This window comes from Hordeum vulgare, chromosome 2H (genome assembly GCF_904849725.1).
Source record: "Hordeum vulgare subsp. vulgare chromosome 2H, MorexV3_pseudomolecules_assembly, whole genome shotgun sequence".
NCBI lineage: Eukaryota > Viridiplantae > Streptophyta > Magnoliopsida > Poales > Poaceae > Hordeum > Hordeum vulgare.
In genome coordinates, this window is record NC_058519.1 from 564,291,459 (window position 1) to 564,363,547 (window position 72,089).

Below are 72,089 nucleotides of genomic sequence, written 5' to 3' on the forward strand. Positions count from 1 at the left end.
CGGCGAGTTATCAGGATAGGAACGTTGCCGTGGCGTCGTTTCCGTTTTGCCGCCATGGTTCCCTTTCGCTCGCCATGGCGACACCTGCTTCTTTCCCTTCTTGTCGTGGTTAAACTTGCATTCATAACGCATTCATGGCATATAATCTTGTGTTGCATGTTCTTGTGCCGTAGCTCCGTTCTATGTTCCGCGAGTTAAACCGACTAGGATGACACGTAGGATCATCGCTTCACCCATTGCCATGTTAACAACAATTTAATATTGCCATGTAAATAATCGAGAGTGAATTAAATAATTAATCGTGGAGTTTGGTCGATATGCAACCCGTTGCATATCGAGCTTCACTTAATGTGTAGTGATTGCGTGAGGTGAATCGCCATGCCATCCCTTGCATCTTTGATCTGATCATGCATCATATTAGGGTTTGCATCATGTCTTGCTTTTGCCGTGGTGAATATTTGTGTTGATGTTTGTTTCCGGTTTTCTCCGTCTCGATAGAGTTCCGCAAGCGTGTCAGAATGTGAGGACCCGTTCGACTACGTGGTTTGCCAACTTCTTAGAGTTGTTCTCTTCCAAGCGGGATATCAGGCAAGATGACCATTTCCCTAGATACCATTACTATCATTGCCATGCTAGTTTTATCGCTTCTATCGTTTATGTCTCGTTGCCTACCACTTGTTAAATATCAGCCTCTCAACAATGCCATGATAACCTTCACCTGTTCGACCTAGCAAACCACTGATTGATTATGTTACCGCTTGCTTATCCATGTTGCTAGCGTTGCTAGTTGCAGGTGCACGCTTCCATGTGATAACATGGGTTCCTTGTCTTATCACCCTATTTAAATGCTATTTAATTTAATGGACCTATATACTTGCTAAAAGGTGGAAGGCTCGGCCTGTTCTAGCCTGGTGTTTTGTTCCACCTTTGCCCCCTTAGTTTCGGCTACCGGTGTTATGTTCCATAAACGAGCGCTCCTAACACGATCGGGGTTGTTATGGGGACCCCCTTGATAAAATGTTTTAGATTAGAGCTGGTCTGGCAAGGCCCAACTTTGGTACTACATTTGCCTAACAACTAATGAATTGCATAAGGAGTAATTAACCCGAGGATAATTTAATCAACCCCCGGGCCAGTGCTCCTCATGAGTGTTGGTCCACCCACCTAGCAGTCGGCGGTGCCACCACGGGGCAACTCGAGGTTTGGTTCCCGTCCACTTTGCATAGACGGTGTGTCCTGAGAACGAGATACGTGTCTCCTATTGGGTTGGTCGACACACAGGGTGGCCTTGCTGGATTAGTTTTACCTTCGACGAACTATCTTGTGCATCGGGATTCCAGGGATGCTTTGGGTAATCTCAAAGTTGAGGTTTTCCACTAGGGAATCCGACGAGATCTCGAGTTTCGTGGTTGAGGATTTCTATGCGGCTTGTGGTAATTTGTGATGGACTAGTTGGAGCACCCCTGCAGGGTTAAATCTTTCGGAAAGCCGTGCCCCCGGTTATGTGGCAACGTGGAAGCTTTATTTAACACTGGTTCTAGATAACTTGAAGTTAACTTAATTAAAATATGCCAACTGTGTGCGTAACCGTGACTGTCTCTTTCGTGAGTTCCTTCTCCGATCGAGGACACGTTGGGGTTATGTCTGACGTAGGTAGGTGTTCAGGATCATTCATTTGATCATCTGTAGTTCACGTCCGTTATGCGTAGATCTTCCCCCCTCTTATTTTCTTGTACTCGTAAGTTTAGCCACCAAATAAATGCTTAGCCACTGCTGCAACCTCACCACTTATCCATGCCTCACCCATTAAGCTTTGCTAGTCTTGATACCTTTGGAAATGAGATTGCTGAGTCCCCTGTGGCTCACAGATTACTACAACACCAGTTGCATGTACAGGTAAAGGTTACTCAACGCGAGCGCGTTGATTGTTCATTTGGAGTTGCTTCTTCTTCTTCTTCTTCATCGATCTAGGATGGGTTCCAGGCCGGCAGCCTGGGATAGCAAGGATGGACGTCGTTCTTCTTTTGTTGTTTGTTTTTCGTCGTAGTCGGACCCCACTCTTACTATTGATGATTATCTAATGTACTGATGTGACTCTGATGTAGCTTGTGGCGAGTGTAAGCCAATTCTATTATATATCTCTTCTTTTCAGTACATGTACTTGTAACAATCTCCATTCTTGCGACACGACGAGATGCGCTTCTATCCCTGACGAGGCCCCCGTGCCAAATTGAGGATAGGGTCGCATCTTGGGCGTGACAAGTTGGTATCAGAGCAGTACCGACCTAGGAGCTCCCTTGATTGATCGAACTTGGCCGAGTCGAGTCTAGTGAAAAACTACTTTGAGTCTATTTATATATCGGAGAGTAGGATTCTTTTTTCTCCTCTTCTATGCTCTGGTGAGGAATCTTGACGTAATATTTTAATTCTACTCCTCTTCTCACTCAAAAAAAATTTAGGATCACGCGGATATTTTTGGAATCTATATGATGCCGATGTGACGGAGTTCTGTCTTGGTGCCTCCTATCTGCTTTGAGTTTCAGGGGAGTTGAGCTCCAGGGGATTCTTGAGCACATTGTTATCATTCAGATTTCTTAGTATCTCAGAACGAAGGATGTTCGTAATTGCTTCAATACTAGTAGTGGCGAGATAACCCCGATGTCCCGAGTACTGGTGCAGATTGTTCGGGAGTACTGCCATACTTTGTGTCGTTGTGATACGAGTGTCTGTTGTAGATGAAGGTCCGAGATTCTGGTCGTGTGTTGACGGGTGTGATATAGGTGACGGGTTAGTCTAGGAGTTGTGTGATATTACTCCTTGTATCCGTGTACCAGATTGCATGACCAGTTATTTCAGGAATTCTTAGGTGGGAATTCAAGTACTTACTTATAGGACGATCTTCCAACAAATTTGTGCTGCTTCGATGTCAAGTGGTGATTTCAGACCTTTCCAAGAGGTGTTCTCATATTTTTATGTGAATGCTAATCCTTTTGCTTAATCAGTTGTCTTGTCAATTCTTGTTAACCGGAGTCGTCATGTTAATTCCTTTTTAACCGGTGTGCTTCTCTTCAGTGAATTCAATCCTAGCTAATTTTTGCAGATCATTCTCTCAATCTTTTCCGGAGTTCATCTCATCTGTCTCAAGTTGTCTTTGTTTTTCCCCGCCCTCCCACCCTTTTTCTCAGTGATTCAATTTTTATCCAGGAGTTTTCTTGTCATTGTGCTTCCGCTGCCTGTTCTTTTCTCTTTTACCCGGTGTTTCATTGTGAAGATTCTCAGGAGCTTTGTGTTCATCCTTATGTTGGAATTATGCCCTAGAGGCAATAATAAATGTATAGTTATTATTATAATTCCTGTATCAAGATAATAGTTTATTATCCATGCTATAATTGTATTGAATGAAGACTCATTTACATGTGTGGATACATAGACAAAACACCGTCCCTAGCATGCCTCTAGTTGGCTAGCCAGTTGATCGATGATAGTCAGTGTCTTCTGATTATGAACAAGGTGTTGTTGCTTGATAACTGGATCACGTCATTGGAAGAATCACGTGATGGACTAGACCCAAACTAATAGACGTAGCATGTTGATCGTGTCATTTTGTTGCTACTGTTTTCTGCGTGTCAAGTATTTATTCCTATGACCATGAGATCATATAACTCACTGACACCGGAGGAATACTTTGTGTGTATCAAACTTCGCAACGTAACTGGGTGACTATAAAGATGCTCTATAGGTATCTCCGAAGGTGTTAGTTGAGTTAGTATGGATCAAGACTGGGATTTGTCACTCCGTGTGACGGAGAGGTTCTCGGGGCCCACTCGGTAATACAACATCACACACAAGCCTTGCAAGCAATGTAACTTAGTGTAAGTTGCGGGATCTTGTATTACGGAACGAGTAAAGAGACTTGCCAGTAAATGAGATTGAAATAGGTATGCGGATACTGACGATCGAATCTCGGGCAAGTAACATATCGAAGGACAAAGGGAATGACATACGGGATTATACGAATCCTTGGCACTGAGGTTCGAACGATAAGATCTTCGTAGAATATGTAGGATCCAATATGGGCATCCAGGTCCCGCTATTGGATATTGACCGAGGAGTCTCTCGTGTCATGTCTACATAGTTCTCGAACCCGCAGGGTCTGCACACTTAAGGTTCGACATTGTTTTATGCGTATTTGAGTTATATGGTTGGTTGCCGAATGTTGTTCGGAGTCCCGGATGAGATCACGGACGTCACGAGGGTTTCCGGAATGGTCCAGAAACGAAGATTGATATATAGGATGACCTCATTTGATTACCGGAAGGTTTTCGGAGTTACCGGGAATGACGAATGGGTTCCGGGGGTTCACCGGGGGGGGGGGGGCAACCCACCCCGGGGAAGCCCATAGGCTTTGGGGAGACACACCAGCCCTTAGTGGGCTGGTGGAATAGCCCCAAGGGGGCCTATGCGCCAAGACAAAGAAATCAAAGGAAAAGAAAAAAAAAAGAGGGAGGAAGTGGGAAGCGAGGGGGACTCCTCCCACCAAACCAAGTCCAACTCGGTTTGGGGGGGGGAGTCCTCCCCCCCCTTGGCTCGGCCGACCCCTTGAGGGTCCCTTGGACCCCAAGGCAAGGTCCCCCTCCCTCCTCCTATATATATGGAGCTTTTAGGGCAGATTTGAGACGACTTTCTCACGGCTGCCCGACCACATACCTCCATAGTTTTTCCTCTAGATCGCGTTTCTGCGGAGCTCGGGCGGAGCCCTGCTGAGACGAGATCATCACCAACCTCCGGAGCGCCGTCACGCTGCCGGAGAACTCTTCTACCTCTCTGTCTCTCTTGTTGGATCAAGAAGGCCGAGATCATCGTCGAGCTGTACGTGTGCTGAATGCGGAGGTGTCGTCCGTTCGGCACTAGATCGTGGGACTGATCGCGAGATGGTTCGCAGGGCGGATCGAGGGACGTGAGGACGTTCCACTACATCAACCGCGTTCACTAACGCTTCTGCTGTACAGTCTACAAGGGTACATAGATCACACATCCCCTCTCATAGATGGACATCACCATGATAGGTCTTCGTGCGCGTAGGAAAATTTTTGTTTCCCATGCGACGTTCCCCAATAGTGGCATCATGAGCTAGGTTCATGCGTAGATGTCTTCTCGAGCAGAACACAAAAGTTTTTGTGGGCGGTGATGTGCGTTTTGCTGCCCTCCTTAGTCTTTTCTTGATTCCGCGGTATTGTTGGATCGAAGCGGCTCGGACCGACATTTCTCGTACGCTTACGAGAGACTGGTTTCATCGCTACGAGTAACTCCATTGCTCAAAGATGACTGGCGGGTGTCAGTTTCTCCAACTTTAGTTGAATCGGATTTGACCGAGGAGGTCTTTGGATGAGGTTAAATAGCAACTCATATATCTCCGTTGTGGTGTTTGCGTAAGTAAGATGCGATCCTACTAGATACCCATGGTCACCACGTAAAACATGCAACAACAAAATTAGAGGACGTCTAACTTGTTTTTGCAGGGTATGCTTGTGATGTGATATGGCCAACGATGTGATGTGATATATTGGATGTATGAGATGATCATGTTGTAATAGATAATATCGACTTGCACGTCGATGGTACGGCAACCGGCAGGAGCCATAGGGTTGTCTTTATACTAACGTTTGTGCTTGCAGATGCGTTTACTATTTTGCTAGGATGTAGCTTTAGTAGTAATAGCATGAGTAGCACGACAACCCCGATGGCGACACGTTGATGGAGATCATGGTGTGGCGCCGGTGACAAGAAGATCGTGCCAGTGCTTGGTGATGGAGATCAAGGAGCACGTGATGATGGCCATATCATGTCACTTATGAATTGCATGTGATGTTAATCCTTTTATGCACCTTATTTTGCCTAGAACAACGGTAGCATTATGAGGTGATCTCTCACTAAAATTTCAAGACGAAATTGTGTTCTCCCCGACTGTGCACCGTTGCTACAGTTCGTCGTTTCGAGACACCACGTGATGATCGGGTGTGATAGACTCAACGTTCACATACAACGGGTGCAAAACAGTTGCGCACGCGGAACACTCGGGTTAAGCTTGACGAGCCTAGCATGTGCAGACATGGCCTCGGAACACATGAGACCGAAAGGTCGATCATGAATCATATAGTTGATATGATTAGCATAGGGATGCTTACCACTGAAACTATACTCAACTCACGTGATGATCGTACTTGGGATAGTGTAAGTGGATCATGAACCACTCAAATGACTAGAGAGATGTACTTTTTGAGTGGGATTTTAGCATATAATTTGATTAAGTTGAACTCTAATTATCTTGAACATAGTCTAAGTCCACTTTGAATATATTTGTGTTGTAGATCATGGCTCACGCAAGTGTCATCCTCAATTTTAATACGTTCCTAGAGAAAGCTAAGTTGAAAGATGATGGAAGCAACTTTGTAGTCTGGGCTCGTAATCTTAAGCTAATCTTACAAGCTGGGAAGAAGGATTATGTCCTTAATGCTGCGCTAGGAGATGAACCACCCGCTACGGCTGATCAGGATGTTAAGAACGCTTGGTTAGCGCGTAAGGAGGACTACTCAATAGTTCAATGTGCAGTCTTGTATGGCTTAGAACCGGGACTTCAACGTCGCTTTGAGCGTCATGGAGCATTTGAGATGTTCCGGGAGTTGAAGTTTATCTTTCAGAAGAACGCCCGGATCGAGAGGTATGAGACCTCCGATAAATTCTATGCTTGCAAGATGGAGGAAAACTCGTCTGTCAGTGAACATGTGCTCAAAATGTCTGGGTACTCAAACCGTCTAGCTGAACTGGGGATTGAACTCCCGCAAGAGGCTATCACTGACAGAATCCTTCAATCACTGCCGCCAAGCTATAAAGGCTTTGTGTTGAACTACAACATGCAAGGGATGAACAAGTCTCCCGGCGAGTTGTTTGCGATGCTGAAAGTCGCAGAGTCTGAACTCCGTAAAGAGCATCAAGTGTTGATGGTGAGCAAGACCACTAGTTTCAAGAGAAACGGCAAAGGCAAGAAGGGCAATTCGAAGAAGAGCGGCAAGCCTGTTGCCAATCCGCCGAAGAAACCCAAGGCTGGACCTAAGCCTGAAACAGAGTGCTTCTATTGCAAGGGTATGGGTCACTGGAAGCGCAATTGCCCCAAGTATCTGGCAGATAAGAAGGCGGGCAAAGAAAAATCAGGTATATTTGATATACATGTTATTGATGTGTACTTAACCGGCTCTCGTAGTAGTGCCTGGGTATTCGATACCGGTTCTGTTGCTCACATTTGCAACTCGAAACAGGAACTGCGGAATAGACGAAGGCTGGCGAAAGACGAAGTGATGATGCGCGTAGGAAATGGTTCCAAGGTTGATGCAATCGCCGTCGGCACAGTGTCACTTCAGCTACCATCGGGATTAGTGATGAACTTAAATCATTGTTTTTAGTGCCTGCGTTGAGCATGAACATTATATCTGGATCTTGTTTATTGCGAGACGGTTACTCTTTTAAGTCTGAGAATAATGGTTGTTCTATTTCTGTGAGTAACATCTTTTATGGTCATGCACCCAATGTGAGAGGATTGTTCATATTGAATCTTGATAGCGATACACACATACATAACATTGAGACCAAAAGAGTTAGAGTTAACAATGTTAGCGCCATATTTTTGTGGCACTGTCGCTTAGGTCATATTGGAGTAAAGCGCATGAAGAAACTCCATGTCGATGGACTTTTGGAGTGACTTGACTTTGATTCACTGGACACGTGCGAACCATGCCTCATGGGCAAGATGACTAAAACTCCGTTCTCCGGAACAATGGAGCGTGCAAGTGACTTGTTGGAAATCATACATACCGATGTGTGTGGTCCGATGAGCATAGAGGCACGCGGCGGATATCGTTATTTTCTCACCTTCAGTGATGATTTGAGTAGATACGGTTATGTCTACTTAATGAAGCACAAGTCTGAAACATTTGAAAAGTTCAAGCAATTTCAGAGTGAAGTTGAAAATCATCGTAACAAGAAGATCAAGTTCCTAAGGTATGATCGTGGGGGTGAATATCTGAGTTTCGACTTTGGTGCTCACTTAAGACAATGTGGAATTGTTTCACAGTTGACACCGCCTGGAACACCACAGCGTAATGGTGTGTCCGAACGTCGTAATCGTACTTTATTAGAGATGGTGCGATCTATGATGTCTCTTACCGATTGTCCGTTATCGTTTTGGAGTTATGCATTAGAAACAACTGCATTGACTTTAAATAGCGCACCATCAAAATCCGTTGAGACGACACCATACGAACTGTGGTATGGCAAAAGGCCAAAGTTGTCGTTTCTTAAAGTTTGGGGATGTGATGCTTATGTCAAAAAGCTTCATCCTGAAAAGCTGGAACCCAAAGCGGAAAAGTGCGTCTTCATAGGTTACGCAAAAGAGACAGTTGGGTACACCTTCTATCTCAAATCCGAGGGCAAAGTATTTGTTGCTAAAAACGGAGCTTTTCTCGAGAAGGAGTTTCTCTCGAGAGAATTGAGTGGGAGGAAGATAGAACTTGACGAGGTTGTCGAACCTCTCATCCCTCTGGATGGTGGCGCAGGGCAAGGGGAAACCTCTGTCCTTGCGACGTCGGTTGAGGAGGAAGTTAATGATAATGATCATGAAACTCCGGTTCAAGTTTCTGTCGAACCACGCAGGTCGACGAGATCACGCGCTGCTCCAGAGTGGTACGGTAATCCCGTCTTATCAATCATGTTGTTAGACAACAATGAACCTGCAAATTATGAAGAAGCAATGGTGGGCCCAGATTCCAACAAATGGCTAGAAGCCATGAAATCCGAGATAGGATCTATGTATGAGAACGAAGTGTGGACTTTGGAGATACTGCCTGAGGGCCGCAAGGCTATTCAGAACAAATGGATCTTTAAGAAGAAGACGGACGCTGACGGAAATGTGACCGTTTATAAAGCTCGACTTGTGGCAAAGGGTTTTTCACAAGTTCCAGGAGTTGACTACGATGAGACCTTCTCACCCGTAGCGATGCTTAAGTCCGTCAGAATCATGTTAGCAATAGCTACATTTTCGATTATGAAATCTGGCAGATGGATGTCAAAACGGCGTTCCTTAACGGTTTCCTTAAGGAAGAGTTGTATATGATGCAACCCGAAGGTTTTGTCGATCCTAAGAATGCTAACAAGGTGTGCAAGCTCCAGCGATCCATTTATGGACTGGTGCAAGCATCTCGGAGTTGGAACAAACGCTTTGATGAGGTGATCAAAGCATTTGGGTTTATACAAGTGGTTGGAGAATCTTGTATTTACAAGAAAGTGAGTGGGAGCTCTGTGGCGTTTCTAATATTATATGTGGATGACATATTACTGATTGGAAACAACGTAGAGCTTTTGGAGAGCATAAAAGGTTACTTGAATAAAAGTTTCTCTATGAAGGACCTAGGAGAAGCTGCTTACATTCTAGGCATTAAGATCTATAGGGATAGATCAAAACGCCTGATAGGACTTTCAGAAAGCACGTACCTTGATAAAGTTTTGAAGAGGTTCAAAATGGAACAGTCCAAGAAAGGGTTCTTGCCAGTGTTACAAGGTGCGAGATTGAGTAAGACTCAGTGCCCAGCAACTGATGAAGATAGAGAGCATATGCGCTCCGTCCCCTATGCTTCCGCCATAGGTTCTATCATGTATGCGATGCTGTGCACTAGACCGGATGTTAGCCTGGCCATAAGTATGGCAGGTAGGTTCCAGAGTAATCCAGGAGTGGATCACTGGACAGCGGTCAAGAATATCCTGAAGTACCTGAAAAGGACTAAGGAGATGTTTCTCGTGTATGGAGGTGACGAAGAGCTCGCCGTAAAAGGTTACGTCGATGCAAGCTTTGACACAGATCCGGACGACTCTAAGTCGCAAACCGGATACGTATTTATTATTAATGGGGGTGCAGTAAGCTGGTGCAGTTCCAAGCAAAGCGTCGTAGCAGATTCTACATGTGAAGCAGAGTACATGGCTGCCTCGGAGGCGGCTAAGGAGGGTGTCTGGATGAAGCAGTTCATGACGGATCTTGGAGTGGTGCCAAGTGCACTGGATCCAATAACCTTGTTCTGTGACAACACTGGTGCCATTGCCCTGGCAAAGGAACCAAGGTTTCACAAGAAGACCAGACACATCAAACGACGCTTCAACCTCATCCGCGACTACGTCGAGGAAGAGGACGTAAATATATGCAAGGTGCACACGGATCTGAATGTAGCAGACCCGCTGACTAAACCTCTTCCACGGCCAAAACATGATCGACACCAGAACTGTATGGGTGTTAGATTTATTACAATGTAATTCCCATGGTGATGTGAGGGCTAGATTATTGACTCTAGTGCAAGTGGGAGACTGTTGGAATTATGCCCTAGAGGCAATAATAAATGTATAGTTATTATTATAATTCCTGTATCAAGATAATAGTTTATTATCCATGCTATAATTTTATTGAATGAAGACTCATTTACATGTGTGGATACATAGACAAAACACCGTCCCTAGCAAGCCTCTAGTTGGCTAGCCAGTTGATCGATGATAGTCAGTGTCTTCTGATTATGAACAAGGTGTTGTTGCTTGATAACTGGATCACGTCATTGGGAGAATCACGTGATGGACTAGACCCAAACTAATAGACGTAGCATGTTGATCGTGTCATTTTGTTGCTACTGTTTTCTGCGTGTCAAGTATTTATTCCTATGACCATGAGATCATATAACTCACTGACACCGGAGGAATACTTTGTGTGTATCAAACGTCGCAACGTAACTGGGTGACTATAAAGATGCTCTACAGGTATCTCCGAAGGTGTTAGTTGAGTTAGTATGGATCAAGACTGGGATTTGTCACTCCGTGTGACGGAGAGATATCTCGGGGCCCACTCGGTAATACAACATCACACACAAGCCTTGCAAGCAATGTAACTTAGTGTAAGTTGCGGGATCTTGTATTACGGAACGAGTAAAGAGACTTGCCAGTAAACGAGATTGAAATAGGTATGCGGATACTGACGATCGAATCTCGGGCAAGTAACATACCGAAGGACAAAGGGAATGACATACGGGGTTATACGAATCCTTGGCACTGAGGTTCGAACGATAAGATCTTCGTAGAATATGTAGGATCCAATATGGGCATCTAGGTCCCGCTATTGGATATTGACCGAGGAGTCTCTCGGGTCATGTCTACATAGTTCTCGAACCCGCAGGGTCTGCACACTTAAGGTTCGACGTTGTTTTATGCGTATTTGAGTTATATGGTTGGTTGCCGAATGTTGTTCGGAGTCCCGGATGAGATCACGGACGTCACGAGGGTTTCCGAAATGGTCCGGAAACGAAGATTGATATATAGGATGACCTCACTTGATTACCGGAAGGTTTTCGGAGTTACCGGGAATGTACCGGGAATGACGAATGGGTTCCGGGGGTTCACCGGGGGGGGCAACCCACCCCGGGAAAGCCCATAGGCTTTGGGGAGACACACCAGCCCTTAGTGGGCTGGTGGAACAGCCCCAAGGGGGCCTATGCGCCAAGACAAAGAAATCAAAGGAAAAGAAAAAAAAAAGAGGGAGGAAGTGGGAAGGGAGGGGGACTCCTCCCACCAAACCAAGTCCAACTCGGTTTGGGGGGGAGTCCTCCCCCCCTTGGCTCGGCCGACCCCTTGAGGGTCCCTTGGACCCCAAGGCAAGGTCCCCCTCCCTCCTCCTATATATATGGAGCTTTTAGGGCAGATTTGAGACGACTTTCTCACGGCTGCCCGACCACATACCTCCATAGTTTTTCCTCTAGATCGCGTTTCTGCGGAGCTCGGGCGGAGCCCTGCTGAGATGAGATCATCACCAACCTCCGGAGCGCCGTCACGCTGCCGGAGAACTCTTCTACCTCTCCGTATCTCTTGCTGGATCAAGAAGGCCGAGATCATCGTCGAGCTGTACGTGTGCTGAACGCGGAGGTGCCGTCCGTTCGGTACTAGATCGCGGGATTGTTCGCGGGGCGGATCGAGGGACGTGAGGACGTTCCACTACATCAACCGCGTTCTCTAACGCTTCTGCTGTACGATCTACAAGGGTACGTAGATCACTCATCCCCTCTCGTAGATGGACATCACCATGATAGGTCTTCGTGCGCGTAGGAAAATTTTTGTTTCCCATGCGACGTTCCCCAACACCTTATTCATTCGTGTTATTTTTTCCGGTGAATTCAATTCAGTTGTCCGTGTCATCATATCCTTTTCATCCTTGTAATTCTTTCCTATGTTGGAATTTTTTATCAGTCTATCTTGCTATCATTTCTCTCAATTCTATCGGGAGTGTTGAAGATGTCTCATAGTTCTTGTTTTCAATTTTCCCAATTATTGCAAGGTCCTCAACCTCATCAAGTTTCCATTGTACCGGTGCAATATCCCTCTTTCTAGCAATATTTTCAATGGTGGTTTCTTTGAGTGGGCCCATAACCCACAGGTTCTTTCCCAGGATCTTACCTGGCTCTTTTAATCATCTCCGGAGATCTCTAAATCGTTTCAACTATGACATAAGTATGAATTTCATCAGTCATATTCCTTCTTCACGATCAATTTGAATTAATTCTCTTATTTGGCTCAACCTTTCATTCTTCACTATTCCGGAGTATCTCAGTTATTCTTGGTGGTCTTCTCCTCATCATTTCAGCTTTGAAGACCGAAGGAGTGTTTCTCTCAATCTTGGTTCATTCTATTGTAGATTCATCATTTCAGCTTTGTGCCATCATCTTAATTGTTGTCAGTCATGGGTAATTCCTTTCTGGCTATCCGTGCATTTCTGAGTTGTTTTTATTTCTCGATCCTCCGAAGGCCATCATTTCAGAAGAATCTTCGTTCTCAGCTTTCAGCTTTCACCCTCAATTGTTGTCTCTTTGTTCGTCTCTCGTTTATTCCGGTGCCTTGTTCTAGTTTTCTCTCAGGTGGCTCATGATCTCTTCATTCTCATGTATCTCCATTAATTTGTGGTGTTCCCATTTATTTGTGAATTCTTACCGGAGCTTCCTTCAATTTTGCCTCAAATGGTGCTTATTTTCTCTCTGCCTCTTCAAGATTCTTTCAAGAATAAGTGCTACGCTAATCCGTTGCTTGTCATCAATTAAACTTGATGAAGGATAAGCATAACATAATTCTTATTCCTGTTTCATAGTGATTTCAATCTTTCTTTCGGAGTGGCTCATGATATCAATTCCTTTTTCTCAACTGTTATTATATTTTCTTTTCCGGAGTTCCAAGTTTTATCAAGTATCTCTTTGTGAAGCTTCATCTAAATCTTGGCAAGGTCATAATCTGATTTTTTTCTACCTCCATATCGTTGCATCATTCATTTGTATACGGAGGTCCGTCATGGTGGTTCATCAAGGTTTCAATCCATTCTCAGGTGTTCTTCAAGATTCTGTTGGAATACCTCAAGTATTCTTTCTCTTGCATTTTCAATGTGTTTGTTCTTCCTTTATCCTTTGAGGTGGTATTATAGCATTCTTGTAAGTGTAGGAGCCTCGCAGAGATTCCTTTCAAGAATGAGATAATTAAATCCACCGATTCTTTGATCATGAGATATTTCAACCCATGATTTCTTCATTGAGCTATCTTGGTTTGGATTTCACCTAAAGCTTTTCCTATGGGTTATGCTATCATGGTGCTTGTCATTTATCCAAGTTCTCAATGTGTCCTCTTGGTGTAAGAATTGTTCATATTTTGTTGCTCCCAATCTATCCTTGTTTCTTTAGTGGTTGGTTGTCACCTAATAGATGTTGAGATGATTTTCATAAGTCCACTACTATCTTGTTATTTTCGTTGTTGGTTTTCCAACTACTACGTCTATTCTTTGTCTGGAGGCTCTTTAACTCTATTGTGATGATAGTTGTCATTCTTTTCTTCATTCTCTTCTTCCGTATGAGCTACTTCATATTCTCTTGTTCCGGAGGCTTTGTGATGTTGCTCTTTGGGTCTATTATGTTGTTCTATCAAGATCATGGTGTTCCCTTGTTCTATTTAGTTGTTTGATATGAACATTGTCTAATTCTCTCTTCTTATCGAATTTTTTGTCCCATTTTCCTACCGAAGTGCTGCCGAAATTTTCCGTGAATTCTTGCTTCTTTCTCATATCCTTCCTCATCTCTTTGCAACCTTCAAGGATCGTTGGTTTCACTCGTTTGTCAAGAAGGGGCTAAGTTTTTACCTCGTGTTCTTTCTCACCCTCTCCCCCTTTCATTCTTGGATCTCGGGGCGAGATCCTCTTGTAGTGTAGGAGAGTTGTGACAGCCCGATGCCGACGCCCCAGAAGACTCCCCCTTCTTTTCCGTTTCCGTCGTGTGATTAGATTTATTCGTTGCATCGTCATGTAGTTTGCATCATCGCATCATGCATGGCATCATGTCATCTGTGCTTGTCTGGTGTGGCTAGTTGCACCTTGTTGTTTGAGTGTGAGCGCATGTGTGTATGTGCCTTAGGGCCTTGCAACGTGATTGGGTGCAACAAGTTCAAGCTGGTAACCCTGTTGCACCGAGGACCTAAAAACCTTCTCTCCCCTCCTCTCCTCTTTTATTTATTTTTGCGGTTTGCTAAGGTTTCCGTTTTAACCCCTATTAAAAAAAGGGTTCGTCTTCTTTTAAAGAAAATCATTTTATTAAATGTGGGGCAACCCCTTGGGTTTTCTTTATTTCTTCCTTTTGTTTATTTGCTAAAAAATAGTCTCATTTCTTTTCCCCTTTAAAGACCCTTTATATTATTCTTTAAATAAAAAGGGGTTTATTTTAATCTTTCGTAAAAGGGTTTATTTTAATTCTTCAAAAGGTTATTTTTATTCGTTTTTAAAAAAAGCCCAATCTATTTTTAGAGCTGGGGTTTCTTTTTAAAGGAGCAAAGGAATTTTTTTATTTACTTATTTTATTTATTTTTTTCTTTGTTAAAAGCCTTTCTTTAGTTAACAAATTTATGTTTTAAAAGTTAAAAAAAAACAAAACCCAAAGGGGGAGGACCCAGGCCAAGGCCCAGCCGGCCAAGACCGAGGCCCCCCCTCCAACCCTAGCGTCGGCCTCCCGACTGCGCCGTCATCCACTCGCTCCCCTTCCTCACAGCCCTTCGATCCCGATTCCCTGCCGAGCCCCTCCGTCCAGCACCGAGCTCCCTCCCTCGCCGGCGCAAGCAGCCGTTCTGCCGCCGTGCTCGCCCCGTCGCGCTCCTCCCTCGGCTCGCCATCTCGAGCCGCAGCAGCGCCCCGCACGCCAAGCTCCGCCCCGCCTCCTCTGCCTCACCGTGCCGCCCAGCCCTGCGGGTTCCTGGCCTCGGCCTCGCCCCCTGCGCGCGCCGGCTTGCCGAGCCGCGGGCGTCACCCGTGGTGCTCCGCCTTGGTTCGCCAGCCCCTGCCCGAGGCGCCGCCGTTCCATGCGTGCCTGCCGGTGCCCGACCTCGCCTCTGGCTGTGCTCACCGGTGTGTCGTTCCTGCCCGCCATGGAGATGCCTTGCCGCATGCTGCTCCTGCTGTTGTGTTGCTGCGCTTGCTGCTGCCCTAGCTGTCGCCATATGCTGATGCTGCCCGATGTTGCCGAGAGTTGCTGCTGCTTGCGTGCAGGTGGAATTGTTGTTCTCGACATGCTGCCGGCTCCTGCTACTGCCTGCTGGTGCCGTGCTTTTCTTGCCTGCTGCCTGATTGCTATAGCTGTCGCTGCATGTTGTTGCTGTTAGTGCTTGCTGTAGCAAGTTGCTACCTAGATGCTCCTGCTAGCCGCTGCCTTACTGTTGCCTGCCGATGCAGTTGTTGCTGCTGCAGATGCTTGGTTGCTGCTTGCTAGCTTTGCTAGTTGTTGTGCTAGCTGCTGCTTGGTTGCCGATGCATGCTAGTGCTAGTTGCTGCTAGGAAGCTAGCTGTTGTTGTTAGGTGCCTTGCTGTAGATGATGTAGTTGTGTTGCCGCTGTCGATGTATGCCGTCGCCGCGAGCACCATCCTTGCCTGTCGTGGGTCGACGACAAATTCACCGAGAACAACGACATCCTCGACGACCCCGGAAACGAGTTCGACTTCCTTGACGTCGCCGAAGACCCGTGTTCGACTACCATCGCCGAAGACCATGAACCGACGCCGAAGACCCGAGAACCACGACGCCGAGCGAACGACTACCGTCGACGAGACCGTGTACGACTACTTCCACGATGACCGTTGTTCCCCTTCATCGAACCGATCCGCTTTGATATGCACGCGTCGAAGGTATACCGATGAGACGTGTCATGTTCCGTGTACAAGTGATGTATGTATGTATGTATGCACCGTATGTTGCCCGTTGCACGTTGTCCCTCTTATGCTGTGCCCCGACACATGGGAACCCGAGATACGGGATCACCCCGTCCTTATTTAACGTTCCCGCACACGCTTCCAATATGTTGGCGCGTTATCTCGGCGAGTTATCAGGATAGGAACATTGCCGTGGCGTCATTTCCGTTTTGCCGCCATGGTTCCCTTCCGCTCGCCGTGGCGGCACCTCCTTCTTTCCCTTCTTGTCGTGGTTGAACTTGCATGCATAACGCATTCATGGCATATAATCTTGTGTTGCATGTTCTTGTGCCGTAGCTCCGTTCTATGTTCCGCGAGTTAAACCGACTAGGATGACACGTAGGATCATCGCTTCACCCTTGCCATGTTAACAACAATTTAATATTGCCGTGTAAATAATCGAGAGTGAATTAAATAATTAATCATGGAGTTTCGTCGATATGCAACCCGTTGCATAGCGAGCTTCACTTAATGTGTAGTGATTGCGTGAGGTGAATCGCCATGCCATCCCTTGCATCTTTGATCTGATCATGCATCATATTAGGGTTTGCATCATGTCTTGCTTTTGCCGTGGTGAATATTTGTGTTGATGTTTGTTTCCGGTTTGCTCTGTCTTGATAGAGTTCCGCAAGCGTGTCGGAATGTGAGGACCCGTTCGACTACGTGGTTCGCCGACTTCTCGGAGTTGTTCTCTTCCAAGCGGGATCTCAGGCAAGATGACCATTTCCCTAGATACCATTACTATCATTGCCATGCTAGTTTTATCGCTTCTATCGTTCATGTCTCGTTGCCTACCACTTGTTAAATATCAGCCTCTCAACAATGCCATGATAACCTTCATCTGTTCGACCTAGCAAACCACTGATTGGCTATGTTACCGCTTGCTTATCCATGTTGGTAGCGTTGCTAGTTGCAGGTGCAGACGCTTCCATGTGATAACATGGGTTCCTTGTCTTATCACCCTATTTAAATGCTATTTAATTTCATGGACCTATATACTTGGTAAAAGGTGGAAGGCTCGGCCTTTTCTAGCCTGGTGTTTTGTTCCACCTATGCCCCCTTAGTTTCGGCTACCGGTGTTATGTTCCATAAACGAGCGCTCCTAACACTATCGGGGTTGTTATGGGACCCCCTTGATAAAACGTTTTAGATTAAAGCTGGTCTGGCAAGGCCCAACTTTGGTACTACATTTTCCTAATAACTAATGAATTGCATAGGGAGTAATTAACCCGAGGATAATTTAATCAACCCCCGGGCCAGTGCTCCTCATGAGTGTTGGTCCACCCACCTAGCAGTCGGCGGTGCCACCACGGGGAAATTCCAGGTTTGGTTCCCGTCCACTTTGCATAGACGGTGTGTCCTGAGAACGAGATACGCGGCTCCTATCGGGTTCGTCGACACACCGGGTGGCCTTGCTGGATTAGTTTTACCTTCGACGAAATATCTTGTGCATCGGGATTCCGGTGATGCTTTGGGTAATCTCAGAGTTGAGGTTTTCCACTAGGGAATCCGACGAGATTGCGAGCTTCGTGATTGAGGATTTCTATGCGGCTTGTGGTAATTTCTGATGGACTAGTTGGAGCACCCCTGGAGGGTTAAATCTTTTGAAAAGCCGTGCCCGCGGTTATGTGGCAACGTGGAAGCTTTGTTTAACACTGGTTCTAGATAACCTGAAGTTAACTTAATTAAAATATCCCAACTTTGTGCGTAACCGTGACTGTCTCTTTCATGAGTTCCTTCTCCGATCGAGGACACGGTGGGGTTATATCTGACGTAGGTAGGTGTTCAGGATCATTCATTTGATCATCAGTAGTTCACGTCCGTTATGCGTAGATCTTCCCCCCTCTTATTTTCTTGTACTCGTAAGTTTAGCCACCAAATATATGCTTAGCCGCTGCTGCAACCTCACCACTTATCCATGCCTCACCCATTAAGCTTTGCTAGTCTTGATACCTTTAGAAATGAGATTGATGAGTCCCCTGTGGCTCACAGATTACTACAACACCAGTTGCAGGTACATGTAAAGGTTACTTGACGCGAGCGCATTGATTGTTCATTTGGAGTTGCTTTTTCTTCTTCTTCTTCATCGATCTAGGATGGGTTCCAGGCCGGCAGCTTGGGATAGCAAGGATGGACGTCATTCTTCTTTTGTCGTTTGTTTTTCGTCCGTAGTCGGACCCCGCTCTTACTCTTGATGATTCTGTAATGTACTGATGTGACTCTGATGTAACTTGTGGCGAGTGTAAGCCAATTCTATTATATATCTCTTCTTTTCATTACATGTACTTGTAACGATCTCCATTCTTGCGACACGACGAGATGCGCTTCTATCCCTGACGAGGCCCACGTGCCAAATTGAGGATAGGGTCGCATCTTGGGCGTGACAGGGTTCTAGTGTGAAAAACCCGAAATACCCATACTACCCAAATTATTCATATTGTCCAAAATTTTCATGCTATTATTACACTAACTTGTTATCCATACTAACTAAAATACTCATATTATCAAAAATACTCATACTATCCGAGTTATTCATATCAAAAGTTGATGTATGCTCAAAATATTTTGGGTACCCAAATTACCAGAACCGAAATTTTGGGTAATTTGGGTTCGGGTATTTTTTTTAGAGAAATAATTTTGGTTTTCATTTTTGAATATCCGAATTACCCATAAACCGAACTACCCGAACCGAAATAACCAAAATACCCGAATGCCTAGGCTGACACGCTTGCAGTAGGGGTTGTAACCTCTAGTAGAGAAGCTAGTCGCCGGCTCCGCCCTTCCCACCATACGTGGTTATCGTCGCAGTTGCTTCTTCTGACACCTAGCATAAGATGGACATCATCTCTATCATCGACAGATACCGCTTTAGAACCCAACATCAAATGGTCGTTGCAACAACACTAGTGGTCATCATCTCCAGGCGTTCAGCGCCTGCGCTGTCAACATAGCACCGATCAACTATGGTCTAGCACCACCATCACTGTCCTAAAATGACAACATCAGATGGACAACATCTCTAGCACCGATATACCGCTTTATTAGAACCTAGCATCAGATGGTCGTCGAAGCAGCACTAGTGGTCATCGTCTCCAGGTGGCCTTCAGCGGCGGTGCCGTCATCGTACAACCGATCAACTGCAGTCTAGCACTGTCATCACTGTCCTACATCATGCATTGATTAGTTGTACTAAAAGCAGAGCATTTTCCTAACCTATGAGGTCTCACTAGAACCTCCTGACTGAAGCTTCTTTTCGGCACACTCATGATGATTGGCTGCAAGTTTTGTTAGACACTTGCAATGGGGATATCTGGGGAAAACTGTTGCTTCTGCACTTGCGCTAGGGTTGCAAACGAGTTGAGTTTGAGTGAGTTAGACTTGGCCCGGCTCAACTTGTCCTAAAATTCGAGCGAGTTCAAGCTAAGAGAAGCTCAAGGTCGAGTTGTACAAAGTGGCCCATGCTCAGCTTGTAATGATCTCGAGTTGATCTCAAGCTGCTTTCGAACTAAATAAGATGATTTTTTAATAACCTAAGGCAAATTTTCAAACAAGGTAGGCCACAACAAAATATAATAAATCATTACATAATTCAACGTATTCTCTCTCGTAACTTAATTGATCAAAATAGTAAACGCGAATCAACTAAAACATGATAGACATGACTAGACATAATTCTGATGTGTCCTCGAAAACGCTTTGCTCACTGTAAGAAAAACTTGGCGTGTCCTTTGCATAATAAGGATTGGGATACCTTGCTGCAACTTGTTACTTTAGTTACTAGTTACTTGCTACAAAATATCTTGCTACCAAATTACCCATTACACACTTGGAGACATTAGCTTGTTGAAACCAGTTATCAATTCCTCCTGCTTCTTGTTGGGCTTGACACTCTTACTTATCGAAAGGACTACGATTGATCTTCTGTACTTGTGAGTCATGCGTATTAATGGGAATGAAACTTTTTCATTTTTACAATATAATAGAATGGGTTAATCTAACATAGACTATTGACATAAAACAACAAATAATTATAGATATTACTCTCAAAGGTCCATTCAACTTTACAAATTCACATTGACATGTGAGGCAAGTGACAACCTGAACGTATTCCTTATCATCAGTAATCTCCACCTCTAGCACACATACCATTCATTGCCAAAATAAATAATAATCGTTCTTCTCTTCTCCGTCCTTCACTACATCTTCTACCCCTGACCTCTTTGCCAAGTCGTCTCGTTGGAGCCAACCAGCACCACGTTAACATTGATGTATTCATCAGCGTCGATTTATCTTCTTCCTTCTTCCTTGCCAACTTTAATTCTCGTTTCTACTTATTTCTAGATTACCTTTTTCTTTATTTTTTGGAATACTCATTTCTTCTCCAATATCATGGTTCACTTGGTTGTTTTAGTTTTTATTCTTATTCTTGGAGCACACTTCTTTCTACTATAGCACGAATCATTTGACCAATGGTGTGTCGTGTTGTTCTCAACCCCGTCAACATGTAGACATCACGAGGACATCCTGTAGAGCATGGTCGTCATCCTTTTTAGTGAACGCTAGGTCGCTCGCCCGTGTTGAGAGAGCATGATGGCCATTGTCGTTGTTGGCAAGCGGTGCTCATGCATGTCGATGAGAGCCTCTTGATTGTCCTTGTCCATGAGCGCTTTTAAAATGATTAAACGCAATTAATTGTTTTCTTAATTAATTAATTAATTAACTACACAAATAATTAATGCCCTGCATAATTCTTTTCATGTCTAATTAACTATCGGTCAAATCAATTAACTATCTACCTAACTGGCAAATCCATTCTTTTAATTATCTATAGGCATAATTAATGCTATACCTAATTAATTAATTATTTCTATTAGTGACTGGTATCCAAATTAATTTGGTGCAAATAAGTACTATTTCAATGGCATAATTAATTACATACATAATTAACTTTCTAGATAATTAATTTCATTGATGGTTCAATTTTTGAATTAACTCAATGCTCGTTCTCTAAGATACTTTTGGATGAATGCCTGCTACGAACGACGACGACTACCGGGTATTGTAAGACAAATTTTCTTAACTGGACTTTTTTAATATTTAAATGGACACACTTGATTTGATAATGTAGCATGTGTGACTCTTTCTATAACTGACAAGAACTATAATATGAAAGCTTCAATGAATGTGTTTATGTGGCGGTCTGACGACCCGCCTTCCGCCACGGTCGTCCTCCTCATCACAATCCACGCCCTGGCATTGTCGAGCATCGCGTCGCGTTAGGCCATGGCGTCCTTCATGGTATCGTGTACAGTGTCCCTCCGCGGGGCAGCACACAGTGTCCCTCCACGGGGCAGCACGGATGGTTACACTCATAACAAAAAAATATGTTATTTTTATTATACTAGGAAACTTGTGATTTCTCATTAATAATAGAGGTAATGATAATAATAAATAGCATAGTGCATGAAATTAGCGATTTGTTATTAAAAATATCTGATTTTGTTTCGGAAGGTTATCGAGAAAATCTTATGTCTCTTTTAAGAAGGTGATCTCATATATATGGTATAATTTTTAAATTCTTTAATTATTAATTAAAGCAATCATGAAACAAGATCTTCCACTTATAAAGATCTGGTTTCTTAATTGGAGAGAGAAAATCCAGTGGAAAAGGGTGGTGAGAGGTAAGACGAAAAAAACATACGAAAAATAGGTTGACGAAAATAAACCGTGGAGGGAAGGCTATCAAAAATCGGGTTTTTTAATGCTAAAAAGACCGGTGGGTTTTGTTCGAGAGTTGGTTCCGGTTTCTGTTCCCTTGCGTTTCCTTCTGCCTCGCTCACGAGATAGAATTTTGAAGGGGGCCGTGGGGAGTCCTATGATCGTATTCGTACCAGCGTCGGAGATCTCTTCCGATAAAAAGGCAGAGCACAGTTGGATCCCAAGCCCAATCCCGTAGGAAGGCCGGTAAACCCCCGCAACAGAACGGGACACGGCTGGCATCGAGATCTCAACCGCGTTTCCATATATACGCGCACACCTCGCCGCCTCGTGGAACAGCAGACAGTCGTACGCACCCCGAGAAGATAGAGAAGCCATGGCGACGGACGCCGCCGCCGCCGCGGCAGCAGCAGCGGCCGCAGCCCACGACGTCGACGCGGTGGAGACGGGCAACCTCCTCCGGCGCCGCAACGTCGGGAGGGAGGGCGACGGGGAGGGCGAGCAGGAGGAGGAGGCGTCCGTGGAGCGGGCGTTCTTGGACAAGCCGGTGCCGACGTGGCGGGAGCAGCTGACGGTTCGCGCCTTCGTGGTGGGGTTCCTCGTCTCCATCATGTTCAGCATCATCGTGATGAAGCTCGGCCTCACCACCGGCATCATCCCGTCGCTCAACGTCTCCGCCAGCCTCCTCGGCTTCTTCCTCGTCCGCCTCTGGACGTCGGCCATCGAGAGGATGGGCTTCCTCAAGCAGCCCTTCACGCGCCAGGAGAACACCGTCATCCAGACATGCGTCGTCTCCGCCTACGGCATCGCCTTCAGCGGTAAAACCCAAACTTAGATTCATGTAGTTTATATTAGGTATCGACTGTCGTAGAAGAATATTTTGGCAAAGACAAAAATAGATTCAGATTTGCGGCTTTTGCCATTGCATCAAGATTTTTTCAAAGAAAATAGGCAATTCCACAATAGATTTAATTTTGCCATTGCACAAAAAATTCTGCCGAGAAAAAAAGAATATTGACCCACAAAATACTCATCTACTAGTTTTCTGCTTTGATATATATTACAATGCGCAATGCACTTGTTTTTCCAGCGTTTATGCTAGATCCCGATTGAAGGTTTTTGTTTAATGTTCCTCTTGACGCCACTGCCGATTTAGTTTGGCCATTGCATGGATTTTTTATGCAAAATAAAAATTGCTACTATCAATATGTTCTGATTCAGTATGAATTCCAATTTGATCAGGTGGGTTTGGCACTTACCTGTTTGCTCTGAGCGAGAAGATCGCCAATCAAGCAACAGAGGCTAACGATGCCATGAACATCAAGAATCCCCAGCTCTTATGGATAATGGGATTTCTGTTCCTCGTGAGCTTTGTCGGGCTTTTTGCTTTAGTGCCCATGAGAAAGGTAGAAACTTGACTTCCCCAGTACTTTCTTCATATATACACTAAGTATATTAAAAAAACTTGCCGCGCGCGGTTGCCAACTGGAATACTTGGTTGCAGACTATGATTGTGGACTACAAGCTGACATATCCGAGTGGCACTGCAACTGCTTACCTTATCAATGGATTCCACACACCCCAGGGCGCTGACCTTGCAAAGTTAGTAACACGCCTTTCTATCCATCTTGCTGTTGCTCTATAATACACTGTATGTACTCAGAAGTCACAAGAAGTATGACTGACAGAATGCCTGACATTTTTCAGGAGGCAAGTTCGGACATTGGGCAAGTACTTCTCGATGAGCTTCGTTTGGGCCTTCTTCCAATGGTTCTACACTGCTGGGAATGACTGTGGATTCAGTTCCTTCCCATCACTTGGCCTTGAAGCTTACAAGAACAGGTTAGCATGGCCACATCTTGGTTTCTGCATCAGCTACAATTGTTATGAATCATATATTTGTTTCATTAATAATAGTCACCATACGTGTGTCCTCAAATTCAACTATTTGCATCATCCAGGTTTTATTTTGATTTCTCGGCTACTTATGTTGGTGTGGGAATGATCTGCCCCTATATTGTCAATGTATCTCTTCTGATTGGAGGCGTCTTCTCTTGGGGCTTAATGTGGCCACTCATAAGCACCAAGAAAGGAAGTTGGTACCCTGACTCCCTTCCAGAGAGCAGTCTACATGGACTGCAGGGTTACAAGGTACTTGACATTTACACACAGGCTGTAGCCTTTTGCTTTTGCAATCACATACAACTGTTGAGAACTAATAAAATCTTAATATTGCAGGTGTTCATAACCATAGCAGTAATCCTTGGGGACGGCCTGTATAACTTCCTGAAGGTGTTCGGCAAGACAGTGAAGGCTTTCCATGATATGTATAAGAAGAATTCGAAATCACTTCCTGTCTCTGACAACGGTACTCCTGTGGACACCGTGGAAGAGTCCTTTGATGAGAAACGCCGCAATGAATTATTCCTGAAGGATCAAATTCCCAAGAGGGTTGCGATTGGAGGTTATGTAATTCTTGCAGGAATAACAACTGGTTGCCTTCCGCTCATCATCCCGCAGCTCAAGTGGTACCACATTTTGGTTGCCTATGCCTTTGCGCCTATCCTGGCCTTCTGCAATGCCTATGGATGTGGCCTGACCGACTGGTCCCTTGCCAGCACCTATGGTAAGCTTGGAATCTTTGTGTTCGGTGCTTGGGCAGGCGCTTCGCACGGTGGCGTGCTCGTTGGACTGGCCGCCTGCGGTGTCATGATGAACATTGTGGGAACTGCTGCTGACCTAATGCAAGACTTCAAGACCGGGTACATGACCTTAGCCTCACCAAGGTCCATGTTCGTCAGCCAGGTGATCGGCACTGGCATGGGCTGTATCATCGCCCCCTGCGTCTTCTGGCTGTTCTACAAGTCCTTCGACATTGGTAACAGTGATAGCGCTTACCCAGCACCTTATGCTATCATGTACCGCAACATGGCGATCCTGGGTGTCGATGGCTTGTCCGTTCTCCCGAAGAACTGCCTCTTGCTATGCTACATTTTCTTTGCTGCTTCATTCGCCGTCAATCTCTTGAAAGACGTGGTGCCCGCGAAGGTGGCGAAGTTCATCCCGATTCCGATGGCCGTCGCAATCCCTTTCTACCTTGGGCCGTACTTCGCCATCGACATGTGCATCGGCAGCGTGATACTATTTTGCTGGGAATGGATGAACAAGGCTGAGGCGCAGGCGTTCGCACCGGCAGTTGCATCCGGCTTAATGTGTGGTGACGGTATATGGTCCCTGCCACAGGCCTTTCTTTCTCTTGCCAACGTGAATCCTCCAATCTGCATGAAGTTCTTGTCAAGGGCCGCCAATGCCAAAGTGGATGCATTCCTCGGGAACTAGTCGTAGCCTGTTCAAATAGTGTAAGATTGTTTTGTTACGAAGTCGAGTAGTGCTAGCCTGTCTACATAGTGTTGGAATACTTTCTTCTGAAATTTATAGATTACAAGCATAATCAGTGTGTAAAGATAGCTTTTCCAGGGTAAAGTAATTTCTCAGTTTGCTTCTACTCATATCTCCTGGTGTAAACAATTTACTGCTTTATAGCACTGCAAATTGTCGTGTTGGCTATGCTTCTTTCATGATGTATATACTCCAATTTCAGATCATGCCTAGTTTTGTTGTTTAAGTTCAGAGTTTCAGTTAGGTAAAATAGGTTTGAACAAAGTATTTGCAAAGACTCAAACAGACGGTGTATTTGCAAAGGATAAAGGCTAGAGCAACATTACTTGCTTGCTCTCGAGCTAGAGCTCTGCCCCGCGCGTCCTATCCTCTGCCCTTTCTCCCCACGCCTTTGCTCCCCTTCCGAACCTCTGCTTCCTCACATCCGCTAGAGCTGGAAGGGATAAGCGGCGGAGGAGAGCTGGAATCGACCTCCAACCGGTGGGGATCTCCTACGGCGCCGATGCATCGTAATCGATCGGGTGCCGGGCCACCTGCAGCTGCTGGCCGGAGTGGATCTATTGAGATGGATCTGTTTTTCTTAAGGAAAACGTTTAAAAACAACCGGATGATTTCTTACACAAATCATCCGCGTCCCATCGACTCCACGCGTGCTGATGGACCATGCACAACGCGTCTGCTCTTTTTGGTGGCAAGTTAATTTTTATCCTTATCTTCTTTTCATCGTCTCCTACCTCGTTCCTTCTCTCAGACCACCGGCACCGGGACACAAGGCTGTGCCCAACTCCTCCTACCTTTCTCCTTCTCTCACCTCTCCGTGCCCGCTCCTCCGACCACCCGCGTCAAGCGTCGCGTGCTGCTACTACACCCACGTTTGCAGTCGTGTATGGCGGAGCTCTTCAATCCCTTCGTAGCAGTAGTAGTTGACGACTCGCATTGCGCAGTTCGCCACCAGCATTGTAGCATCGGTATTTTTGCTCGCCGTCGCGCCCTGCGCCACAGGCACTGTAATGGAGAGTCGTCAGGGGCGTCGTTGGTGCTACCTCGCGGCTACAATGGAGCGCCACCGGGGAGTCGTTGGTGCTCCGTCGCAGTTACAATGGAGCGCGTCCGGGACTGCAATGGAGTGCTGCCAGGGTGGTCGGAGCTCCACCACAGCTGCAATGAAGCTTCACCTGGTTGTAATGGAGCATGCCCGGGGCTATAATGGAGTGTCGACGAAGTCGTTGTAGCTCCGTCACGGCTGCAATGGTGCTTTGCCGGGATGCAATGGAGCTTCACAGGGTTCGTCTACGGTGCCGCATCAGAGTCTTTCTCGTGCTGTGGTGCAGCATCGCCGTTGGAGGCTTCCCATCGGTCTGCAACTGACCACTTGTCGTATCATCGCTATCGGGGGCATTGAGCCCTGTCGGTGCTGCATCTGGCCACTGGAGCTCCGTCGACGCCGCATCGGTACATCAACACTCCGATGATGCTGCAAGGGTGCGGTACCGAAGGCTGGCACCTGGCTGCATCAGCCCAAGAAGCAAAGGGGGCTCGCCGGAGTTGCAGTGCAGCTCGCGTGGTTGCAACGAATCGTCGCCAGAGCTTGCCGCTCCGCCGGAGTTGTATTAAAGCATCGTCGGAGTGGCAGCGCGCCGGAATTTCAATGAGGCGTAGCACGACACTGAAGCTTCGCCGGCCCTGCAATGCAGCGCCATCGGGCGCCGTCGATGCTACCATGGAGCTGCTGCATGGGAATACCAAGGCATCTACTCGACACTAGTGGTGTTGCACCACAGCAACGTCGGCGGCGACCGCTGGAGTTGAGTGGCAGCAACACGAACACCTTGCCGCGACGGGGAGCTTCGGAGAATAGCAAGTTGCCGAACTGAACGAGACCAACAGAGAAAAGACACGAGCTGTTTAATGAGATCGAGCAGTCGTATGCGCCAGATCGGATGGCTAGATAGGCTACAAAATCACCCGCCTGATTCGGAGCAGCCGCCTTTTCTTAATCGGTTTTGTTGCTTGGGCGCTTTTTCTCTTTTCTTCTTTCTTTTTTTAAACTCGTTTAGAGCATCTAAAGCTGGAGTTAGACCATCTCTAGCAGACCCTGTAAAAACGCAAACCGTAAAAGTGGGATACGGTTTGAAAAAAAACATTTTAAGGGTCCACTTTTGCTACGCCCGAACAGAAACTGTAAAACTGTGGTAATGAGCTCCCTCCTACGGTCCGGCGGCGACCGCCCCTTCCTCCAGCCGACCGTGCTGGACACGTCGGCCGCGTCCAACCCCATCGGCTGCGCTACATCGCCCGTCAGCCATGCCCCGTCGCCCGTCGGCCGCGGCCCGTCCCCGTCGGTCGGGCTGAGGGATGTCATGGGAGGCCATGGCGAGGTCGAGCTCGTCCAATTCAAACTGGCGGCGATCGATTGCGGCGTCCAGCGGCCTTTTCTGGCGTGCGGTGATGAATTCCGACAAGTTTAGGACGGATTCCGACAAACTCCGCGGCGGCGCGTTTGCTCCGACGAGGTTTGACCGGTATACGGGGACCCTAGAATCGGCCTTTCAACCTTCAAAAATAAGGGTTTCGGGTGTGGCTTTACCGTGCCCCTTAAAAAGTTTACAGGTTGGACCACTTTTACGGTTTCTGCTCTGCACACTTTTTGCGATCAAAACTGCAAAACGCAAAACTTTTACGGGTTTGGCCACTTAAACGGGGTTTGCTAGAGATGCTCTTAGTAAATATGGATCTCTAAACGTCCGTTGATGTATCCGGTCAGTGACTGGACTTGTCTATTTTAAGTTTCTATTTTTTAATCTATGCAGACACACTTCTTATATTTTTATTATATGTCCGGTCATTTGCATGTGATTGATGAAAATAAGTGAAAAAAGAAAATAATAAAGAAAGAAAAGGTGGTTCGGGGTGGGACTGCATCGTACGTAACAGACTGACCGGATGTGTTCGGACACGAGCCATAATATTGTCCCCAGATTTAAAATGGATATGAGAGAAGTCGTTCAGTCCAAGCGTTTAGGAAGGAAATGAAGAGTCAGGTTGGGTCACTTTTTTTAACCGAACACTGGTTGAAAAGGCGCTTCGAGCGTTTGAAAAGGAGGAATGCGGTTATGGATGCTCTTATTCAACTCACGTAGCCCCAGCCGAATCTGCTAAGAGGCTGGTTATGGCATCTTGAACATCGACCCTAAATGGAAAATAAACTAGAGGTTGGGGATTTTGCGGGAGTCTCGATTTTTGCCACGCAAACGTCCAACAAATTTTGCCTATCCAAGAAGTCCAAAACTCTTCCTCATTCGTGCCTTTTCTCACCTGAAGCGGTATGTGCCACTTCAAAGCAAGAGTGCTGCATTCATGTAGATTCAGAGCAACGCGACCTTTCACGTTGCTCCTGCATTGAAGTGACGCCTAGATGTGTGCTTCATGCAACTGCTACGTGTTCAAATGAGAGCCTAGAAGTGTGCCTCCCTACATTAAATATGGGCGAATGTCGACGAACCTCCTCTAACACCACCCTTCGCGTGTGTGTCGTCCTCCATTAACCACCTCGCGAGTTACCCTGACATCCGCCCACTATGTAAACCCTAGGCTCAGACATAGGTGTATCTAACACCCTCTGCTACCTTTCTCGTCTTTGCACCATCCCCTTCATGGCTCGCTCAAGCTCCAAAGCCGTCTGGTACAGTCTCTAGTCTGACCAGAAGCAAGAGATCACCGCCACTGTTGTCGGCTTGCAGGACAGCACGCGGAAGCATGCCAGCAATGCTGAAGCGCCCATGGAAGAGGCGATCGATGACGAGCCGACGAACCATCCTCGTCGGGCAATTCCCTGATCACCATGGGTGAGGCCTATGCTCACTACACCGAGATCGAGGTGGATAGCTCCGGTTCCCGAGACTCATGGTTGGCCAGCCATGGGTAACGGACGCCGACGGTCATTTAGGCTAGGTTTAGAGTATGGTTTAGTTGAAATATGTCAAAATGTAATGAATTTGCTCTAGTTTTGTTGAAAAGCATCCAATTTTATGTAAAAGTTGTTCAAGTATGAATGAATATCATCCAATTTGTTTAAATATCCATCAAATTTGTTAAATTTTGTTAAATTACTTCCTAAATAGAAGGGGTATATGTGGTGGCTTTGGATGGCCAGCTTCGGCATCCATGTCCGCAAGCTGATCCTCCCTGTACATGAACGGATGCGGTGTTCGATTTAAAGGTCAGTGTTGGATGCTCTTGGAAGAAAATTATCACTAGAGTCTAGCCAACATTATGTTACGTCCAAAGTACTTGCTTGTTTCGCACAGAGGTGACCAGGGTTGGTTGCTGATCTAGACCTATGTTGTACAACTAAAAACATGAATAACAAGGCATGCTCCAAGATTTAAGAAAAGATAGGCAGCACCAATGATCTGGATCGTTGCACGTATTTTGGAGATTAACAATCTCCGAACAGACTCCATCACGACCTTCTCATAGCCACTAAGTTGAGAGCAAAGTAATACCACCCTGGGGTGCATAAGCTTCAGAAATGTGAGGATTTATATTCCCTAGATATGGTTTACACTAAGTCGCCGTGAGCGAAGAGATCTCGTCCAACCCCCACCCCTCCTCCACGGGCATCTAATACGTCTCCAACGTATCTATAATATTTGATTGTTCCATGCTATTATATTATCATTCTAGGATACTTTTTGAGTAATTATTTATCAATTTATATTATTTTTGAGCACTGGCCTATTGACCAAGTGCCTAGTGTCACTTCCTGTTTTTTGTGTGTGTTTTGTTTCGTTGAAAATCCATATCAAACGGACTCCAAACACGATAAAATTTATGGAGTTTTTTTGGAATATATGTGAATTTTGTGAGTTGGAATCAATGCAACACGGTGCCCGAGGGAGGCACAAGCCAACATGGAGCGACCTGGGGGTGGGGCCACACCCTGATGGCTTGTGGCCCGCCCTTAAGTCAGTTGATGCTCTCCTTTGGCCGTAATAAAGATATTTTCCCGATCCAAATCCTCTCAAATTTTCAGCCCAGTCGTAGTGACAGATCTCTGGATATTTAAGAAACGGTGAAGGGCCAGAAAACAGGTCGCAAAAAGACGAGAGAAACACAGAAAGAGAGATCCAATCCCGAAGGGGCTGCTGCCCTCCGGCTGCCATTGCGACCATGAACGAGACGATAAATCCTCCTCCCACCTAGGGAGGAGGCCAAGGAAGACGAAAAAGGAGGGGGGCTCTCTCCCCCTTCTCCCGGTGGCGCCGAAGTGCCACCCAGGCAACCATCGTGACTGTGATCTACACCAACAACTTCGTCGTCATCACTACCAACTCTCTCCTCCTCTATGCAGTGGTGTAAAACCTCTGTTCCCCACTATAATATTTACTTGAACATGGTGCTTAATGTTATATATTATTATCCAATGATGTGTGGATATCCTAAGATGTTTGAGTAGATTTATTTTTTCCTACAAATTAATTATGATATGAGTTGTGTGTTCATATGGTGTTGTCCTAAGGTGCCTTCCGTGAGGCGCACACGTGAAGGATACACATTGGAGGGTTTTCCATATGTTCATGATTCGTTTATAGTGGGTGGAGAGAGTGACAGAAACTTACACCTGAATAAGGGAGTTGTGCGTGTATGGGAGTAAAGAGGACTTGATGTCTAATGCTATGGTTGGATTTACCTTAATGATTTCTAGTAGTTGCGGAAGCTTGAAAGAGGGCCAATCATAAGTGTGTATGATCCAAGTACGGAAAGTGTGTTAGTGTATGCCTCTCCCTCATTGCATATGATAAGTGTCTATCATGTTATATTCAATTGCCTATGGACAATCTTTCTCTTGCATTACACAAAAAACTTTCTACTAAACACCCCCTAACTTTTATTTTCACGCTCTTTATTTTCTTGCAAAACAACATCATAAATTTTATTTACTTTCTCTTTATTACCTTGCAAAACTTCTATCACACCTACTATGTACTTGTAGTTTCTTTCCCGCATAGTAGTTTCATACTTGTTCTAGGTAAAGTAAAAGCAATAGCGTGCGTAGTGTTGTATTGATGGTCGATAGAACTTAAGAGAATATTAATTCTACCTTTATCTCCTCATTGGGTTCGACACTCTTACTTATTGTAAAAGTCTACAAATGATCACCTACACCTATGGGGTATCAATACCTTTTTCTCGTGCCGTTGTCGGGGAGCAATAGCGTAGTGGTTGATATTCTTGTGTGTGCTTGTTTTCTTTATCACTAAGTAAATTTTCATTCTTTCTTATTAGTTGTTTTCTATCTTTAGTTATGGGTAGGAAACACAAATCACCAAAAAAAATATAGATGTACTTACTGCTCCAAAAGTTGATAAAACAACCAAAATGTATCCTTCTATTGAAGCTTATTACTTGGATCATCTTCGACCCCTTTGTGCTCGCGCTGAAAACCCAACTAGCTTAGTGAGGGAAAACCATTAAACGAGCAGGCTTATTATGTGCGACATCGCTTATCTCAAAAAGGGAAACGTTTGTGTTGTTCTGAAGAAACTAAAAACACCTTCCTTACCAATGTGTGTTCAATGATAATGAAATATTATCTTCTTATGCCAAGGAGGCTGATACGTCCCAAACGTATCTACAATTTCTGTTTGTTCCATGCTCTTTTGGGTGACATTGTTATATGTTTTGCTACACTTTTATACCTTTTTACACATATTTGAACTAACCTACTAACTCAGTGCACCCATTGCCAATTTCTGTGTGCTGATGTCTTTTACTTGCAGGGACTTTACCCCAATTTTCAAAGCCCCAAAAATCTCGAGAAAAATATATAAACATCAGCGTGACGGAAGCCTCACGAAGCATCAAGGTGGGCCAGAGGGGAGCCAGGCCATGCCCAGGCGGACACACTGCACGGCCCCCTCCTGGCCACGCCACCAGGCCGCTTGGGTGGAGGGTCCACCCCCTGGCGCCCTCCTTTGGCCTATATTTACCCCTCAGACGGAAAACCCTACAGATAGATCCAGAATCACGAATTTCTCCATGTTCCGCCGCAGCAACGCTTTCGAGATCGGGAACGTCAGAAGACCTCTTCCCCGCACCTTGCCGGAGGGAGGATTGACCTCCGCGAGCTTCAACACCACCATGGACGCTTCCCGGACGTGCCGTGAGTAGTCCTCCTTGGACCATGAGTCCATGACCAGTAGCTATGTGATGTCTTCTCTCCAATCTTTTGCTTCAATGCTTAGCCCTTGTGAGCTGCCCTACATGATCAAGGCATCTATGTAATTTACCTGTTGTATGCTGAGTTTGCTGGGATCCGATGGATTATGAGATTATGTTCAGATTGTGATGAGTTATATATTTGGTTCTCCTTTTATATTATGTTCTTGAGTAATTCATGCATGTTCTCCGTTGCTTTTTATTGCTTTGGACAAGTAGTAGATTGTGACTCCAAGAGGGAGCGTTATGCATGATTGTGGGTTCATGCCCCCTGATGTCTAGCTTGAGTGTCAGAAACATGAGACTAGGGGATGTGATGTTGCCACCAGGGAGAAAACAACGGGGCTTGTAACCACGGTTGCAAGGATTATTTACCTTACGCAAATTTCGTTAATGCAGTTGTCCGTTGCTTTGAGTTTACACTTTGGGTGGGGCTCGCAAATTAATACCAGCGAGATGTTCTGGATAGATATCTCAAGGTGGATGATTAGAGAGTAGATGCTGATGGATAAACGATCTACTTGTCTTGGCGTACTGCCCGTTACTTTTGAGCCTCTAACTTTCTTGTAGCATGATTAGCACTGCGGTGCGTTTATAATTTTGTCAATTGCCCAACTTTAATTTGTTACCCAGCATAGTTGTTTATCGTCTTTTGGGAGAGAGAGACATCACTAGTGAACATCATGTGACTCTGGTCCATATTACCACCATTGGTTACACCTCCATCATTTACTGCTTTTATTTACTTTTCTGTTGCAATCACTATCGCTATTCCCGCTTGTGTTTGATCCTTTGCAAACTACAAGGCCGGAGAGATTGACAACCTATCTGAACTCGTTGGGAGCAAAGTTATTTGTTGTGTCTGCAGGTCCATGTATTCTGCTAGCGCCAGAACAGCGGACACCTACTTGTTGATCCTCAGGGTCCTCCTAGTTCGATAAACCTTACAGTCCCCGTGTAAGGGAAATCTGTTGCTGACTACATCTCCACCTTCCACTTGGGGTAACCAACGAGGGGCGAGAAGTATATCCATCAACTCGTCATCAAAAAAATTTCTGGCGCCATTGCCGGGGACTCCAATCTTCAAGATAGGGGAGTTGCACACAATCTTTTACCTTTGATTTTTAGTCTTGTTAGTTTGCTTTCTAGTTTTTTGCTTTAGAGTCCTATACCAAAAACCACAAAAAAAATTAGTTGCTTTGTTCTTGCTTGTTGTTGCCACTATGGATTCCACTGAGAACACTAAGTTGTGTGACTTCAATAGTCATCACAACAATGAATTTATCTGCACTCTTATTGCTGCTCCCGCCATTGAGGCGACCTCCTATGAGATTAAACCTGCTTTACCGAACCTTTTTATGAAAGGTCAATTCTCCGGTGCTGGAAATGATGCTGCTTTGCACTTGAATAATTTTGTTGAGCTTTGTGATATGCAAAAGTACAAAGAAGTAGATGGTGATATTGTTAAACTTAAGCTTTTTCCTTTCTCCTTGAGAGGAGGAGATAAAGTGTGGCTTCAATCTTTGCCTAGGAATAGCATAGATTCTTGGGATAAGTGCAAAGATGCTTTTATTGGGAAGTATTACCCGCCTGCTAAGATTATCTAGTTAAGAAGTAACATTATGAATTTTAGGCAGTTGGATAATGAACACGTTTCCCAAGCTTGGGAACGAATGAAATCTCTTGTTAAGAATTGCCCTACACATGGTTTGACTACTTGGATGGTTATCCAAACTTTCTATGCAGGATTGAACTTTACCTCGCGGAATCTGTTGGACTCGTTCGTGGGAGGAACCTTTATGTCAACTACACTTGGTCCTGCCATGAAGCTATTGGACAAGATGATGAAAAATTATTCTCAATGGCACACTGAGAGAGCTCCAACACGTAGGAAGGTAAACTCTGTTGAGGAGATCTCCTCCCTTAATGATAAGGTTGACATGATCACGTCTTTACTTACTAAGCAAGCTCCTATTTATCCTCATGATGTTCCTTTAAATTCTTTGGTTTCTCAATAAAGAGAGCAAGTTGATGTTAATTTTATCTCTAGGAACAACTTTAATAATAATGCTTATAGGAGTTATTTTAGTAGCAATCCTAGACTGTTACCATCCAACAACTATGGGAATAGCAACACCTATAGTTACACTCCTAATGATAGAAGAATGCCTAGTTATGAAAAACTTTTAGAGATAGAGAAGGCTACAAATAATTATATGGTCACCCAATATGAACAAAACAAGGCCTTCTCTAGACAATTAGATGAGCATTATTCTATTTTTCAAAACATTGGAAGACAACTTGAGAGCCTGAATAGTGAGATTTCCAATCTCCAGACTAGACTCACCACCACGGAGACCCAAGTTTCCAATATCTCACACCCAGGCCACTTTGATAAATCAAATGGCGGCCAAACCCGAATTGGTTGTATCTCAAGAAGAGGAAGATAGGATTAAGAGCCCTCCTACACACACTACCCTTGCTACTATACAAGTTTTTGGGGATCTCAAATCTGTTAGCACCCATCACATCCCTAGTCCCAATGGACCTATTAATGGTGATGTTAATACCTCGACTTTAGGACAAGAAGGTCCTTTGAACTTAGAGACTACCAAAAGAATGAGCTTAGATGACATCACCACCACCATAATTAATGGTAGTAATCCTGATTTTGATAATTGTAGCCTTTCCGAAGTTATCAACTTTTTGCAAAGAATGGCTAAAGACCCCCAGACTAGTACATTCAATATGGCCTTCACCGAGCATATTACCAATGCTCTTATGAAAGCTAGGGAGGAGAAGCTCAAGCTAGAGACTTCTATTCCTAGAAAACTAGAAGATGGTTGGGATCCTATGGTTAAGATTAAATTGAATATTTCTCTTGCTTTGCTTTATGTGATCTTGGAGCTAGTGCCTCCGTTACGCCCAAAAGAATGTATGATATGCTTGATTTCAAATCTTTTGATCAATGTTCTTTTGGTGTTCGTCTTGTTGATTCTTCCGTAAAGAAAGCTTTAGGGAGAATTGATGATGTTCTTATTGTTGTCAATGATAATTATGTTCCCGTTGATTTTCTTATTATGGACACTGAGTGTGATCCCTCATGTCCAATTATTTTGGGACATCCTTTTCTCCGCACCTTTGGTGCTATCATTGACATGAAAGAAGGGAACATTAGATTCCAATTTCCCCTTAAAAAGGGAATGGAACACTTACCTCAAAAGAAGATTAAGTTACCTTATGAGTCCGTTATTCGGGCAAGTTACTCTTTTGGAGTTGATAATACTTGATCTTTTTGCATCATGCCTAGCTCAAAGGCATAAAAGAAAGTGCTTGTTGGGAGGCAACACAATTTGTTTTTATTTTCATCTTTAGTGGTCTTGATGCTTGTTACTACTGTAGCAACATCATTGTATCTTTATTTTCAAGCTTTGTGCCAAGTTTTAGACTCCGATTGCAAGAAAGTTCAAAAGTTGTGACATGTTGTCCAGAAACAGATTCTGTCTGCTTGACGGAAAAAATCGCCAAAAATCACCAGATCATCTTTTTGATCTGATTTGTTTTGACAGTATGCTCTATATAATTGTATTTTTGCCGTCTGTTCTGAGTTTTTTGATTTGAGTTGCAGAAGTGCCCCGAAAAAATTATTTACTACGTGTTGTTCTGTTTTTCCTAGATTCTGCCCTGTTTTGCGTATTCATTGTTTTGCAAATCTTAAGCTTGCTTTTTCTTTGCAAAAGCCTTTTGACAATCTTGAGAAACAGTAGCTCTTCATGAAAATCTTTATTTCCAGTAGAATTTATTTTATTTTATTATGGGCACTAACCACTCTAATCAGGTTATGATGAGTTTCATATGAAGGGAGTTTTCAAGTATGCGATGGAAGATGATGAAAGAAGATCCAGGAGTGTCAAGCGCTCAAGCTTGGGGATGCCCCATGCACCCCCAGAAATATTCAAGGAGACTCAAGCGTCTAAGCTTGGGGATGCCCCCATGCATCCCCTTCTCCATCAACCATCACCAGTTCGCCCTTCTCCATGCTATATTTTTATCACTTTATATGTTATGTGCTATGCTTCGAGCGTCCCGCTCTTTACTTTTTAGTTTGTTTTAGTTTTTATGTCTGTTCATAAAAAGTTGGAACCTAGCTTTCTTTGTTTGGGAGAGAAACACGCTCCACTCCACCCTAGAACACAACATAGGTTTTCATGCTTATCTTTTTTGTGTGTTCTTTATCTTTTCATAGCTGCTGTCATGCTTAGCTCTTAGTTTTCATTCTTTATATTTTTAAGAGCTTTTATTTAGTTTGCTTTTGGAACTCTCTTGAGTTATCATGCTTATCTTGTTTAGAGAGTTGGCTTGTTTCACTGAGTTGTGTATCTTGCATGAGTAGGTAACTGAGGTTGCTATTTAAGTATAGTAGTAACTTGCAATAGTTTTGAGGTATTGATTTGAGTAATGTTTGGCCTATTGGTGTCAAGAGCTTGAGCCTATTAGTAATAGGTGTCGTATTTTGGGAAATGTGTATTTTCAAAAACAAAAAAAATAGTTGAGAACTCTAGCTACTAGATGGATCGCTAACCTCTCGAGGGGTTGGAATATATAGAGTACCCTCACGTTATCATGGGTCGAGGATGCGCAAGGGTAACCAAACCCACAAACACTCCTCCTAGGGGCACTTGTCTCTTTGTGAATCTCCTGACTAGATAGAGAGTTACCGATAATAATTGCATGAGTTCTTCGGACTAATGTGAGTATGCGAATGTTGGCACTTCCACCATCCATATTTTGCTAGCCTCTTCAGTACCGTGCATTGCCCTTTCTCATCTTGAGAGTTGGTGCAAAATTCACCGGTGCATCCAAACCCTTGGCATGATACGCTCTGTCATCATAAGCCTCATTATATCCTTCCTCAAAACAGCCACCATACCTACCTATTAAGGCATTTCCATAGCCTTTCAAGATACATTGCCATGCAACATCCACCATCTCATGACTTGATCTTCACGTCATAAATAATTTTGCTTGATCAAGGAGCCATATGCTAGTTGGTCCTTGCCCTTATTATTGCTACATGACGCGCTAGTTTCATTGCATATTCTGCTACACTGGCAGAGGCATACATTTGCATACTTCATGATAGTTTTCATTTGTCTTTATGTTGTTACTTATTATAAAGTGTGAATATCTTTTTTTATTCTTGTAAACATAGAGTGTGGCCCTTAAGTGAGGAAAGGATCCCAAAGAGGACAAATGAAAAGATCCCAAAAGAGGACACATGAAAAGATCCCAAAGAGGACAAATGAGAGATAAATAAAAACAGCCAACGAGGCCACAAAAAAGTAAAAAAAGAAAGAAAAAGAAAAAAAGAAAAAAAGAGAGAAGGGGGCAACACTACTATTCCTTTTGAAAGGTCCACACTCGTACTCCATTGTTATATTTATACTCCATAGAGATTATCATTCATGCATAACTATGTGGGGACCCTTACACTATAGAACTTTACTTGTATATTCCAATGATGAGCCTCCTCAAATGAGCTCTAGGTCTTCATGAGCAAGCAAGTTGGATGCACCCCCACTAGTTCCATTGGAGAGCTTACCTTAGCTCATATGTGCATCCGTTGCATGGCAATCCCTACTCCTCACATCATATCTATCATTTGGCTTTCTCTCGCCTATGGTTGTCCTCATTGATGTGAGCCTTTCACACCTTTTTTGTCTTCCTTCCCCATCATTATTCTCTTTGCCATCCTAAGTGCCAACATATCTTGCTTACGCTCATCCATTGCATGAGTGCTCAAAGTCGAAAGGGAGAGGATCATTTTGACTTGTGCCTGACTAGTGATTCCGAAGGAGACCAACTATGAAGTTTTAGTAGATTGAGTTCTCAATTAAACTATATAATATTTTTTATTCTCTAAACCCAACTACCACTTCTTGCGTGCAGACACCATTTGGAGACATTCCAGTCACGGACAGCGAGAGCTCTTGCACCTTTATGTTCTTACTTTGCTATTTTCAACACTAGATATACACTCTTGCTTGTTATTGTCTTGACTTGAATTGCATATCTTACTTGCTTTACTTTGAAGTTCTTATATGTGTGTTAGCATGTCACCATAGAAATTATTTGTGTTATCATTTACCTACTCGAGGACGAGCAGGAATTAAGCTTGGGGATGTTGATACGTCCCAAACGTATCTATAATTTATGTTTGTTCCATGCTATTTTGGGTGACATTGTTATATGTTTTGCTACACTTTCATACCTTTTTACACATATTTGGACTAACCTACTAACTCAGTGCACCCAGTGCCAGTTTCTGTCTGTTGATGTCTTTTTTGCAGGGACTTTTACCCCAATTTACAGAGCCCCAAAAATTTTGAGAAAAATATATAAAAATCAGCGTGACAAAAGCTTCACGAGCACCAAAGGTGGGCCAGAGGGGAGCCAGGGCCTGCCCCGGCGGCCACCCTGCGTGGCCCCCTCCTCGCCGCGCCACCAGGCTGCCTGGGTGGGGCCCACCTCCTCTGGTGCCGTCCTTCGGCCTTTATTTACCTCTCCGACCGAAAACCCTATCATAAGATCCAGAATCATGAATTTCTCTATCGTTCCGCCGCCGCAGCGCTTCCGAGAACGGGAGCGCCAGGAGACCTCTTCCCGGCACCCTGTCGGAGGGAGACTTGACATCCGGGAGCTTCTCCACCACTATGGACGCTTCCCGGACGTGCCGTGAGTAGTCCTCCTTGGACCATGAGTCCATGACCAGTAGCTATGTGATGTCTTCTCACCAATCTTGTGCTTCAATGCTTAGCCCTTGTAAGCTGCCCTACATGATCAAGGCATCTATGTAATTTTCCTGATGTTGCTATGCTTGGTTTGCTGGGATCCGACGAATTATGAGATTATGTTCAGATTGTGATGAGTTATATATTTGGTTCTCCTTTTATATTATGTTCTTGAGTAATTAATGCATGTTTCCCGTTGCATTTTATTGGTTTGTCTGAGTAGTAGATTGTAACTCCAAGAGGGAGCGTTATGCATGATTGTAGGTTCATGCCCCCTCATGTCTAGCTTGAGTGACACAAACATGAGACTAGGGGATGTGCTGTTGCCACCAGGGAGAAAATAACGGTGCTTGTGACCATGGTTGCAAGGATTGTTTACCTTACTTAAAGTTCGTTAATGCAGTTGTCCGTTGCTTTGAGTTTACACTTTGGGTGGGGCTCGCAACTTAATACCAGCGAGATGTTCTGGATAGATATCTCAAGGTGGATGATTAGAGAGTAGATGCTGATGAATAAGCGGTCTACTTGTCTTGGCGTACCGCCCATTACTTTTGAGCCTATAACTTTCTAGTAGCATGATTAGCATTGCGGTGCGTTTATAATTTTGTCAATTGCCTAGCTATAATTTGTTTACCCAACATAGTTGTTTATCGTATTTTGGGAGAGAGACATCACTAGTGAACATCATGGGACTCTGGTCCATATTTCCACCATTGTTTACACCTCCACCATTTACTGATTTTATTTACTTTTCCGTTGCAATCACTATCGCTATTCTCGCTTGTGTTTTGATCCTTTGCAAACTACAAGGCCGGAGATATTTACAACCTCTCTAAACTCGTTGGGAGCAAAGTTATTTGTTGTGTGTGCAGGTCCACGTCTTCTGCTAGCACCAGAGCAGTGGACACCTACTTGATGATCCTCGGAGTCCTCCTGGTTCGATAAACCTTACAGTCTCCGTGTAAGGAAAATCTGCTGCTGACTACATCTCCACCTTCCACTTGGGGTAACCAACTAGGGGCTAGAAGTATATCCATCAACTCGTCATCAGAGGCCTATTGTTATTATGATGTTGAACAAATTGAAGAATTTGTTGCTTTTAAGGGTGCTTATGAAATTGCTACTTCGATTGAAAAGTATGATGCTACTCTTTACAAATATGAAATTTTGTCGGACTTAAATATTGCTATGAAAACTATGCTTATAATGTTTATGTTAAATAATTTATTGAAAGAATGACCGCTCCCTTGGAAGAGAATAATATTTCACAAGAATCTAATGAAGAAGAAATTGCTGAAATTGTAAGCTCATTAGATGAAAAAGATGAGGAGGAGAGCGAAGAAAAAATGGAGGAAGAGCGGGATAGCCACCCGTTCCCACCTTCTAATGAGAATAACTCTTCAACTCATACATTATTTAATTTCCCTTCACACATACCGAATGATGAATGCTATGAGAAATGCTATGATACCTTGGATTCATTTGAAATATCCCGTTTTCATGAACTTGCTACTTGTTATGCTTGTGGCCAAGATGCTAATATGAATTATGATTTTGGATATGAACTTGCAATAGTTCCTTATGTTAAGCATGAAATTGTTGCTATTGCACCCACACATGATAGTCCTATTATATCTTTGAATTCTCCCAACCACACCATATTGGAGAAGTTTGCACTTATTAGGATTGTATTGACGGGTTGCATTTTAGTACTACACATGATGATTTTGATGGATATAATATGCATGTGCTTGCTACTCCTACTTGCAATTATTATGAGAGAGGAACCAAATATTCACCTCTCTATGTTTCCAATACAATAAAATTGCAAGAAACTACTTGACAATATAATTTTTTGCCTTTTCCCAATTTTACTTGAGAGGCAGCTACGACAGTTATAACAAGTCAAGTACACCCTACACATGCATTTATAATAGTATAGCAGCGGAAAGTAAACATGCAAGTGTAAATAGAGGAGTAAGGTAGGGAGATCAAACGCATGAGGTTGACAAGGTGATTTTTGGCATGGTTCCGATATGCTGTGCTATAGTACGTCCATGTTAGTGGAGACTTCAACCCACGTAGGGTAACGGCTGCGAGAGTCCATGGACGGCTCCACCCACGGGGGGTCCACAAAGAAGTGGCCTTGTATATCCCACCACGGCTTCCATCCACGGAGGACTAGCCTTACTCACGATAGATCTTGATGGAGTAGGCGATCTCCTTGCCCTTACAAACATCTTGGTTCAGCTCCACAACACGAAGTAGGAGGCTCCCAAGTGACACCTAACCAATCTAGGAGGCACCACCCTCCAAAAGGTAATAGATGGGGTAGATCAATGAACTCCTTGTTCTTGTGCTTCTAAAGATAGTCTCCTCAACACAAATCACTCTCTCACAGAATATGCATGGGTAGGAGAGGTTGATTTGGTGGAAAGTAGTTTGGGGAGGCTAGAGATCAAGTTTCAAATGATTGTATTGGAATATCTTCGTCTCAACACATGAGTAGGTGGTTCTCTCTCAGAAAATTGATCTGGAAATGAAGTGTGTGTTGTGAGTGCTTCTCCCATGAATGAGAGGTGAGTGAAGAGGTATATATAGGCAGCAACCAAAATCCAACTGTTACACACAAAAGAGCAAACTCAGTGACACCCAAGTTGAAATCTCGGTGGTACCGACTCGCACTAAAGGTGTGAACATTTGAATCTCGGTGAGACCGATATATACAACTCGGAGGCACCGAAAAGGTGACTAAAAGTTAGATGGACAAACTCGTAAATTCCGATTTTGTGTATCTTGGCAACAGAATGTTGGTCAGCCAAACTCGGTAGCACCGATGCAGTTTTGGTTGCACTGATTTGGTGGGAATGGCTTGGGTTATGTCTGAGGTTCGAACTCGGTTGGTCCGATATGGAAATGTTGGTGACACCGAATTTGTGAATGTGGATCTTGACAAAGTGGATATGTGGGTGAAATGAGTGAGTGTTTTGGTGGCTAACTTTGAGCATTTGAGAAACCGGTTCATTTTACTACCTCAACCCCTTTTAATAGTATTGGCTTTCATATGGACTCAAAAGTGTTTTCTCACAAATATAAAATGAAGAGTCTTCTAGCTTGAAACTTAAGCCAATATTATTCCTTTCTTGCATCAAGGGGCATCTCCACAAAAATCTTAAGCCATAGCATCTTTTGAACTTTTCTGAAATATACTTGGAAAACACATTAGTCCAATGATGCATATGGTGTGATCAATTATCAAAACCACCCTAGAGAGCAATTGTGCTTTGAGTCTCCCCCTTTTTGGTAATTGATGACAACATACAGATCAAAGCTTCGACAAAAGATATAACCAATGATTACCATCGACGCTTTGAGAAGTATGTGAAAAGCAAGAGCTCCCCCTATATTTGTACATTATTTAAAATTTGCGTTTCAATGCAAATGAACAATCGATTAGGATCATGGGTTACTCTTCCATGTCACATACATCTTGGTGGTGCATAAAAATAATAGCAATGCACATGACACCAACAAGATAAGACAGTGATCATCACAAGGGTAGCTAAGAGATGATATTGTAGCATCACACACGATAAAGCGTATGATCAATCACACAGATAGGATAAAGTCATCCAACAACCAAAGTTTTTAAAACCAAATGTGAGCAAATAAAGGGAAAAGCTCTCTCTCACACGAAGTCTATGATCTATACCTTTCTCCCCCTTTGGAAACAAGTTAACAAAAAGTTTAAAAGTATAGAACTAGTCGTCTCTTTGGGCAGCTCATGATGGAGTCGATAAAACAACGTGTGCGAAGTCGTCTGCTGATGTCCCTGGAGATGTAGGAGTTGATACTAGAGGTGCTTGAGCTAGAGCTGGTGCTGAAGGTGTTGAAGCTTGTGCTGAAGATGTCTAGCCTGTCTCCTGAGCTGGAACAGCATCTGACCAAGGTCTGGTGCTGAACCTATTAGTAGTGGGAGGAGGAGACTCATCCTCGCCATCATCATCATATTCATCTTCATCTTCATCCTCTGAGAGTGGAATATCAACAGAGTCAACTTCATGTTGAAGCTGTCTGACAATGGTGGTTAATTCAGTTACCTTCTCATCCATGTTGTGGAATTTTGTCTCCACAACTCTCTCAAGACTCTTCTGATTTTGTATGATCTCTTGGATGTTCTTCTCCATGCCTTGGACAATACTCACTAGAAATGCCATTTGCTCAGCTGGGGTTCTGAGCTGTGGAACTCGAGGTGGCCTATTTCTAGCAGCTTCAGCCTGTGCTACCTCTGCTGCCATTCTTGCTGCAGCTGAGTTGAGATCATTGCCATCCATCACAACCTCATTATCTTCAAATTCAGGCTGAAGAGGTAGATGGGTACGATCAAGTAGATATGCATGCTTGCCTAGCTTGGCATTAATGAGCATCTAAATGTAAGGTTCGTATCCACATGATCCCTTTTGATCCGCAGCAGTTCTCCAGATAGTCTCAACTATCAAATACCTCACTCTAAATCTGGTATGTGTGTCTAGCAGGTGCAGCAGGTTGATAGAATATCCTGTGGTCATCTTCTCATCACTTGACTTAGGCATGAGAGTGTATCGCAGTATAGTGTTAGTTGTAGCAATGCCAGCTTGAAGAAAATACACTGAAGCAAACTTATGACTCGCCAAGTACTGATGTGGAATGGTCTTGTACATATTGGCCATGGAGTTGTGATTCTGCTTTGCTTCTGCATACATATCTACATATGATTCTTCCTCCTTGGGGGCACCAAATGATAGCAGCCCATTCATCAATTGTGGCTTCATACTTGTGACCATCAGTCATCCACAGTAAAGAGTCATAGAATGAATAGTTGCATAGAATTGCATGATCAGCTCGTCATTCCACATGGTCGTTTCTTTGCCAACAAACTTTTCAATATCGTTTCTTTGATCTTGGAAGTTCTCTTGGACATGGGGAAAGAAATTCTCTTTTTCTTTGATATATGCCCAGTCGACATACCTCATATCACTAACAGCAGGACTCTTGTCAAATAAGACAGTCTCATAAAAATCTTGTTGTTCCTTGGTGTCGTGGTTTTGTCACGGCACATGTCCTCGTGAAAGGACTTAGTGAAGGAGCCATCGCACCTTGGTGGCGACTCAAAGGGGGTGAGAAGAAGCGAGACTCAGATTTACCCAGGTTCGGCCCCTCGTGTGGAGGTAAAAGCCTACGTCGTGCTTTGTGTATATTGATGATCGATTCAATTACAAGGAGGGCGTAACTCGCCTGACCTAGTTCTCGATGATTTCTAACCTAATCTATTTGTCCTAGAGACTCGCCTTTATATACAGGTCGAGGCTCCAGGGTTTACAAAGTCCTGGCCAAGTTACAAATCGTGGCCTTCCTTATCTCTAAGTCACCGTGTATCTCAAGCCAAGGAAGACTCCTTGGCGGCTTATCTTCTTTGTCCTTCTTGAACCGTCATCCGGCTCATGGGCTGTGGCGGCCTTCTTACAAGATCTCCCAACACGCCCCAGGCCCAAACAAAGGCTTATGTGGGTCACATAGGTATGAGTCGCCACTTTCCTCACCCGGCCCATTAGGTCAGGTCATACCATAGGTAATATCCCCAACATTAGGCCCTAGATTGACTTGAATTTATTCATGCCAATGAACTTCCATGCTCACTGAGGGCGACTCGTACTACTTCCATCCTTTGATAAATGACAAGCCGCCAACTCTCATAAATTGTGCGTGTCGCCAAGTCATTTATTGATGACATCACCTTTTCCTCCATTCCCGGGATCCAATGACATCACTCCCAACGGATCTTTTTCGTCTTCATCTTGTTATTTCAAAAATTTAGGCGCCATCATTGCTGATTTTCAACTTGTCGCCTTGATTCCCGCGCCCGCCATTTCATTTTTGCCCCAGGCCTTGAAATAACCGCAGGGGGACTAGGGGCACTGTCACCTACCCCCACTTCATCTCCTCAACTGCTTTGTCCTCCTCGCGCCCGCGCTTCGGCCTCCTTGCCGTTCCCGAAGCTCTGTCGCCGACCACCGTAGTCGGGGCGTCCCTAGAACAGTCAAGGGCGCGGTCTCCGTCGCGGATCCTCCGCAACAATCTCCTGGCATCGTGCTCCTTTTTCAGGTAAACATCCTTCCATCATTAGGGTTAGATCTCGAATCCCCATGTTCTTCTAGGTCAGCCCCGGAATGTGATGAACATTTCTTCCTCTATCTTGAATCCGTCCAATATGTTTATTGTAGGTTCTTTGTAGTAATAAATCATGGTAGTTTCACCGCATCACCTGCCCATTTAGTGTTTACTTCATGGATCCATATGTCATCCCTGTCGCGTTCTTGCGTTCATAGCTTCCGTAATTTCGACACGCATTATTTCTTCAATTTGATCCACCCATAGATCCATAAATTATCGCTCGCCTTTAGAAACATGTTTTATCCTTCTTCCGGGAATATCCCTATGAAAAAACCCTTTTAGAATTGCTACTCACCTCCTTCCATCATGGCGAGTTAGAATATCCCCATAGATATGCCTTTCATTATTGAATTGGCGAGCCATAATATCCTTGTAGCTGTACTGTAGATCTCCCAACTGGCGAGTTGCCACTTACGTGGTTTCTAATAAATCGTCTTGTTCCTTCCTTTTATAGTCACGGGCAATATCTCGAAATGCAATTGGTTACCAACCAAAATCAACGACGCCTATCTTGCTAAATATGTTATGGCGGGTTATCTTGACCCTAAAGAAATCATTGGCTGGCGAACCGCCCTAGGCGAGGCGACTCCCCACCCTGCCGAGGGGGAGGTAGTCGATTTTGTTGATCACCTTGAACGAGGCTTCAAGACTCCCGGGTCAAAGTTTTTCAGAGACGTTTTGCACTTCCTCAATGTTCAACCTCAAGACTTGGGGCCAAACTCTATCAGCAACCTCTGCCAATTCCATGTGTTTTGCGAGGCTTATCTGCAGATAGAACCCACAGTGCTACTGTTTAGGAATTTCTTCTATCTGAACCTCCAGACCGAATTCACCAGCGGGCCTTGCTTGGGAGTTGGGGGGGGGGTTAACATCCAACGACGTCGCGAATGTGGGTTTCCACTTGTCGTTCTACCCAACCATCCCAAAGGCTAGCCAGAGTCTTGGTTCTATTGCCGTGACACATCTCCTCCCGACGAGAACCCACTTCTGGGTTTCAGAGAAGAGCGCTTGCCCATGGATTTCAAGCTGCCAGAAAAACTAACTAAAGAAGAAGAATCAACCTTTATCCCTGTTTTCTCCCAGCTAAGGTCTTTGACCAACAATGGGCTTACTGGGATTGACCTAGTACGTTGTTGGGTGGAGTGGAGGATTCTGCCTTTGAGTAGCCGGGATGGCCTGATGTGTGAGTATGATGGTAGGTTGAACCACCCCCAATGTTTCTTCCATACAAGACTTACCGAAGAAGACATTGTTGAAATGATCAAGATGTTAACTAGCGAACCTTTAGAGAACTGCGCCAAGATTGGGCTCAAGCCTTTATGCCTCTCCAACCCGGTTCCCGCGGTAACGACCTAAGTCGCCTCCTTTTATTCTTCCAATATATACACCAATGTTCCAGATTTGATCTGTCATTATATCATTCAGAAAGGATCAGCATTTTGGTCTCGAAGGCCAAAGGTGACTGTCCAGAAAACCACCAAGCCGCCTCCTAAGAAGAAAAAGAAGAGCAAGGGAAAAGCCGCCGCCAAGGAGTCATCTGTCGTTGGCGAGTCTCGAACCGGTGAAGAACAATGAGAGGTAAAAATTTACCCAGTTGTTTGTTATCACTATGTTCCGACTTATGCTTATGCCCCGTTACCTTTTTTCGTAGGATGATGACTATGAGAGCCAAGATGACGCCGTCGAGGTAATTTCTATTTCTTCCGACTCAACTTCTTCTTCTCCCAAGACGGCCAGGCGGATCTGTGGAAAAGTTCCCATGTCTCACCCAAATGCTCATCTGGACCCTGATTTCCTTTTGAAGAAGGCGAGGTATACCCCCAAACATCATACCCGAAGCCATTCCGGCGACTTAGTTTCTGGGTTACCCGAAAAGACAACTGGTCGAAAACGGCAAAGTGAGGTATACTCCTGTTAACACCTTTCCCTTCTTGTGAAAAATGTTGCTCGCAGTTTGTTCACTCCTTGAACTCTTGTCCATTAGGTTTCTGCTACTTCATCTAGCGACTCAGCAATGTCGGCTCTCCCCCCAATGATTCGTGTACAGGGGTAAGTTCCTTTACTAACCATTTTCCTTCCCAATACTGATACCTATCCTAACTTAGGTGTCTTTTCATCTCAGAGCACAAGCAAAGAAAAGGAAAACTGGTGACTTGTCCTCTGCTCCTAAAGCAGCTGAGGTGTTTGGTATGAGCACATCTGTCCCAGAACTTGATGAAGACCCAACAGCGACTCATGATGACCCTGTGGGTGATTTTCCTAATGTCTAGACTGGCCCTTCAAATCCTCTGAAGGAGGCAACTGAAAATGTTAACCCGCCAAGCTCTTCCAAGACGGCTGAAGACCCAGATACCGTAGTTGTTACTCGTACTGGTTACTCTAAGCCTGCAACTGCGGTGTTAACAAAACATGCACGCAAAGAGAACCACTCTTCTGCACAACAAGACCTTAGTAGGCTGAAGCTTCCCAATTATGAAAAACTTGAATTTGAGCAACTCTATTCTAGTTTTGTAAGTCGCCTGGAAACAAGCTATGAAATTGAAAAGAGCTTGGCAAATATGATGTGGATCAAACATGAGGTACATCCTTTGTTATTTGTATTTCTACCCATTAGCCTTCCAGAGGACTAGTTTTCTTTGATGAATTGTATTTTTTGCGTCATCTGTGAGACCCATATCTGCCTGTAACCCCCAAGGGCCGGGTCATCTTTTGAAAGATGAGCCGGGTCTTGAATTTAGTAAAGAACTTCAACCTGTAGCCCCCAAGGGTCAGGTCATCTTTTGAAAGATGAGCCGGGTCTTGAATGTAGGAAAAACTTCAACCTGTAGGCCCCAAGGGCCGGGTCATCTTTTGAAAGATGAGCCGGGTCTTGAATTTAGTAAAAAACTTCAACCTGTCGCCCCCAAGGGCTGGGTCATCTTTTGAAAGATGAGCCGGGTCTTGAATTTAGTAAAAAACTTCAACCTGTAGCTCCCAAGGGCCGGGTCATCTTTTGAAAGATGAGCCGGGTCTTGACTTTAGTAAAAATCTTCAACCTGTAGCCCGCAAGGGCCAGGTCATCTTTTGAAAGATGAGCCGGGTCTTGAATTTAGTAAAAAACTTCAACCTGTAGCCTCCAAGGGCCGGGTCATCTTTTGAAAGATGAGCCGGGTCTTGAATTTTGTATGAGTTGAAAAGAATCATACATTAACCCCCAAGTATCAGGGATGTTGCTTGCAATAGTTCTGAAACTTGCTTCCCCAAAATTGATTTGTGGGAATCCTTGACTTGGGCCGACTCAACCTTAGCTGATTTGAAGAAAAATTTAGCCGAACAGTAGGATGCTCGGGCTAAATATGAAGAGAAATATCTGTTGGCCCTTGCTGACATGGAGAAAATGAAGGCTGATCATCAAAAATCAGAGAAGAAAGCCCATGCTGATCAAGCTGCCATCATGAAGCGGGCGGAACAAGCCGAGTAGAAGCTAGAAGCCGCTCTGCAAGAACTCTCCGGCTTGAAAAAGCATATCTCCAACATGACCCATGCTATCTTCGGTAAGGATAAGTTCCCTTCATCTGAGAAGAGCCGCAAAACATTTTGCAAATACTAACTGTCACATGTTGTCCTTTGTAGGTCCGCGAGCCGCCAATCTCCAAAATGACTGCGTTCTGAAGCTGAAGGCGATTTACACTTTTACAGAGCTGTTGTATATGGGAGGCGTGATGATGATGAAGGCGATGATGGGCAACAAAGAGCCAATAAAATCCATCAAGCATATGCTGGGTTGCCTGTCGACATTGCCACCTCAAGTAGAAGAACTGGAAAGATCAGCCGCCTGCAAGGGAGCACTGACCACCCTAAGCCGGTGTCTGGCCTATGCGCCCAAACTTAAGCCAGGGGAGATAGCTGGCGCTTACCCAAAATTGAAAGATGATGAGTCGGAGTTCACCGAGGAGGATTACCACCGGTGTGTGAAAGAGCTTGCTCCGCGGCGACTCAGCTAGCGGCCAGCCTAGACTTGAACAAATACCACGCGGCGTATGATGACAACAATAAAAAGGTGACTCCTCCTTTGTACGAAGTTACCAGCCTGACTCCACGACGGCGTAACAATCCCTTCGATTTTGATGCTAATCTATCTGTCACCCTTAGCGATGAAGACGAGTATATGGCCTTAACCAAGTGCAATTGGAAACTGGGCGACTTACAAATCGATGATAGAGAAAGCTCGAAGCAGGGTGACCCAGAGGCGGCTTGAACTTATTTAGCATGAAATTGGTTCTTCGAAAACATTTTGATCTTTTTCTGACCGGGAAAGGACGCCCGGTATGGCCGAGTGAGCCATGTAATAGTGTTTAGGTTTCAGGGAAACAATCTCACAACCATACCTTATGCTTGACAGTTCTGAAGTGTCGTTCTTTTGTGAATCATGAATCACCCTTTCCAAACCTGTGTCATAGTTTGACAAAAAAATTCTTCAACCTATTTACGAGGGAAAACATCATAAGCTAACTCAATGAATTGCAGCATGTAATAAGCCAGCCCAGTGGGTCGCGGCAGGCAATAAGCCAAGAGCCGACTCAGTGAGTCGCGGCAGGATACAAGCCGGCCCAGAGGGTCGCAACGAGTGACAAGGAGCTGGCTCAGTGAGTCGCGGCGAGTCATAAAAATGTTTTATGAAACCTTGTGATAATGCCACGAAGATAGTCATAAAATGTGTTGGCTCGATGACTTGCGATAGGATAGGACGAGTTTGCAAAACTCTAGTGCTACCCCAAGAAGGCTTTTGCAACAGCCCAAGTTATTTAGACCGACTGATCAGGTGCGAGTTAGGCTTCACTGAAGCAGGTTCAGTGAACCAATGGTTTGTCTATTTTCCATGTGTTGGATCTTGCCGGTACCTTTCATGTTTTAACCAAGGCAAGTTCAGGGTCCAAAAGAGCGGATTGACTCGCCAAGAGTACATGGGTCCATAGGGCGATTCGTCCAACACATAGTCCAGTATAACCATTTGTAATGCGGTAATTTTTCGCTAGCCAAGAGGATATTCAAGATGAACTCAGTGAGTGGAAGCCCCCAAGTGACCTATGATTAGGGAAAAAAACCAGTCATAGGATTGCAGAAGCGTGTCCGCTCTTATTGCAAAATGACTTCGGAGCTAGTAGCCCCCAAGTAAGCCGGCTTAGTTCTCAAAATCATATAAGGCGCCCCTGTTTGAACCGTGCAACGTGGCAACTTTGGTCCTCTTTGGCTTACCAGTATCCAGTTTTGGAATAAGTGCAGCATGGCGACTTATGCTCTTTGATACTGATAGCGTCCATGCTTGGACGGCTTATGGAACAATAAAGACTCATGCTTTCAAGAAGCTGAAACGGCAAAGGACACCGAAGTTCGTGGGTGCCGGCTTTATTGCTTTATAAATAAAAGATTACAAATTTGAGATTGTAAAAATAAATAAGGAGCCCATGGCTCTAAGTGTAGTAAGGCCGCAAGTGGGCGACGTTCCATGGGCAAGTTGTCTCAACCTCTGTCGTTGGCCTATTAGGGCGAAGATCTACCAAGTAGTATGAACTGTTCCGGAGATTCTTGCTGATGACAAACGGTCCTTCCCATGGCAGTGACAACCTATGCATACCAGTGTGGTCTTGAATCAACCGGAGCACTAAGTCGCCCTCTTGAAAAGTTCGGCTCTTGACACGGCGGCTGTGATAGCATTGCAAGTCTTGTTGATAGATTGCCGATCGTGACGCAACCAAGTCTCGCTCCTCCTCCAAAGCATCCAACGAGTCTTGACGTGCTAACTCGTTGTCCTGTTCCACATAAGCAGCGACTCATGGTGAATCGTGCCTGATGTCACTTGGCAATACTGCCTCTGCCCCGTAGACCAGAGAAAAGGGAGTAAAACCCGTAGAGCGATTTGGGGTGGTTCTGATGCTCCATAAAACTGAGGGCAGTTCTTCAACCCAACAGCCCGGGGTACGTTCCAGAGGTACCATAAGCCGGGGCTTGATTCCTCGCAATATTTCTTGATTCGCCCTCTCTGCCTATCCATTAGACTGGGGGTGTGCGACTACAGAAACATCAATCCGGATATGCTCCCTTCCACAAAACTCTTACATTGCGCCCTTTGATATATTAGTACCATTATCAGTAATGATACTATGGGGATATCCGAAGCGGATGATCAACTTTTTTCAGAAATTTGACAGTCCTGTCTGCATCACAGCTACCAAGCGGCTCTGATTCAACTCACTTGGTAAACTTGTCAACCTCCACCAATAGGTGAGTCTTTTTGTTGGAACACATTTTGAAAGGATCAACCATGTCCAGCCCCACACCGCAAACGGCCATGTGATTGGAATCATCCGTAATTCCTGAGCCCGCACGTGCATCTGACGCCCAAATTTTTAGCAACCATCACATCGGCGAACTATATCTTCAGCATCTGCATGAGCCGTCAGCGAATAAAACCCATGCCTAAAAGCTTTGGAAACCAGGGAGCGTGACCCAGCATGATGACCACAGTCGCATGCATGAATTTCATTGAGAATCATACATCCTTCCTCGGAAGAGACATACCTTTGAAATACTTTTGAAGTGCTTCGCTTATGCAACTCGCCGTTATGTATGACCATGGACTTGCATCGACAGACGATTTGGCGGGCCAACAACTCATCAATGGGTAACTCGCCTCGCGTGAGATACGCCATGTAGGGAGCTGCCCAATCCGGGGTAGCACGAAGAGCCGCCACAAGTTGAGACTCGGGATCTGGCATCGCCAAATCTTCCTACGAAGGCAACCTTACCGATGGGTTATGTAACACATCCAAAAAGACATTGGGGGAACCAGCTTACGTTGTGAACCGAGACGTGAAAGGGCATCTGCCGCTTCATTAAGTCGCCGATCGATGTGATCCACCTGATAACCATGAAAATGACCCGCCATGTCCGACACAGCTCGCCTGTAAGCCTCCATCAAGGGATCTCTCCCAAGTGTCAGAAACCTGCTGTGCCACTAGATCCGAGTCGCCCAAACATCACACTCGCGTGAGATACTTCTCCTTGGCGAGTCGCAACCCGTGGAGCAGAGCTTCATATTCTGCTGCATTGTTGGTACATGGAAACATGAGTCGGAGGACATTGCAGAATTTATCACCTTGAGGTAAAGTCAACACCATGCGAGCCCCCGAGCCTTCCAATTGCCTAGACCCGTCAAAATGGATGATCCAGTATGTGTGATCACGCATGTCTTCTGGAATGTGCAACTCGATCCAGTCGTTGATGAAATCCACTAGCGCTTGAGACTTAATGGCCGTACAAGGGGTATATCGCACATGGTGAGGTCGTAACTCGACGGCCCACTTAGCAATCCGTCCAGTCGCTTCTCGATTCTGTATAATATCATCGAGGGGGGCAGAACTGACCATCGTGATGGGATGCTCTTGAAAGTAGTGTTTCAGCTTCCGGCTCACCATAAACACCCCAAAGACGAGCTTCTGCCAATGCGGGTAGCGTCGTTTGGAGAGGGTCAGGACTTCGCTAATAAAATATACTGGTCGTTCAACCGGATATTCCTTTCCCTCTTCTTTTTGCTGGACGACCACTTCCACGCTCACTGCTTTAGAATTGGCTGCGATGTACAAGAGCATAGGCTCCTTGTCAGTCGGAGCAGCCAATACAGGCAGGTTAGCTAGTTGTTGCTTCAGGGATTCAACGGCTTCGTTGGCTTCATCGGTCCAAACAAAACGATCAGTCTTCCTGAGTAACTGATAAAGAGGGATGGCTTTCTCCACAAGGGGACTTATAAAGCGACTTAGAGCCACGATGCGACCCGCCATACGCTGAACTTGATTGATGTTGGCCATCTTTCCTAGCGGAATGATCGCTTCAATTTTATCCGGGTTAGCCTGAATGTCTCGCTCTGACACCAGAAAACCCAATAACTTTCCTACGGGAACACCAAAAACACACTTGGTAGGGTTAAGCCTCATCAGGTATATGCGCAAATTGTCAAAAGTCTCCTTGAGATCCTCCAAAAGTGACTCCTTCTTCTTGGACCTGATTACGATGTCGTCAACATATGCATGAACATTACGTCAGATCTGGCTATGCAAGCAATTCTGGATACAACGCTGATAAGTCGCCCCCGCACTCTTGAGCCCGAATTCAACAGCGGGTGTGAGGCAGGGCACCCCAACGTGCCTGCCGCCTGTATCGGTCGACGCGGGAGGGGACTGCGCGTAAGCCGGATAGCCTAGACCTGCTGCAGCTGCCGTCTCCATCAGGCGGGAGGCTCGCGTCGCATCCACAAGGTCTTGGGCTCGTGTGTCATGCATCCCGGGCGGGTTGGTCTGTGGCAGACGCCGTTGCTCGCTGGTCACCGCAGGCAAGTCATCATGGCGATTCCTGGTGTGACTCGCCTAGGGCGTGGAGTGTAGCCGGTCATGGCTATGTGAATATTGCGCATGTTGGACCACCGTCGTTTTCGGCATCTCGATGACGTTTCTCGCCTCCACTTCGGCCGGGGAGTTTTCGTAAATTGGGAGAAACTCCAAGTGGTGGGTTGCCGCGAGTACGTTATCCACGGGATTCGAGAAGTGACCCCTTGGTGTCTAGAAGCAGGGCGTGCGGGCCTCCGTTGACTGAGGTGGTGGCGGGTTAGGCGGCGGGTGAGTCGGACCATCCCCTGGAGCGGCCTGCCAAGGTCGATCGGGTCCCATCCTGGGGGTATGCGGGCTGTCGAAGTGGCAAGTTGGATTTAGATCGGCCGGGAGGCGACCATGATGTCTCCTCTGGTGGATGGCATCGGAAGCGCATTGTTGTCGCTCAGGCCGCCAGCCTTCGGTGTTCAACCGTTCTGTCTCCGCGGTGATCTGGGCCTGCTGCGTCGCCATCCTGGCGGCTTCCGCTTCCACGTCCCGCTGAGTCTTGGCCATCTCCTCCCGTAACTTCGCCAGTTCAGCATTGATTGTTTCCTGATTCTCTGCTATTACCACGATTGCCATGAGTTTGGCAGTCTCCGCCGCCAAGTCCGCCATGCCCTGAGCCGGAGCTTTTGACGACCCGCCATCCTCATTGTTACCCGCCGGGTTTGGCTGAGGCGGTGCCGCCCCCGCCATGTAGATGGAAACTTGCCGATGGGGTCCCGCAAAGTCCTCAGAGTTTGCCGCCCGCGACAACCCTCCGAGCTATCCCTCGTAGAGAGGGTGGATTGAATCTGTGTCGCCCATAGATGACTCGTCGTCCGAGTTGACGGGGGTGATCTCCTGGACCACCGGCTCATCCTGCAGGCTGGCTCCCTACGTAAAGCCGATGAAAACGTGGCATCCCCTGTCCTGATGTGTGAAGGGGTGGGCGTACCGGGCTGGCTCGACGATGTCCGTGAAGGTGTACGGCTCAGGTACGGGCACCCAAAACATGTCGATGAAGACGTGGATCTTGCCGAAGGGGACCCTGTAACCAGATTTGACTGAATCGGCTTCACGCCCCCACTGCGAGTTGTCGATGTAGTATTTTCCACGGCGGCTTTTCGTCATGATGTCGACCACATAGCTTCGTAACCCTGGAAGGGCTCCTTTGAGAACTCAACTCCACCGTGTGCTGGCCCCCCGGTGGGCGCCAACTGTCGTGGTTTTGTCACGGCAGATGTCCTCGTGAAAGGACTTTGTGAAGGAGCCATCGCACCTTGGTGGCGACTCAAAGGGGGTGAGCGGAAGCGAGACTCAGATTTACCCAGGTTCAGCCCCTCGTGTGGAGGTAAAAGCCTACATCCTGCTTTGTGTATATTGATGATGAATTCGATTACAAGGAGGTCGTAACTCGCCTGACCTAGCTCTCGATGATTTCTAACCTGGTCTATTTGTCCTAGAGACTCGCCTTTATATACAGGTCGAGGCCCCAGGGTTTACAAAGTCCTGGCCGCGTTATAAATCGTGGCCTTCCTTATATCTAAGTCGCCGTGTATCTCAAGCCAAGGAAGACTCCTTGGCGGCTTATCTTCTTTGTCCTTCTTGAACCGCCATCTGGCTCATGGACCATGGCGGCCTTCTTACAAGATCTCCCAACACGCCCCAGGCCCAAACCAAGGCTTATGTGGGTCATGTAGGTATGAGTTGCCACTTTCTTGACCCGACCCATTAGGGCGGGTCATACCGCAGGTAATATCCCCAATACTTGGTGTGAAACCTTGGATCAACAACAGTTCTTCTTCTGACAGCATATGGATCGTTAGCTCTCCACTTTCTTAGTTTGACATCCTTCGTCTTCTTCATATCTTCTTCTATTGGATGAGCATCATTGTGGAGTGGAAGGAATGGTCTGAACTTCATAAGAATTGGTACCTTCTCATCTTCTTCCTCTTCTGTAGCATGGGCACTGGATGCGGGGCCTTTGCTCTTGGTAGCTGCAGGTATGTCCTTGGTAGTACTTTTGGTAGCTACAACCTTATTTGCTTTGGCAGGAGGCTTAGGAGCAGATTTCATAGGATCATCCATCAGCTTCCTTTTCTTGTGAGGAACTGGGATCTCTTCAGCAGCTTCTTCCTTAGCATCTTCTGGATCTTCATACATGGAAGTTTTTCTACCAACAAGATGGACAGTTCTCTTCCTGGGCCTCTTCACACCAGCTTCCTTTGCAGGTGCATCCTTGGAAAGCTCAATGCTCTTCCTGGCGTACTAAGTGCTCTCAGATCAACAGGGGTAGCAGTTACTTTCTTGACAGCTTTCCTTGGAGCATTTGAAGGAGCTGAAGTTTCTTCTGGCACAAAATCTGAGTCCTCTTCATCAGAAACTAGCTTCCTTCTCTGCCTGGTGGCTACCTTGGGCAAGTCATAAGAGCTGGGAGAACTTGGGTCTGAAGCAGACTTCTCAGGAGTAGTCCTGAGTCCATCTCAACACTCTGTTCTCTGAAGTCATTCTAACTATCTTCTGAATGTGACATACTGATAAACATGCTCAGCAACAAACAGCAGAACCTGTGAAGTGGATGTAGGAAAGATGGAATGGATGAGCATCACAAAATTCAGATATTTTTGGAAAGTTTGATGTCTGAAACTTAGGGTATGATCTTCTACAGGATGTAAATCGGTGGCACCGAGTTGGCATTTTCTAAGTCACCGAGAAAGCTTACTCGCTTATCAGAAACTTGGTAGTCATTTTCGGTGGCGCCGAAAAGAGCTAGTCGGTCTCACGAGTTGTTTCACAGGAACCCGAAAACAAGAATCGGTGGAACCGATTTTACAAACTCGGGCTCACCGAGCTGCATACTGGAGCAGATAAGATTCGAAATTTCCTACTTCTACTAATCTAAGGATTCATCTGGTGGACAGGAGGTTTGCTAACGGTGGTATGAAGAATTAAGATTCCAATGCATGAGAATTGGACGGGGAAACGCAGAGGAGATCGAACCGTACCCTAGCTCGGTGGTGGTTCAGCTACGACGACGACGGCGGGGTAGATTGCGTCGATGGCGGCGAATCCCAGAGGCTGCGGCTGATGACGAGTTGATGGATATACTTCTCTCCCCTTGTTGGTTACCCCAAGTGGAAGGTGGAGACATAGTCGGCAGCAGATTTCCCTTACACGGGAACTGTAAGGTTTATCGAACCAGGAGGACTCCGAGGATCAACAAGTAGGTGTCCGCTGCTCTGGCGCTAGAAGAAGACGTGGACCTACACACACAACAAATAACTTTGCTCCCAACAAGTTCAGAGAGGTTGTCGATCTCTCCGGCCTTGTAGTTTGCAAAGGATCAAAACACAAGCGGGAATAACGATAGTGATTGCAACAGAAAAGTAAATAAAAGCAGTAAATGGTGGAGGTGTAAACAATGGTGGAAATATGGACCAAAAGATGATAAACAACTATGTTGGGTAAACAAATTACAACTGAGCAATTGATAGAATTATAAACGCACCACAACGCTAATCATGCTACTAGAAAGTTAGAGGCTCAGAAGTAATGGGCAGTACGCCAAGACAAATAGACCGTTTATTCATCTGCATCTACTCTCTAATCATCCACCTTGAGATATCTTTCCAAAACATCTCGCTGGTATTAAGTTGCGAGCCCCACCCAAAGTGTAAACTCAAAGCAACGGACAACTGCATTAACGAACTTTGCGTAAGGTAAACAATCCTTGCAACCGTGGTCACAACCACCGTTGTTTTCTACCTGGTGGCAACAACACATCCCCTAGTTTCATGTTTCTGTCACTCAATCTAGACATCAGGGGGATGAACCCACATTCATGCATAACGCTCCCTCTTGGAGTTACAATCTACTACTCAGACAAACCAATAAAAAGCAACGGAAAACATGCATTAATTACTAAAGAACATAATATAAAAGAAGAACCAAATATATAACTCATCACAATATGAACATAATCTCATAATCAGTCGGATCCTAGCAAACCAAGCAAAGCAACAACAGGAAAATTACGTAGATGCCTTGATCATGTAGGGCAGCTTACAAGGGCTAAGCATTGAAGCACAAGATTGGAGAGAAGACATCACATAGTTACTGGTCATGGACTCATGGTCCAAGGAGGACTACTCATGGCACGTCCGGGAAGCGTCCATGGTGGTGGAGAAGCTCCCGGAGGTCAATCCTCCCTCCGGCAGGGTGCCGGGAAGAGGTCTCCTGGCGCTCCCAATCTCGGAAGTGTTGCGGCGGCGAAACAATGGAGAAATTCGTGATTCTGGATCTTATGATAGGGTTTTCGGTCGGAGAGGTAAATATAGGCCGAAGGAGGGCACCAGAGGAGGTGGGCCCCACCCAGGCAGCCTGGTGGCGCGGCTAGCATGGGGGCCGCGCAGGGTGGCCGCCTGGGCAGGCCCTAGCTCCGCTCTGGCCCACCTTTGGTGCTCGTGAAGCTTCTGTGACGCTGATTTTTATATATTTTTCTCGGAATTTTTGGGGCTCTGTAAATTGGGGTAAAAGTCCCTGCAAAAAAGACTTCAGCAGACAGAAACTGGCACCGGGTGCACTGAGTTAGTAGGTTAGTCCAAACATGTGTAAAAAGGTATGAAAGTGTAGCAAAACATATAACAATGTCACCCAAAATAGCATGGAACAAACATAAATTACAAATACGTTTGGGCTGTAACAGCGGCGCTTGGGGAGACAAAGGCGATGACCTGGGGTCCTGGGGGGCAGCGAGGGTTTGGCGAACGAACCGTTTTCACGAAGTGAAATCAAAGGATTCGGTCTATGGATATAGATACCCGTGCGCTGTCGGTATCGCTGAGATGGCAAAATCGGTGTCACCAAGTTCCTCAACTGTCAGTAGACTGGGAAACTCGGTGTAGCCGACTTGGCAATTTTAGTGGTACCGAGATATGAAAACCAGATCAACTTTGAAAAATCGGTGGCGCCGAGTTTGTGGAGTTTGGTCACACCAAGTTTTTAAAGAGGTTTTGTAAGGCAACCTTTGACAATACGAAACTCCGAGTGCAACTTCACCCAGAGGGATCGACAAGTGCTTGTTCAAGTTTTTGATGAAGCATAAATACAACTTGAGATGAGATAGCATAGATAGCTAGAGAAGGGTCCTAGGCATTCTTGTCCATCCAATTGGCAAAACATAAATCAAAATCCAAATAAAAACAATTGGATGTCCTCTAATGATCAAACACGTGCAGACCAACATGCTCACACAATAAGAATGATGAATAAACACATGGTGAACATGCACAAACATCCTAGCAGCTATCAAGCACCTGGGCAATTACAAAGTCATCTATATATGAGTATATTGACATAGGAGCCAATTAAGAATACTTGATCATAGGTCAGACTCATCGTTAAGCACAAGTGGGGTTACCACTTTTACATAAGCATTAATGTGTTCATATCCTTAGGAGATGCTTATACTAAAGTCTTAGAGTAAACCTCCCCCTTGATATGATATCCCCACTAAGAGGGGTCTACTAACCTTGGGTTTTGTCATAGAAGACTTCAAGTAGGTGAAGTAGTGGTGGATGCTCAATGTTGATAAATATCATCTTGAGTTGGGAGCAATCCTTGTTGTTTTCATACTCCTTTCACCTACATGGGGTAGTCCCAAAGAAAAAGGAACATATGCAAGAATATCTATGGACATGGAGTGAAGCACACATGGTATAATGTCCAATGATGCATTAATTACCTTGTTCCTTGCTTACCTTTGAGGGAATGTGTGACTCCTTGAACTAATGCATATGGTTGAGGTTGATTGCATATAGTTCTTACCAAAATGAATAAGAGTGTATTTTATTGGCAGAGTCACTCCTCAAGAACTTCTAGTTCTTCCTCTTGGGAATCCACACCAAATTGATGGGAATCCTTGGAGTTGTGCTAGCAATTGTTGAGGTAGAGCTAGTAGTATCCTTGGGAATCCGCTTGACCTTGGCTTGGGGTTCTTCTTCAAATAGGTCAATGTCATCTTGAAGCTTTCCCTTGCCTTTTTGGTCTTGTGGTAGAAGGCCATCTTGTGAGCTCGTTCATTCGGAAGGAGTGGAATCACACTTCTCTTCTCGGGGAACAAACTTGGGAGTGGGATATGGACCTTCTTCCCAAACATCTCCGTTGACTTTGAAGTAGCCAACACCTTGTTTCTTCTGATGTCCTCCTTGTTTGCGCACAATTTCCTCAAATTGCTTACTTCCGACAAGACTCTTGAAGACACCTCTCTCTATAATCCCTTTCAGTAGATCATTTTCTTGCTCAAGTGTAACTTGGCTAAGAGAATCGTTAGTGGAATCCATAGAGTTACTAGCTACAACATTATTGGATTTAACTTTAGCATTGTTGTTACTAGATGAAGAAACCTTCTTGCCTTTGTTACTAGTGTTCCTAGGTTTAACTTGTGGAACAAAGTTAGACAAGAGTAATCATTGGGCTAGATAAGAAGAACTCTTCTTCCGAATATCATCATTGATTGCTTTTAAGAACTCATGCTCTTGCTCCAAGTTGAGATTCTCAAAGCGTAGCTTCTCATGGGTTCTTGCAGGCTCCCTATGATCTTCTAGAGTAGTCTCATGAGCTAACTTAAGAGTTTTTAATTCTTGAGTTAGTCGTTCAATTTCTTTCTTATCATCATCATTCGATTTCTCGTGACTAGCATGATAAATAGCAAGTTCATTTTCAGTGCATTCACTAGTTTTATCTAAAAGCAAGTCATCTTCTCCTAACAAGTCATCCTCATCACTATTGAAATCAAGATATTTCAGATATGATACCTTGGGGCCTTTAGCCATGAAGCAGTTTCTGACTCCCTCGTTCGGTGAATCAAATAAGTCATAGGAGATGGTGGAAACAAGCGCAATCCCGGCAACACCTTCATCTTGACTATAGCCGGAGTTAGAGTGATAACTTCTCTCGGAGTGGTGATCAGACTCGGAGCCAGAAACCCATTCACCAACATGAGCTTGATGTCTTCTTCTTGAACTGCTCTTGGTGTATTTTTCCTTCTTCTCCGATTCCTTGCCTCTCTGTGAGTGTCTTGGTTCATAGCGATCTTCTCTACTCCTTCTCTGTCTATGAGGTAAATCATCTCTTGAGCTTCATCTTCGAGGTGACTCTTATCTTCTTTTGTAGGGAGCCGAGCACTCATTTGAGTAGTGTCCGGGCTTCCCACAATTGTAGCAGTTTCGGTCACGACCGGACGAACGCTTCTCATCATGTCTTTAACTTGAGCTTCTATCTTTTCTTCTACTCTTGTAGAACTTGTTGAATTTTCTGACCATGAGGCTTATCTCTTCATCAGTGAAAAGATTGTATTTTGAACTAGTGGGAGCGTCACATGAAGCTTTATAAGCACCTATTGACTTGTTGTGCAGGTCATCTTTTTCCTTGAGTGACATCTCATGAGCAATAATCCTACCAATGACTTCACTTGGCTTGACATCTTTGTAATTTGGCATCATTTGGATCAATATGCACAGTGTGTCATACTTGCCATCAAAAGCTCTAAGTATCTTCTTGATGATGAATTTGTCGTCCATCTCTTTGATTCCTGAGCCCGGAATCTCATTGGTGACGAGAGCTAGCCTAGAGTACATTTGAACAACTCCTTCACCATCTTGCATCTTGAACTTGTCAATCTAACTTTGAAGCACATCCAACTTAGATTCTCTAACATAATTAGTACCTTCGGGCATATCAACCAAAGTATCCCAAATTTATTTTGCATTCTCAAGACGACTGATTTTGTTGAATTCTTCAGGGCAAAGGTAGTGTAAGATGATATTGTAGGCTTGAGCATTAAGTTGCAGCATCTTAAGTTCATCACTTGTCACATCACGATCCGGTTCATGCCCATCTACAAAGAAGTGACCTTGCACACCAACATGAATAGCAACCCAAACATGAGGATTAAAGCCAATCATATGCATTTCCATTTTATGCTTCCAACTAGAAAAATTAGTGCCATTGAATTAAGGACCTCTACAATAATAATTTCCCTCACTAGATGTCGTACTCTCCTAGGTTGCTAACCAATGAAATGGAGACCAATGCTCTGATACCACTTGTAGGACCGAAAGTATGTCTAGAGGGGGATGATTAGACTACTTGACAAGATATATTTTCTTGCCTTTTCCCAATTTTACTTGAGAGGAAGCTACGATAGTTATAACAAGTCAAGTACAGCCTACACATGCAGTTCTAATAGTATGGCAGCGGAAAGTAAACATGCAAGTGTAAATAGAGGAGTAAGGTAGGGAGATCAAACACATGAGGTTGACACAACAATTTTTGGCATGGTTCTGATAGCTGGAGCTATCGTACGTCCATGTTAGTGGAGACTTCAACCCACTGAGGGCTCCACTCACGGAGGGTCCACAAAGAAGCGGCCTTGTCTATCCCACCACAGCTTCCATCCACGGAGAACTAGCCTTGCTCACGGTAGATCTTCACGAAGTAGGCGATCTCCTTGCCCTTACAAACATCTTGGTTCAACTCCACAACACGAAGTAGGAGGCTCCCACGCGACACCTAACCAATCTAGGAGGCACCACCTTCCAAAAGGTAATAGATGGGGTACATCAATGAACTCCTTGCTCTTGTGTTTCTAAAGATAGTCTCCTCAACCCAAATCACTCTCTCACAGAATATACATGGGTAGGAGAGGCTGATTTAGTGGAAAGCTGTTTGGGGAGGCTAGAGATCAAGTTTCAAATGATTGGATTAGAATATCTTTGTCTCAACATATGAATAGGTGGTTCTCTCACAGAAAATGGATCTGCAAATGAAGTGTGTGTTCTAAGTGCTTCTCCCATGAATGAGAGGTGGGTGAAGGGGTATATATAGGAAGCAGCCAAAATCCAACCGTTACACACAAAAGAGCAAACTCGGTGACACCGAAGTTGGAAACTCGGTGGTACCGACTAGCACCAAAGGTGTGAACTTTTGAATCTCAGTGAGACTGATATATACAACTCGGTGGCACCGAAAAGCTGACTAACGGTCAGATGGTCAAACTCAACGGCACCGATACTCAAACTTGGAAATTCCGATTTTGTGGATCTGATGGACTGATGCAATAGACCGTTTGGTGGGAATGTTGGTCACCCAAACTCGGTAGCACTGATGCAGTTTCGGTTGCACCGATTTGGTGGGAATGGCTAGGGTTCTGTTCGAGGTTCAAAATCTATGGGTCCGATATGGAAATGTTGGTGACACCGAATTTGTGAATGTGGATCTTGATAGAGTGGACATGTGGGAGAAATGACTGAGTGTTTTGGTGGCTAACTTTGAGCATTTGAGCAATTAGTTCATTTTACTACCTCACCCCCTTTAAAAGTATTGGCTTTCCCATGGACTCAAAAGTGATCTTTGACAAATATAAAATGAAGAGTCTTCTAGCTTGAAGCTTGAGCCAATATTATTCCTTTTCTTGCATCAAGGGGCATCTCCACAAAAACCTTAATCCATATCAACTTTTGAACTTTTCTGAAATATACTTGGAAAACACATTAGTCCTATGATACATATGTTTTGATGAACTATCAAAACCACCCTAGGGAGTAGGATGAAAATGGAGTGAAAACTTTTCACTTTTCTGGAGGAAAAATGAAAACGGAGAGGATATATGGAAGTGGAAATGGAAATTTGCAAAATGGAAATGGAAATGAAAATTTTAATGTGAAAACGGAAACAAAAGGAAAGAGTGTTTTCAGGTGGAACGTACGTGGAAATGGAACTTTCCCTTTCCGTGAATATGGAATTTCCCATTTTTACTCTAGGCCCATGGCTTATTTCTAGCTCAACCACCAAATAACACATAATGACACAATGAGCATAATGAATCATTTGAGGCCCAACTTATACTACCATATACTAGACCCTATACATAATGCATGTACTAATACAATACTACGATATGTTGCTAATATAATCAAATTATTTTGTATCCATGTTAGCAATTCATTACGTTTTGTTGTTGTGTGTATTACTCTATGATTCAAGGGGTTTAAAAGTTTTGGTCAACGCCCGCTTCTGTTTCCGTCTCCGCTTTGTATTTGCTCCGTGTTTGTTTCCAGTAGTATCTGTTTCTGTTTTCATTTCCGGGGTTTCTGTATTCGTTTTCAATTCTGCAAAACAACATGAAAACAAATGTGGTAGCACTCAGTTCCGTCCGTTTCCACTCCGTTTTCATCCCTACTAGGGAGCAGAGCAATTGTGCTTTCAATTGGCCTTTACTTTGTGTGAATGACTTGTTCTTTTATGACATGCCAATGAATAGGAAGAGAGTTAGACTTCTTTTCTACATGATTTATGTCACTTTGTGCTCACTACTAAGTTACAAATCATGGTTAATTAAAATTAGCTTTGATATACCTTGGGATCCGGGTGGATCAATTACTTCAGCACTATATGCCTAGCTTAATGGCTTTAAGAAAGCGCTGCCTAGGAGTCAACCCAGAAGTTATAGAGAGTCATTTATTTTGGTTGTTTTATTTTAAAATAATTGAAAATAAAAAATAAAGTTGGGAACTTAAAAAACAGTTTTCAAATAGAAAGATGAAAGTGAGAAAGATGAGCACCGTTGAAGTGGGGCTAGCCTTGAACTTTGTTCATGCCCATGGAAACTTTTTCAATCTTGATTACAAAAAAACTTCAACAAAAATATTATACTCTTATGAAAATCGATTGTATTATAAAAAATAATGTGCCAATATTTACCTTTAGGATGTTTAAATTTCTTGTGCTATATATGTTGTGCAAAAATAGAAAGTTGGCTGTAGTATTTGATTTTTCATATTTTACTCGAACGTCAAAAAATTCTGAAATTTTTGCACAGTACTTTTATACAAATTTTTTACCACGTTCAAAAGTTTCCGATTTTTTCGAGTTACACAATTATACGTTTCATCTGCATCTTTCTAGATTATCCTGTTTTTCACAGATTGTTGTTATAGTTGCTTTGCGTGCTTATGTTTTGAATTCTTGTTGAGCCCCATTGGCTTGGGAGTCATAGAATTGTGATATCATATAGTGGGTAATGTTAGATTACGATTATGCAATAATTTTATGGAAGGACATGATGAGATTTGATGTTATATGAACTAACCTCTCTAATAAAAGTTCTGTCAAGTTTTGTGTGGATGAAGTGTTCGAAGATCGAGGAAGAATAAGCAGAGGCAAGAGCTAAAGCTTGGAGATTCCCGAGGTCCCCAAGTAATTATTCATGGAGACTCAAGATTCTAATCTTGGGGATGCCCTAGAAGGCATTCCATCTTTCTTCTTCAACAACTATTGGTATGTTTCGGTTTTTGTTTTGTTCACATGTTACGCGTAAATTCTTGGAGCCTTGTGTGACTTTTATTTCCCTTTTATAAATGCACCATGCTGGTATGGTACGTCCATGGTTTATTTATATAATGCTCCTTGCACTTCACTTGTATCTTTTGAGTATGCCTTTATAGAATGCTTCATGTGCTTCACTTATATCATTTGAAGTTGGATGCGTGTTTCTCTACATATAGAAAACCATTATTTGTAGAATGTTCTTTTCATTGACTTATATGTATTAGAGCGTGGTATTTTGTAGAAAGAATGAAACTCTCATTCTTCACTAATATTTGTTTCAGAGTTAATAAATAGTGACGGTAGTTTGCATGGGTTATAAGACTAGTCCAAAAATAACAGGTATTCAAGGAGTCATAATCAAAACCTTCATGTAACACATTTAAGAGAAATTGTGGGTTAATGATATTGAGGTGGAAATGTGAAAGGGTGTCAGTGCATAATTGTTGATTCGTAGAAGTGTCGGTATTAAGAGGTGCTAACTTCTTGTTTGTCTAAAAGTTAAAAGGGCATGGTGATGATGTGTGAGCATTTTGTGTTCCTCGTTGAAATCCTAATGTTGTTTCGAGTGAGAGTCGTGCGATGGTTAATTCCTCCCAATCCTATCCCCCGGGGCATGCGAGTAGTACTTTGATTTGTGATAAAACTAATAAAACTTTGCAATAAGTATATGAGTTCTTTATGACTAATGTGACGCCATGGACATACGCACTCTCACCTCCTGATATTTGCTAGCCTCTTAGGTACCGTGCATTGCCCATTCTCACCTCGAGGATCGGTGCAACTTTCACCGGTGCATCCAAACCCCGTGACATGATGCGCTCTATTCCACATAAGCCACCTTATATATTCCTCAAAACAGCCACCATACCTACCTATCATGGTATTTCAGCAGCCATTCCGAGATATATTGTCATGCAACTTCCACTGTCACTGATGACTTGTACTTCCATTGTCATATTGCTTTGCATGATTGTAAGATAGCTAGCATGATATTTACATGGCTTGTCCGTTTTTTGATATCTTTTGCTACGCTAGATCACTTCACATCATGGTACACTGCCGCATGCATTCATATAGAGTCATATCATCCTATCAGTTTTTATATCGAGTTGTAAGTAAATAAAAGTGTGATGGTCATCATTATTAGAGCATTATACCGATGAGTAAATAAAAATGGGGGAGGCCAAATGAGCCCACCATAAAAAAATAAAAAACTAGGGGAGATGAAAAAAAGGAAAAAAAAAGCTCACCATGAAAAAAAGTATAAATAAATAAATAAATAAATGAGAGAAAAGGAGAGAGGGTACTTTGCTACTATCCTTTACCGGACTTGTGCCTCAAAGTGGCACCATGTTCTTCATATAGAGAGTCTCTTGTTTTGTCACTTATATATGCTAGTGGGAATTTTTCATTATACAAGTTGGCTTGTACATTCCGATGACGGACGTCCTCAAATTCCCGAGGTCTTCATGAGCAAGAAAGTTGGATGCACACCCACTTAGCTTCAGTCGAGCTTTCATACATTTATAGCTCTAGTGCATCCGTTAGATGGCAATTCCTACTCCATGCATTGATATCTATTGATGGGCATCTCCATAGCCCGTTAATACGCCGAGTTGATGCGAGACTTTCATCTCCATTTTTACCCCTTTGAAACCTACCACCACATTCTATTACACCTTTATAATATGTACATGGTTCATGCTCATGTATCACGTGAAGAATAAAAAGTTGATGCATATTGAAAAAGTACGATCCAATTGCCTCACTTGGGCACCGTGGTGCTTGACATTTGTATTAATGTGGTGAAGATGGAGTCATGCCTTGCTAATATAATAAGATGAATGGGGGTAAACATTCTTTGAGGATCGTATACTTTGAATGATTGATGATTTTATTGTGTGTGCTTATAAGTATTACTATGTTAATGTTTGTTAATTCATCGTCTCTCAATGATCATGCATGCAAAAGATTACATATTGGGTAGCATGTCACATCAAACATTCTGTTTTTATCATTTACCTACTCGAGGACGAGCAGGAATTAAGCTTGGGGATGCTTGATACGTCTCCAATGTATCTATAATTCTTCATTGTTCCATGCTATTATATTATAATTCTAGGATACTTTTTGAGTAATTATTTTACCAATTTATATTACTTTTTAGGACTAACCTATTGACCAAGTGCATAGTGCCAGTTTATGTTTTTTGAGTTTTTTGTTTCATAGAAAATCCATATCAAAGAAACTCCGAACGCGATAAAAAATTATGGAGATTTATTTTGAAAATATGTGAATTTTGGGAGTTGGAATCAATGCAACATGGTGCCCGAGGGAGGCACAAGCCAATAGAGCGCGACCTCGGGGTGGGTCCGCTCCCTTATATCTTGTGGCCATCCCTTAAGTCGGTTGATTCTCTCCTTTGGCCGCAATAAAGATATGTTCCCGATAAAAATCCCCCAAAATTTCAGATCGATCGGAGTTACGTATGTCTTGTTATTTAAGAAACGGTGAAGGGCTAGAAAAGAGGTCGCGAAAACACGAGAGAAACACACACACAAAGAGATCCAACCCCGGAGGGGCTGTTGCCCTTCGGGTGCCATGGCAGCCATGGACGAGAGGAGAAATCCTCCTCCCACCTAGGGAGGAGGCCAAGGAAGAAGAAGAAGTAGGGGGCTCTATCGCCATCTCTCAAGCTGGCACCGGAGCACCGTCGGGGCAACCATCATGACGGCGATCTACACCAACAACTTTGCCGTCATCACCACAAACTCTCTCCTCCTCTAAGCAGCAGTATAAAACCTCTCTTCCCCACTGTAATCCCAAATTGAAGATGCTGCTTAATGCTATATATTATTATCCAATGATGTGTTGCTACCCTATGATGTTTGAGTAGATTCCTTTTGTCCTACGAGTTAATTGTGATATGATGTTATTGATATGAGTTGTGTGTTGATATGGTGCTATCCTAAGGTGCCTTCCGTAAGGCTCACATGTGAAGGTACACGCTGGAGGGTTTGTAATATGCTCATGATTCACATATAGTGGGTGGCGAGAGTGACAGAAACTTACACCCGGGTAAGGGAGCTCTCTGCGCATGGGAGTAAAGAGGACTTGATGTTTAATGCTATGATTAGGTTTACCCTAATGATTTCTAAGTAGTTGTGGATGCTTGCTAGAGTTCCAATCATAACTACATATGATCCAAGTACAAAAGTGTGTTAGTGTATGCCTCTCCCTCATTGCATATGATAAGTATCTATCATGTTATTTTCAATTGCCTATGGACAATCTTGCTCTTGCATTACACAAAAAGCTCTCTACTAAACAGCCCCTAACTTTTATTTCCACGCTCTTTATTTTCTTGAAAAAAACATCTAGCTTTTATTTACTTGCTCTTTTTTACCTTGCAAAACTATCTATCACACCTACTAAGTACTTCTAGTTTCTTTCCCGCAAAGTAGTTCCATACTTGTTCTAGGTAATGTAAGTGTTAGCGTGCATAGAGTTGTATGAGTGGTAGATAGAACTTGAGAGAATATTAATTCTACCTTTAGCTACTCATTGGGTATGACACTCTTACTTATAAAAAATTATACATATGACCCCCTACACTTGTGGGTTATCAGCATCGAACACAATACTTCCATCTATGTTGATCTTGATCCAATCATCATCAAGGGACGTGAGCCATGGCGTGGTAAAAGCGTGTCCGATCCCTAAGAAGATCCAACAGCATGAGTGACTCCCGAATAATCCTCATGGACTAAACGATATCAATATCTCCTTCGTTGTGAGCAATATTATTCCGGGAAGTCCACATGGCCCACATAATGGACACCATTTTAGTGCTGTTAGACTCGGAGAACATATGAGCACATATTATAACATTCGACCATGTTAGTGGGTGGATATCAGGGTGTTTAACATCAAGCCATTTAGGTGCCTCTCTCCAAAACCTTCTAGCATGTGAGGAGTTCAGTAACACATGCATCATATACTCATATGCATGGAGACATATTTTTCATTTGCTAACCGAAGATATGTGATGGTAATTGATTGTAGCTTGAACTGGTAGAATACCTAGCAACACCTCCCACCAAAACACACGCACTTTATCACAATTTTAAAGTTCCATAGCCGGGACTATAACTGTTTTAATGTCTCGGATTTTGCCATCATCACATCCTTTAGAGCTTGTTGCTCGTTTTGAGTAATTATAGATCGACACACTAACTTTATGGTATGGCATCCCATCAGCCCGTAAGCCCATTCCAAAACTTCATCGTGCCTCCCCATTGATAGGATGTGAATGATTTCATATGCACCCGAGGTATGAATTTTCTCTCATGACACCAGTCTTCCATCTTTGATTTTCTAAATCAATGAGGTCTCAAACCGTGTTTATGTTACCAACACCGATTCGAGCAACGTGATACATGGACAAAGTCCTAGGGACCCACTTACCATGCCAAACATAAATAGTGGAACTACTCCCGATATGATTGATCAAACCAGTTTTCAAAGCATACCTTCGTGTGATTATGTCATGCTACATTGCAGGCACGGATTTTGGGCATGTCGTTTGCATAAAGTCACAAGATGGATATTATCTTCCTTTGAGGACAAGAGCACACAAGGAGTTAGGGTTGTTCATCAATCTCCATCCCTGCTTTCCAAGGAGGACTAAGTTAAGTAGTTCGAGATCCCTAAACACCATGCCACCCTTGTCTTTTTGGGCTGCAAGTGCCTCCCAAGATAGCTAATCTATTGATGGTCTGCATGCGCACATGTTTTAGCTATAGACTTTTCAAAGTAAGAGTATTGATCCCATGGGAAGCAGAGGACTCATGTGTTGCCTCTTGTAGTGAATTATGGATCTATGCGTGCAAGTAATTGTAGACTCCAGACAAATTGAGGGCGAAGATAAATAGTTGTTGTGGTGCAAAGTTCTACTTGGTACATATGTTGAGTTTTTCCTGAAAGAGGAAGTGATTGATGTTGTATAGTAGCAACAAGTATTTCTCTCAGTGAGAACCATCGTTTATCAAACCAATAGGAGAAGCACGCAATCAACCAGCGACAATTACTGCACAAACAAAAGCAAATACTTGCACCCAACACGGCTAAGAGGGTTGTCAATCCTCTTATACTCATTAATTGCAAGGATAAAATCTAGTAGTGATAGATAGATAAAATACAAAATAAATAAAGTGTAAATAAATTGAAGCAAGTAAATGGAGCTTAGGTAAAAATGTGGAATAGACCCGAGGGCCATAGTTTTCACTAGAGGCATCACTCTCAAGAAGATAGCATATGGTAGGTAGAAAAAGTACTGTTGGACAATTTATAAAAAAGTGCATACTTATGATATTATTCATGGCAATGATCATGCATATAGACATCATGTTTGTGACACGTAGACCGAAATGATTCTGCATCTACTACTATTACTCCATTACGAGAACAGTTCTATGATTGCTTCTATAGGCATTAAGTTCATAAAAAACATACTAACGCATTAATTAAGATGACATGATGTAGACAAAAATGACATGAAATTTGTTCAGACCCCGTTGTTTTATCCTTAGTAGCAACAATACAATGTGTGTCTTGCTACCCCTTCTGTCACTCGATGAGGACATGCTACTTGTAAACTGCGTTGGGTTTTTCCCCAAGAAGGAGGGGAGATGCATCACAATATAGATAAGTATTTCCCGCAGTGGGTACCAAGGATATAGAACCAATAGGAGAATCACGCAAATCCCCTTCGATAACACGTACACACACAAAACCACTTGCACCCAACGCGGACAAGAGGATTGTCAAGCCCCTTAAACTCTTTACTTGCAAGGATTAAATACTAGTAGATAGATAATAGAAATGAATAAAAATAAATGATTGTAAATAAATTATAGGAAAGTATTTTTGGTGTTTCCATAATTATGTTTAAGTAGACCCGTGGGCCATAGTTTTCACTAGAGGCTTCTCTCTCGAACATAACATAGAGTGGGTAAACAAATTACTCTTGAGTAGTTGATAGAATAGCTCATAGTTATGACATGTTATTCAGGGCAATGATCATGTATGTAGGCATCACGTCCATAAACAAGTAGATCATCTACTGTATGCATCTACTACTAATACTCAACTCATCGACCGCTATCCAACATGCATCTAGAGTATTAAGTATGAGACGTAGTAATGCTTAGAGCAAGGTGACATGATGTAGACAAAGTAAGACAAGCAATATGTTGAGACCCTTTGATTTTATCCTTAATGGTAGTAATACAATATTAATATGTGTCATGTGCCTTTCTGTCAGTGGGATTGAGCAACACAATATTGAATCCATCACAACGCACTACTCCCACTAAGGAAAAATCAATCTAGTTGGCCAAACCAAACCGATAGATCGGATAAAAATACGAAGCTATAACAATCATGCATAAAAGAATTCAGAGAATACACAATTAATATTCATGAATAATCCGATCATAAAACCATAATTCATCGGATCCCAACAAACACACCGCAAAAGAAGATTACATCAAATAGATCAGCGTGGGATTCGTGGTGAACTTTGTATTGAAGATCATAGAGAGATAAGAAGACATCTAGGTACTAGCTATGGACCCGTCGGTCTGT

General features: G+C 44.2%; 1 protein-coding gene across 1 annotated transcript; it reads left to right on the forward strand.

Annotated features, from left to right (window-relative positions):
• The first annotated feature begins 22,272 nt into the window (after positions 1–22,272).
• Positions 22,273–25,629, forward strand: LOC123430551 (probable metal-nicotianamine transporter YSL11). The gene is made up of 6 exons (XM_045114411.1): positions 22,273–22,866; positions 23,291–23,454; positions 23,553–23,650; positions 23,756–23,890; positions 24,010–24,199; positions 24,287–25,629. Exons 1-6 carry the CDS (start codon positions 22,425–22,427, stop codon positions 25,385–25,387), a joined length of 2,130 nt encoding a protein of 709 aa, XP_044970346.1. The 5' UTR covers positions 22,273–22,424; the 3' UTR covers positions 25,388–25,629.
• The last annotated feature ends 46,460 nt before the right edge of the window (positions 25,630–72,089 follow it).

What these genes read in the sequence shown, in the direction of transcription:
- LOC123430551 (XM_045114411.1), top strand. Translation starts at nt 22,425, where the DNA reads ATGGCGACGGACGCCGCCGCCGCCGCGGCAGCAGCAGCGGCCGCAGCC. An exon ending in CAGGGCGCTGACCTTGCAAA is followed by an intron (nt 23,651 to 23,755) that starts GTTAGTAACACG and finishes GACATTTTTCAG; the next exon opens with GAGGCAAGTTCGGACATTGG. An exon ending in ATGGACTGCAGGGTTACAAG is followed by an intron (nt 24,200 to 24,286) that starts GTACTTGACATT and finishes TTAATATTGCAG; the next exon opens with GTGTTCATAACCATAGCAGT.